Source organism: Gorilla gorilla, chromosome 12 (assembly GCF_029281585.2).
Source record: "Gorilla gorilla gorilla isolate KB3781 chromosome 12, NHGRI_mGorGor1-v2.1_pri, whole genome shotgun sequence".
Lineage (NCBI taxonomy): Eukaryota > Metazoa > Chordata > Mammalia > Primates > Hominidae > Gorilla > Gorilla gorilla.
The window spans coordinates 104,794,813-104,866,901 of NC_073236.2; the positions used below are offsets into that span (position 1 = coordinate 104,794,813).

The 72,089-nt window shown below is 34.3% G+C and overlaps 1 long non-coding RNA gene across 1 annotated transcript; it reads left to right on the forward strand.

The window, feature by feature from the left end:
* The first annotated feature begins 17,520 nt into the window (after window positions 1–17,520).
* On the forward strand, window positions 17,521–39,819 carry LOC129531814 (uncharacterized). The gene is made up of 4 exons (XR_008677238.2): window positions 17,521–17,762; window positions 21,956–22,131; window positions 39,106–39,511; window positions 39,666–39,819. It is a non-coding gene; the product is annotated as an uncharacterized lncRNA (long non-coding RNA).
* Window positions 39,820–72,089: the final 32,270 nt, after the last annotated feature.

The following is a 72,089-nucleotide window of genomic DNA, read 5'->3' on the forward strand; positions in this document are numbered from 1 at the left end:
CCTTGAAGTTGTCTGTTGATAACTGAACATAGGAAGCAAAGGCAGAATGAGGAAAACCACTTAGAACAGCATGGCAGTAATTCTGGGGGTAGCTGATTGTACCTTATATCAGGATGGCAAGAAAGGAATTGGATGCTAAATGAATCTTGAAGGAAGAGGGAACAGGATCTGCAGGTCCTGTGGATGTGGAGTATGAGAGAAAGCAAGGTGAATCTCAATGATACCCTTCAAAAATATATGCCTGCAATAGCTTTAAACTTGCCCAGTTTTCATCTTAGACCAGATATAAAGATCTGATATGAACTAGTACTCATTCTTTATGACCCTTATAAAATTATATGTTCTTAATTATTAGATATTTAAATTTTCTCAAGAAATTTTTTAGGTGAATTCATATCTATCAGGTTGATTGTGCCAAGTATTAGAGTAATTTTGACTAAAAGCATAGGCCATATCAGTGTGTCCATAACCATTATGGTGAGGGGATGATAAAACTTGCAAATAAACTTACTGTAATTTATTAACATCATTGATGATAAATAATTCTTTTACATTTTAATTAAAATGTAGTATAATTGTTTCTGTCGGGCAAATTCTTTCAATCCCTTATTGTGAACTTAAAATTTTCACATTCTCGCATAACTCTGACAATTAAAAAAATTCTTAACAGATATAAAATTCATAATTCTTTTTACTCAGTAAGTAGAGAAATAATGTAACTGAGATATTGCTGGAATTTCATTTTATGTTTGTACTTGCCCACATTTTGAAAAGGCAACATTATACTCTACATTTTAAATTGGTTTTTATTCTTTTTTAAAAACATTTTTTGAAATAATTATATACAAAAAAGTGTACAGAGTCTCATGTACCTTTTGCTCAACATACTCCAGTAGTGGCAAGTTATATAACTGTAGTACAATGCTAAAACCAGAAGACTGACATCAGTGTATAATTACTAACTAGTCTACAAACCTTATTCAATTTCCATGTTTAAAACCTGAATTCATTTGTGTGTGTGTGTGTGTGTGTGTGTGTGTGTGTGTGTAGGTTCTGTGCAATTTTATCCAGTGTAGAGATTTATATAACTGCTACCAGAATCAAGACACAGAATATTTTCATTATCATGAAAGAACTCCTTCTCATAACCTCCTTGTATTTATACATATCTCCCCGCATTTTCATCCATGCCCCAGCAACCACTAATATATTCTGTTTCTCTGTAGTTTTGACATTTTGAGAATGCTATATTAAAGGAATTCTACAATATGTAAACTTTGGATATTTTCTTTTTTTCTATTAACATTCTTGTGGAGATATTTGTGCAAATATAAGTTCATTTCTTAGAGCTAGATATCTAAAAGAGCAATTGCTGAGTCGTATGGTAACTGCATGTTTAGTTTTATAAGAAAATGCCAAGCTATTTTCAAAGTGGTTATAACAGTTTACATTCTCATCAACAATGTATGAGAGATCCAGTTTTTCTGCATCCTCACAAGAATTTGGCATTATCACTGTTTTTTAATTTAACTGTTCTGATATGTGTGTAATATTTTATTATTGTTTTTAATTTCATTTCCCTAAAGGCTAATGATAGTCCTTTCATGTACATATTTGCCATATGTCTTTCCTCTTTGGTAAAATGTATATTTTTACACATGTCCATTTTATAATTGAATTGCTTGTTTTTGCTGTTGAGATTTGTGAATTATTTGTATATTCTAGATACCAGACTTTTTCAGATATGTGGTTTATAAATATTTTTTCTAAATCTGTCGTTGTCATTTCATTTCTTTTTCTTAACTGGGTCTTTCCTAGAACAAAATGTTGAATTTTGATGAAATCCAATTTATTATTATTTTATGGATCACGTTTTTCATGTCATGTGTAAGAATCCTTTCTTTAGCACTTGGTTCCAAAGATGTTCTCCTCTGCTTTCTGCTCAAAGTTTAATAAGTTTTACATTTAAGTCCATGGTTTATTTTAATTTTTGTGTATGTTTTCTAGGTTATGTAAAATTATTTGTTCTTATTTCTCCTTTTTTGTCTACTGATATCTAATTGTTCCAGCACCATTTATTGAAAAGCCTATCCATTATTCATTTTAATTGCTTTTGCACCTTCCTCAAATGTAGACTGGTCATATTTGTGTCAGTCTGTTTCTGCATTCTCTATTCCATTGGCCAGTAAGTCTATTCCTTCAGCAAAACCATATTGACTTAACAACTACAGACATATGATAAATCTCAGCGTAAAATTGAGCAATTCTTCTCACTTTGTTATTGTTTTTTAAATTTTTGTTAGCATTTTATGTTAGCATTTTAATTCCTCACTCTTTCCGTTGAAATTTATTTATTTATTTATTTATTTATTTATTTTTTGAGGTGGAGTCTCACTCTGTCGCCCAGGCTGGAGTGCAGTGGCGTGATCTCAGCTCACTGCAACCTCTGCCTCCTGGGTTGACGCGATTCTCCTGCCTCAGTCTCCCGAGTAGCTGGGACTACAGGCACCCACCACCACGCCAGGCTAATTTTTTATATTTTTAGTAGAGACGGGGTTTCACTGTGTTAGCCAGGACGGTCTCGATCTCCTGACCTTGTGATCTGCCTGCCTCAGCCTCTCAGAGTGCTGGGATTACAGGCGTGAGCCACCGCACCCGGCCTGAAATTTAAATATAAGCTTTTCCATACAAAACATTGTTCTGGGATTTTTGGTAGGTATTGTGTTAATCTGCATATCAATTTGGGAAGAAGTGATATTATTACTGTATTAGAACTTCACACTTGTAAATATGATATATCTACATTTACTTAGATCTTATTTAATTAATTTTATTGGTATCTGGTAAATTTCGGTATATAGAACTTGTGTTTTACCAATTATATTTATAACTAGATATTTATTTTACCTTTTTTAGAGTGATTATAAGTAGTATTATTGAGTCCATCCAGTGATTGTTTAGTTATTTTATTTTTAAGTTTTGAAATTTTACTTTAATAATTTGTGTATTTTCTATTAATATTTGCTCATATTTTCTATTATTTTATTTTTTAACTGGTTGATAATTGCATGTTGAAGCATTTTTATGATGGCTGCTTTAAAATTTTTGTCAGATTATTCCCACATCTATTTTGTCTCAATGTCAGTACCCATTGATTGTCTTTTCATATTCAAGTGTGGTTCTCCTGGCTTTGGGTATGATGAGTGACTACTGATTGTGCACTGGACATTCTGGGTATTATGTTCTAAGATTTTGGATCCTCATTAATCTCATTTTTAGAACTTAAGTCACTCTGTTTATGTATTACATACAGGTTCAGGTGGAGGTAAATGTTCATGTCCCTGGTAGGCCCCATTAAAATCATACTTATAAATGTGGAGCATTGATTCACACTGCCTCAGTGAAGAAGATTATGGAAGAGAACAGTTCTCCCCTGAATCACACTGACACCTTCCCAGTAAAAGCAGTTTCAATTAGCACTGTCTCATTCACTCAGTAGGGGTGTAAGCTCAGCCCACTCTGGGCTCTGCTGACATCAGAGTGGAAAATAAAGCATTTATCCAGTATCACCTCATTTCACTTTATTGCCTGGTGGAGGACAGAAACTCAGGTTCCATCTGGATCCTGCTCATACTAAGTTGGAGGAGGGGTAGAGTGCCAACTATAGTGCCTTCTCAAAACACTTCATTCCACCTTGTTGCTGCCAGGTCAAAATGGAAGCTTGGTCTAAGCTGAGTCCTGTGAACTAGGAGGTATGTAATGTGAAGCCAAGTGGGAGTGGAGTTTCAGCTCTCTGGGGGACTCTGACAACACTGAGGAAGGACTGGGTGTAGGGGAATGCAGACTAGCCCCGTCTTGTTCCACCTCCTTCACTCTCGATTCAATTCTTGAGTTGTTTAAAACCATTCCTGACTGATGCCATTCCAATCATTACAAGATCCTCGCCCTTCTCTCTGGACTCTTCTGTATGTAGATGGATGCAATTTTGTGTTATAAAGTATTTTTCCAGCATATAATTTATTTTTGTTTAAAAGCTTTAAAACATCAATCCATTTTATATTTGAATATGAGGCATTATTCAAATAAAAAACTCTAAGGAATTCTTGTGATGTTATTGAATCAGTTGGTTTTAATGTGAGTATATATGTAGATTTGGAATACCACACTGAATGCAAGATCGAGCATTAATGGGAAAAAAAGTAGTAAGATTATCTAAATGGTGTTTACAGTGTGTTTCTGAAGAGATTGACTTAATTTCACGAAATTACTCATGCCTGAAATTAATTCCCGTAATGGATTTGTTTGTTGCCTTTGGAACAGTAGTGGCAATATTTGAGCTCACCTTGCCTCTTTTTGAAAAGAAAATCTAGTATTTACTTTCTACTTACTGCATACAATTTTATTCTCCAGAATTAATGAAGACATAAAAATTAATTTGAATATCTTGGAAAACTAGGAAGAACTATATTTAAAGTACTGTTATTATTAAAATCCTTAAATAAGAAGTTACCATCACATTTAAAATCAATATCACTTTTTCTACCAGCTGCCCACTGTGTCATATCAAGCAAGTTTATCATTCACTGTTGGAATTACTCCAGCTGTGAACTGTCTAAGATGAGTTGTTCTTTGCTTCAAACCATTTGGGAAGCTACCTCTCTACTCCCATGATGTGAAAATGACTCTCCTGGCAATTATTCAGCAGATTTTTTTTTTTTAATAAAATACCCTTTTTATCAAAAGGCTAACCCCTGCTGTTATAACAAATATTGCTTCTTTTCATTTAATGCTACAAGAGGAAATTATGGTAAATAGAAGCTATTTTCTCCTGCATAAAATAAGTTACAAACTCATGACTTATTTCTCTGGAAACACTTTAAAGCAACAGTATATCTGGCATGTGAAAATGATGACGCATTATTCAAATAAAAACTCTTGCTTCACAGACAGTAATAAATGTGTCTGACACAGCTATGGTTTGAAAACATGAATCTATTTGTAATTTTTAAATGCCTTGCTAAAATAAAAGCAAAGTGTAACAATGCACAGCACCAGCCAGAGATAACATGCGAATCCTGCTTTAATGTTTAACAAACTGAATGCAATTATGCGTTTCATAAGTTTGTGGGTTTTGTTTGTTTGTTTTTAAAATTTGGGATCACTAGCAAATTAGTTCGCTTTTGTTTTTTCAGTTTATTAGACCCTGTTACATCACACTAATTTTTAAAGAACAACTGAAATACAGAGTAAAGCTTTTCATTTTGAATATCGGCCAATGTTATTATAATGTGCTTTTTATACATTGATGAAGCATTTCATGGCATGACTAACTTTATGGTCTCAAATGATGATGTGCTGCTTGAGTCAGAGTTTTCTTGGTATTCATTGTCAGGAACTCAGACTCCATGAGAGCTGTGTAAGAAGCCAGGAGCTGTCTCTAAAAATGATAATGTCTTTTTACCAGTTGAGAACTTAGGAGCCTCCTCTTGATTTGTTCATTAAGGCTTATCATAGGATCTATTAAGCCCATTGTCAAGCAAAGAAAAACTCTCAGAACTGCCAAAGACAGTATTAGTTGACTACAAAATTCTCAGAATGTGTACTGTGATTCATAGGTCAGGTCTTGTGAGACTTCCATATCTGCTTGAAGATATATCAAGCCCTTTAACCTGTGAGGTTACAGACTACCAGTTGGTAGATCCTCCTTACCAGTGAGCCTGGACCTTATAGAAAGTCTCCTTTTGCACTATGGCCCATTCGGACACGGAAGCCTTTTGCATTATTCGGTAAATCAGTTAAGAATTTACCTCCCTAATTGGAACATAGTTCCAATACAATGCAAAAGACCCCAGCAAGCATCGTGCTTCCCTCTTAACACTAAAATATTGAGCAACAAAAAATTTACTATGGTAGGTATTATCCAGTATGCCACAGACTTTGGTAAATTGGCAAAATTTAAGAGTTTCATGGGAAATTTCTCACTGTAATACATGTGCTATGCCAAAGTATCTAGAAAGCTCTTGTTCTTAAAATGTTAGATTTGGCCTAGGACCCCACCATTCATCTCCTAGGTATACACCCAGGAGAGATAATAACACAGGTCCACACAAAGACTTTTGGGCAAATTTTTATCATAGCATTATTCCTAATAGTCAAAATATGGAAATAATCCAAAAGTCAACCAACTATTGAATGGAATAAGTAATGTGCTATGTCCATACAATATATTATTTGGCAACAAAATGAAGTACAGATACCTGTTGCAACATGATTGAACTTTCAATATATTATGCTAAGTGAGAATTCACTAAAAATTATTGACTTGTTACACTTAAAACTGGTGAATTTTAAATCATGTAAATTGTACCACAACTACACTGTTTCTAAAAATGTTACCCTGTAAAGGATTGTTTTAGAAAATTTTTGATAATTAAGGTATAAAAATCTTCCTTCTATAATCCTAAAGGGCACTTTTTTTGTCTATAGGAAATCCAAACTCTAGTTTAGTTACATTAATTGGAATCTAGCCTGCACTGGTTAAATAATAATCCGAGAAACTTTTCTGTGTATTGAAAACAAATGGAATTTAAAGAAAGAAACTTTTACACAAGTGATATGGTTAGGCTTTGCGTCCCTACCCAAATCTCATCTTGAATTGTAATCTCCATAACCCCCATGTGTCAAGGGAGAGACAAGATGGAGATAATTGGACCGTGGGGGCAGTTTCTCTCACGCTGTTCTCGCGATAGTGAGTGAGTTCTCATGACATCTGATGGATTTATAAGGGGCCCTTCCCCCTTCGCTTGACACTTCTTCCTGCCGCCTTGTGAAGAAGGTGCCTTGCTTCCCCTTCTCCTTCCACCATGATCATAAATTTCCTGAGGCCTCCCCAGCCACGCTGAACTGTGAGTCAATTAATCCTCTTTCCTTTATAAATTACCCAGTTAGGCAGTTCTTTACAGCAGTATGAAAATGGACTAATACAAAAAGTAAAAGAAAAATTGGTAAACTAGAAAGGAGAGAGAGGTAGAGATTAGCAGAAAGCCACCTTCTAGCTCTATTTTCTAAGGACAAATGGGTGTTGTGATTTACTAGAACCTGAAGCCCAGGGTATAGCAACTGCCAGAGAGACCACCAGAGGCAGAGATGCACATTTTTCTTTGCCTTTCTCTTCCTACCACCTTCCTAGTTTTCTCCAGTGTCTCCTATTAGTTCAACTTGGATGAAAACCAATGTGCATGAAGCCCATTATCCTCCCTGCTGCACACAGCATAGCAAAGAAAAGGTGGGAATGGATCTGAGGGCAAACATCCCCAGAACCGGCACATTGGGATGTAAATTATTTCATCACTTGTGTCCAGCTGAACTTTCTACCCATACCACTTCTTATAATACTAAGTGTTCTGTAGACTCTGTCTGTTAGCTCATGCCAGACACCTCTTCACACTCTAGTTTGCCTTAAGAATATCTCAGACCTTGCTTCTTCTATGGAGGCTTCATTTACCGTACTTATACTCAGTGATAACATTTACCTATAAAACTGCTGTAGAAAGTTTACACTGCATCATTCAACTGACAAATCAAAATCAGTTTCTCAGTTTTTAAATTATTTTATGTTTAATGGCCCCAAGTGGATTATAACTACTATTAAGGCAAGGAATATGTCATAGATATTACTATCCAGAATAGCTAATAAATATCCAGAAAATAATGGAGTTTTAAAAACTGTTACATAATGATGTATTATTGTTTGTTTTCCAGAACGTGTGAAGGCTGAAAACAGAGGTTGACTTTTAACACAATACAGCAAATTAATATGCATGTTATCTTTTGTGCTTAAGTCTGTTCATTTTATTGTGGAGATATACCACAGATTTGGTAAGTTTCATCACCTATTGCACTAATATCATAAAGGCATAAAGCACTATCCAAACATTTAATATTTAGAATAATATGAACTGGACAAGGAGCCATGAGGAATAATAATGTAGCTCAATATCCAGGGAGGAATAAATTCTGAAGAGCCTATATATTGCTGGTGCTGAGAAAGGAGATTGATAATTACAATACAGAAATACAAGAATTTATATATTACATTATAACTATGGTCCTCCTAGTATAATATTTGCTTGTTAACAGGGGCTCTGAAAGCAAGCAGAGGCCTCAGTAGTCAGGATACTTCATTTTCCTTTAGACACTGTTCATTGATCTGCCTTTTGTAAATCAGCCTAAATGTTTCTAAAATTCATTACATATCCTACCAGTACATACCTTGTTGCAATGTGTTCCATAAGTTTATCACCCACTTGCATAAAGTAGTATTTCCTCTGCAATTCAAAACAAACAAATCCATTGTCTGAAAAGACTCTGGTTTGCCAGATTCCAAAGATGTCAGTGTTACTTCTTAGTTTACTGGCTTATCTATTCACTGTTTTCATTTGTCCTCTTTATAGAAGCTGTTTGCAAATCAATATGATACATTACTATTTTGCTTTCAGTTCTATTCTTATTTTGTTTTGATGGGCCACCTGGTTATTTGAGCAGCAGCCATCAGTTAAATAACGCAAAATATGAGTCTGAAGATAAAAATTCCAGTCATTTTAATCTAAATATTTACTAATTATTTATAGATATTTTAATGGGTTCATAAATTGTGGTTTAGGAATTTTTTTAGGGTGATAATTTTCTTGATTTACACTGCTAGTAATTTGAAAATAATTGTTAGATTGGGAAACACAAAGAAAAGGACCAATTGTATGAGGAAATCAAGCATTTATATGTAACCATGCAAAGAGGAAACAACAGTGAAATACTGATAAGTCCAGTTGGCTAAAGGTCTTTTCAATGAGGGATCTGGACAGCTGCACTGATACCTTGGGGGGCATAATCTAATATACACTGGCTTGAAATTTTCCGATTACCCTGACTGGTTCTAATACGTTACAATTTACTCAAGATGACTGTGGCTTTTCTCCCATATACCTAACTCTTCTTTTACATGAAACTATATATCAATGATAGCTTGTTGGCATTATATTTTATAGCTAGCTCTATATCCATGAAAGCCATCTTTGTCAAAGTATAGATAGACTGGACTAAAATCTTTTAAAGATGTGTATCTAATTACACCCTTTATTTTAAAATGTACATAGCTTTAAAAGGTGTCCTGTGTAAGTTGCTTACTTCATCTGTAAGAATTGGGGTGGCTCAGATGACACAATGGAAGAATTTATTATTTGAATTTTTAGAATAGGTATTAATATTATTTTAGGTTTAAAAAATATTCAATCTCATGTGATATGAACAGCATTATCTGCAATCACAGAAAGAACTAAGGTCAAAATGAAATTCCACACCTCTGAGAACTTTCATATCTTCTATTTGAGTTTCAACATTGAAGCTTCTCAAATTAGTCAGAATATATTAGAATATAATTATGTAGCAATTCTTTATCCAGAAAGTTCAAATGCAAATATTGCCTCTTTCCTGAGTACAGAGATGGGTTAAGTAAGAGAATAGGAATTTAACTTGAAATACTATATTCTTACTCATTTATTCAAATTAGTGTAAATATTATCTAAGCAATTAGCTGCAAATACGACTTGTTCTATTTATTAAATGTAAAAATTCATTCCAGAACAAAGAATTTCAAATGATAAAATGATCTAAAACCCCTATTAAAATACTGATAGGAAGCTGTTAATACCTATCAATGAAAAAGTAGCAATTTACTTTAGAAATAGTTTCAGCTGAGTCAAATGGACAAAATGGAAATAAGTGGATTCTATCATTGAGTAGTTATTCAAGGAAGCTTGCTCCGATAAAAGGAAGTGGAGAGGAATATATAGCATCCTAGGCTTATTTTTTCACAGAAGTCATTGGATCAACTTGTCTTTCTAGGTTAAGATATAATTATAGTTCACAAATGAAAATTATCAAACGATTAGAATTCTCCTCCAATCATTACTTATATTTTTTAATATATAGCAATGGCAACAAAGAAGAAAAAAAGTATCAATAAAAAATAAGAGTTCATAACATAATGATATCTACAATCATTAAGTATTCATTAAACTGTTATGCATTTTAACAAAAAGATGCAGTATTGTGCATTTTATTCTTTTCAAAAGCAGATCATGGATATGAATTGTGCTGGAAATTTTATTTCAATTTATAAAAATATAATTCTCACAAATTTTTATATTGTAATATTACCAAACTGTGGAAAAAAACTGGTTATTTTATAAGAGCATGAAGTCTATAATAGCTTGCAAACAACAAAAAAAAGTGAGTTTGAGGTTAGACTATTAGCTCATTTCTCATTATTTATCAAAATGAACAAGATAACTGAGTTTTATGTTGTGTAAGTATGACCATTCTTTTCCCTTGGGCCCAAATCCTTGTCTAATTTAAAACCTTTGTATGTGATCCATGAACTTAAGTATAACATAAAATACTTTGTAAGACATATACATTACTCCCTAAATCTCTTCTGTTCTCTATGACTTAAGAAGCTGAACACTTGAAAACTCTTTAAAATCTCTAAAAAAATTATTTAAAATGTCATTTAAAAAATGGTAGAATAAAAACTTAAACAATTGACACAAAATTAATACCAGAATAAAAGTTATAATTAATATTAATAGTGATTCTAAGGATGCCTCATACCTATGAATTAAATGTATCAAATTAGTCCTCCATGAACAAACAGAAACAGAATAGAAATGTGAATGTGTGTGGAACAAAGAAACACTAGAGAACAAAGTGAAGTCATCCACAGATATCTGTGTGTATGTATGTATATATAAATATATTGCACACACACAAGTTACATAACCACCACCACAATCAACTCCACAAAGTTTCCTTTTATCCCTTTATAGTCACCTCTGACCAGAAGCATCTACTGATCACTTGCCTGTTGCTATAATTTTACCTTTTCCACAATGCCATATAAATGACATTTCATATAGCTTTTGGTAATTTTGAATAAAACTCCTATAAATTTGCATAAATCTTTTGTGTGGAAATGTATCTTCATTTGTATAGGAATGGAATCAGTAGGTAGTATGTCAACTCTATGCAAATTCTACAGAAAATTACTGCAAAATTATTGTACCGGTTTGCATTTCCACTAATGTTGCATGAATTTCAGTTGCATGGCATCTTCACCAAACAGTTGATGTTGTCTTTCATTTTTCTAAGCCATTTTAATTGGTGTATAATGCTATCCTTTGTGGTATTAATTTGAGTTTATCTAATATCTTATTTTTATGGTTATTTTCTATCTATATTTTCTCTTTAAGAAAATGTCTGTACTGATTATTTTTATACTTGTTTCATTGTTGAATGTTTTCTGTGTAATAAGTTATTTTCTGATATGTGTCTTAAAATATTTTTCGTAGTATATCTGTTGTCATTTGCTTAACTCTCTCAAAGAGCAAAAAATTTCATAGTACACAAAAAGCAAAAATCATAAAAGAAAACTGATATCTTGAACACAAATTCACAATACAGGCCTTTTTTAACTACTGTCTCTTTTGGAACTTAAAAACAAATAGTACAAATTCTCCAGTGTTGTTCTTCAATATTGCTTTGATTATTTTAGACCTGCTGCTTTTTCATAAACATTTTAGAAATAGCTTGTCAATTTTTAAGAAAATGAATAAAAAATCAGATTTTGCTTAGGAACATGTTGGCTCCAGCAGTAACTGGGGAAAAATGACATCTCAATAATATTGAGTCTTCAAATCTACGAACACATCAGAAAACTCATGAAAAGAAGAAAAGTATTGTATTTCCCATATTTTTGCTTACTGTGTTATTTCTCCCTCCTGGTATTTCAAGGTTCATTTTTATTATCATTTTATCTTTGGATAACTATTTTTAAACATTCTTTTAGGGCAGGTATGCTGGTAACCAATTATCTTAGGTATTTTTTTTCCAACTCATATTTTAGATTCAGTGGGTACATGTGCAGTTTTGTTACATGGGACCATTGAGTGCTGCTAAGGTTTGAAGTACAAATGATCCCATCACCAAGGTACCCAGCATAGTACCCAACAGTTAGTTTTGTAACCCTTACCCTTTCCCACACTCCCTCCCGCCCTGTAGTCCCCATTACCTATTGTTCCTAGATTTATGTCCATGAGTACCCAATGTTTAGCTCTCACTTACAAGATTTATAAATAAATGAAATGAAAGACAACATCAACTGTTGGTGAAGATGCCATGCAACTGAAATTCATGCAGCATTAGTGGAAATGCAAACCGGTACAAAAGTTTTGCAGTGGTTTTCTACAGAATTTGCAGAGAGTTGACATACTACCTACTGATTCCATTCCTATACAAATGAAGACACATTTCCACACAAAAGATTTATGCAAAAAGATTTTATTTTCCTTTTCCTTCATTAATTTAGTTATGAAAATGGCCTCTGGCTGCATCCTTGTTGCCGCAAAGGACATGATTTTTTCTTTATTATGGCTGCATTCTATTCTAAGGTGTATATATGCCACATTTTCTTTATCCAAGCAACCATTTATGGGCACCTAGATTGATTCCATGTCTAGCTACCATATATAGTGCTCCAGTGATCGTGCGAATGCATGGGTCTTTTTCTGCAGAATAATTTGTTTTCTTTACATTGATGGGTTGAATCGTTGTTTTGTTTTAGGTTCTCTGAGAAATCTCCAGACTGCTTTACATGGTGATGGAACTAATTTACATTTCAACCAACAGTGTTTTAGTGGACCCTTTTTCTCCTCAGCCTTGCCAACATCTGCTGTTTTCTGACTTTTTATTAATAGTCATTCTGACAGGTGTGAGGTGGTATTTCATCATGGTTTGGAATTGCATTTCTCTGATGATTACTGATGTGGAGCATTTTTTTATATACTTGATGACTTCTTGTTTGTCTTCTTCTGAGAAGTATCTATTCAGGTATTTTGCACATTTTTTAATGGGGTTATTTGGTTTTTGCTGGTTGATTTGCTTAAGTTTCAGATAGATTCTGGATATTAGACCTCTGTTGGATACATACATAGTTTGTGAATATTTTATCCCATTCTGTAGGTTGCCTGTTTACTCTGTTGATAGGTTTCTTTTTCTGTGCAGGACCTCTTTAGTTTAATTGTGTCCCAACTTGTCAATTTTTGCTTTTGTTGCAATTGCTTTTAAGGACTTAGTCATAAATCCTTTCCCATGGCTGATATTCAGAATGGTTCCTGGGTTTTCTGCTAGGGTTTTTTTAGGTTGATGTCTTACATTTAATTCTTTAATCCATCATTTGTTAATTTTTATATATTGTGAAAGATATGGATCCAGTGTTATTCTTCTACATATGGCTACACAAGTATCCCAGCACCATTTGTTGAATAGAAAGTCCTTTCCTCATTGCTTATTTTTGGCAACTTAGTTGAATATTTGGTGGCTGTATTTGTGTAGCTTTATTTCTGGGTTATCAATTCTGTTCCATTGGTCTATGTGTCTGTTTCTATACCAGTACCATGCTGTTTTGATTACTGTATCCTGATAGTATAGTTTGAAGTTTGATAATGTGATGCCTCCAACTATGTTTATTTTGCTTAGAATTGCTTTGGATATTTGGCCTTTTGGTTTCAAATTAATTTTAGAATAGTCTGTTCTATGAAAAAGGAAACAACAGGCACTAGGATCTATTTGAGGTGGGGAGGATGGGTGAAGGGAGAAGAGCAGAAAAGATAACTATTGGGTACTGGGCTTAATACCTGGGTGATGAAATAATATATACAACAAAACTCCATGAGTTTACTTATGTAAGAAACCTTCACATGTACCTCAAAACCTAAAATAAAAGGTTTTAAAAGGAATAGTTTGTTCTAATTCTGTGGAAAATGAAGTTGGTAGTTTGATAGGAATAGCATTGAATTTTCAGACTGCTTTGGGCAGTATGAACATTTAATGATATTGATTCTTCAATCCATGAGCATGGATTGTTCTTCCATTTGTTTTTCATCTAAAATTTCTTTCAGCATTGATTTGTAGTTCTCCCTCTAGAGATTTTTCACCTCCTTGGTTAGATATATTACTAGTTATTTTATTTTTGTGTGAGACTATTGAAAATCAGATTGCCTTCTTGAGTTGGTTCTCAGGTTTATATCTTATTGGTGTACAGAAATTCTACTGATTTTCGTACATTGATTTTGTATCCCAAAACTTTACTGAAGTTGTTTATCTGTTCTGGGAATCTTTTGGCATAGTCTTTAGGGTTTTCAAGGTATAGAATCATATTATCAGTGAAGAGAGATAATTTGACTTCTTCTTTTCTTATTTGGATGCCTTTGATTTTTTACTCTTGCCTGATTGTTGTGGCTAGCATGTCCAGTATTATGTTTAACAAAAGTGGTGAGAATAGGCACTCTTGCCTGATTGTTGTGGCTAGCATGTCCAGTATTATGTTTAACAAAAGTGGTGAGAATAGGCATCCTTGGCTTGTTCAGTTTCTCAAGGGTAATATTCCAGTTTTTGCCCATTCCATATGATGTTGGCAGTCGGTTTGTCATAGATGGCTCTTATTATTTTGACATATGTTCTGTCTATGTCTAGTTTCTTGAGGTTTTATATGAAGGAATGTTGTTTTTTAGCAAAGCTTTTTTGCGTCTATTGAGATGATCATGTGGTTTTTGTTTTTAATTCAGTTTCTTTGATGAAGCACATTTATTGATATGTGTATGTTTAATCAACCTTGCATTTCAGGAATGAAATCTACTTGATCGTGGTGAATTAACCTTTTGATGTGCTATTGAATTCAGTTTGCAGGTATTTTGTTGAGGATTTTTTATATATGCTCATCAGAAATATTGGCTTGTACGTTTCTTTTTTCATTTTGTCTTTGCCAGGTTGTGGCATCAGGATGATGTTGGCTTCATAGAATGAGTTAGGGAAGAGTCTCCCCTGATCAGTTTTTTCGAATAGTTTTAGTAGGAATAGTATCAGCTGTTCTTTGTACCTCTGACAGAACTCGGCTGTAAATCCATCTGGTTAAGGAATTTTGGCAGTTGGCAGATTTTTATTACCAATTCAGTTTTGGAACTCAATGTTGGACTGTTTAGTCTTTCAAATTTTTCCTAATTCAATCTAGGAAATTTGTGTCTCTCCTGGAATTTATTCATTGCCTCTAGGTTTTCTAGTTCGTGTGAGTAGAGGTGTTCATGATAGTCTTTGAGGATCTTTTGTATTTATTTGGGATTGTTTGTAATGTCACCTTCACTGTTTCTGATTGTGCTTATTTGCATCTTTTCTTTTTTTTTTTCTTTGTTAATCTAGCTAGTGGTCTATCAATCTTGTTCATCCTTTAAAAGAACCAACTTTTGTGTCCTTGATTGTTCATATGGACTTTGGAGTCTCAATTTCATTCATTTCTGCTCTTATTTTAGTTATTTCTTTTCTTCTGCTGGTTTTAGGATTAGTTTGTTCTTGTTTTGCTAGTTCCTCTAGGTGTAATACTTGATCATTAGTTTGAGATCTTTATAACTTTTTGAGGCGGGTGTTTACTGCTACATAGTTTCCTCTTAACACTTCTTTTGTTGCATTTCAGTGATTTTGTTATATTGTGCCTCTGTTTTCATTTACTTTAATTTTTAAAAATAATTCCTGCCTTGATTTCCTTGTTTACTCAAAAGTCATTCAGGAGAAAGTTATTAAATTTCCATGTAATTGTGTGGTTGTGAGATATCTTTTTGGTATTGATTTCTATTTCTATTTCACTATAGTGAAATAGCATTGGTTGGTAGAAACAGAGCTGGTTGGTAGAATCTTGATTATTTTAAATTTATCAAAACTTGCTTTAAGGCCAAGCATGTGATCAATCTTGGACTATGTTCCATGTACAGATGAGAAGAATGTATATTCTGTGATTGGTGGTTGGACTATGCTGTAGATGTCCATTAGGTCCAATTGGTGAAGTGTCAAGTTTAAGTCCTGAATTTCCTTGTTAGAGTCTGCTTCAATGATCAATCTAATGCTATCGGTGGGGTGTTAAAGTCCCTGACTATCGTGTGACTGCCTAAGTCTTTTTGTAAGTCTAGAAGTAGTTCTTTTATGAATCTGGGTGCTCCCACAGTAGGTACTTATTTATTTAGAATAGTTAAGTCTTCTTGTTGAATCAAACTCTTTATCATTATATAATGCCCTTTTTCATCCTTTTTTACTGTTGTTTTAAAGTCTATTATATATGATATAAAAGGTAGTGACCTCTGCTCTTTTTTGATTTCTATTTGCATAATGAATATTTATCCTTCCCTTTACTTTCAGCCTGTGGGTGTCATTACATGTGAGAAGGGTCTCTTGAAGACAGTAAATGGATGGGTCTTATTTTTTTATCCAACTTGCCACTCTGTGCCTTTGAAGTGGAATATTTAGGTCATGTACCTTCAAGTTTAATATTAACATGTGAGGTTTGAATCCTATTGTGAATTTGTTAGCTGGTGCCTTTGCAGTTTCTATTGTGTGGTTGCTTTATTGGGTCTGTGGGCTATGTACTTGTGTGTGTTTTTGGTAGCAGATATTATACTTTTATGTCATTGTATATAAACTTCCTTAGGAATTTCTTAAGGCTGGTCTAGTAGTAATAAATTACTTTAGTGCTTGTTTGTCTGGAAGATGTTTTATTTCTTCTTTGCTTATAAGCCTTAGGTTGGCAGAATATTAAATTCTTGATTGGAATTATTTTCTTTAAGAATTCTAAAAATAGGCCCACAGTCTCTTCTGGCTTACAAGGATTCTGGTGAGAAGATTGCCGTTAGCCTGATGGGGTTCCTTTTTTTCCTTAGCTGCCTTTAAGATTTTTTATTTAGTGTTGACCTTGGGCAATCTGGTGACTGTGTGCCTTGATAATGTTCATTTTGTATAGTATTTCACAAATGTTCTCTGGATTTCTTGTGTCTAGATATCTACTTGTTTAGCAAAATTAGAGTTTTCTTGAATTACTCTCTCAAATATATTTCCCAGATTGTTTTCTTTTTCTCTCTGTCAGGAATGCTGGTAATTCATAAGTTTGTTCTCTTTACATACCCCATTTTCTCAAAGATTTTGTTCATTTTTTAAAAAAATTCTTTTTGCTTTATTTTTTTCCTCACTGGATTAGTTCAAAAGACCATTCGTCAAGCTCTGAAATTATTTGTTCTGCTTGGTCCAGTCTATTAATAAAACTTTCTACTGTATTTTGAAATTCCATAAGTGAGTTTTTTTTTATTTGAGAAGCTCTCATTGATTTCTTTTTAAGATGTTTATTTTTTACTTCATTTCCTGGATTGCTTTAGAAGCTTCTTTGTGTTGATTTTCAATTATGTCTCGGATCTCATTGAGTATGCTTGCAATTCATACTTTGAATTTTTTAATCTGTCATTTCTAAGTTTCTGTTTTGTTTTGGAACCATTGCTAAAGAGCTAGTGCAATCCTTTGGTGATGTCACTATATTCAGATTTTCCATGGTGCCAGAATTCTTGTGCTTGTTCCTTCTCATCTCAAGACATTGGCACTTTTATTTTTTGTGTGGGTAGAATTTTTTTCTTTCTTTCCCTGAAATATTTTTGCCCTATTCTTTTCCCCCCCTCCCTAGGGAATGTGACTACAGAATGATGTGTGGAGTCATTTAGCTTTAATTCTATAGCCCTATGCACTTATTTTGTTTTTTATTGTGCCATTTTTACTTTTTTTTGTGCCATCCAGTTTTTTATTGTGCCATCCAGTTCAACCTACAAGCCCATGGATGGTACCTACAGGTAAGAGGCAGTCATGGCCAGTGTACTGGGTATGTATTTGACTCTTGTTTCCTTGCAGAAGCTCTCTGTTGCCTCAGCCAATGGGTTAATTCATGGAAAACACAGTTGATCTGATCTCCCTGTTCAGCCCCAGGTGGTGGGGATCATGAAGGGTGGGGCCCACACCAGAAAGATCCATCTACAGATATACTGATGGCAGGAACCAGTACCAATGTCAAGGGAGAATCCAGTGGCCAGCCACCATGTGCCCAGAGGTTTTCCTAGACATGAATCTTGGAAACCTCCTGAGCCCCAAATTATCTGCATGGAGATGAATGGCATCCTAAAATCCTAATCTAGAAGAGTGCATGGTCCAGGTGCCTGGATATCTGACTGGGCATGGAGCAGAGAATGACTCCCTGCACCAAGATTTTTGCACAGCAGGGTTGGTACAACTCAGGCTGCTGAATTAGACAAGCAGGTGCTCTAAATGCTTGGATATCTGTCTGGACATGAAGCAGAGCTCTCTGCACCAGAATTTCTGCATAGGAAGGGTGGGGTGGATTAGGCTGCTTATCTAGGTGATCAGCTTTCTGAATACCTGGATATTTGCCTGGTCATGGATCAGAGAGGGCCCCTTTGTACCAAGATCTCTGCAAAGGAGGTTTGGGGTGACTCTTTCTGCTGGACCAAGCAAGCGGGTTCTCTGAATGCCTGGAGATCTACCTGGGCACACAGTGGAGAGGAATATGCTGCACTACAATCTGTGTTGAGAAAGTGTGGGACAGCTCAGGCTGCTGAACCAGGTAAACCAGTGTTCCAAAAACCTCCATTTCTGCCTGGAGGTGAAGCAGACAGGACCTCATCACACCATAGTCTCAAGGGAGCAGGGTGGGGCATTCGGCAATGGCGCATGCAGGTCAGTTCCAGGTCACCAAGACTGCAGCTGTAGTAGCTCCTCTCTCACCTCGGGACTGTGATGGAGGAGAGTACAATTATAGTGCCTATTGTTGAGGCACTTTTCACAGTTTTGGACATGGAAGCCCCTACTCTGTTCCACAGCAGGCATGCCAATCTCTAGACTAAAAATAAAATATCTGAGCAGCCAGGCTACTGGATCATCAAAGAATGACTGACTTTGTATGTGCCCAGATTAAAAATGGCATCCTGATTTCAGTCCCAGGTCTGGAAAATGCCTCCAGCTTTTCCTGGTGTCTTTCCCTCACAGTGTCTGCAAGCCTCTCCTCAAGAAGGCTTTAGGGATTGAGAGATACAAAGTGCCCTCCCTCAGCTCGAATCCCCACTGGAAGGGTAATTCATAGAGAAAGTCTCTTTGCTTCTCTCACGTACTGGGGCTTAACTCGCTTTTCTTAGCTAGATGCCATCATTGTAGCTGTTGACCTGTGTTCTCTCCAGGATCTGTAGTGTCTTTCACAGTTCTAGTGGATTCCCATTTTCCTTCTTAACTAAAGCTACAGAGTTTATCTTTATCTTGCTATTTTTCTAAGTAGCTAAGGCATGCTGATCTACTATCTTGGGAAAAAAAATTATTGTGGTTTTCCAATTATTAATGTTTTGTTATTCCTTTCTTGCTGGAGGATAGTTTTTCAGATATTAGATTCTGGCTTGTAAGTTCTTTTCTTTCATCATTTGAATAATGTTATACTACTTTCTTTTGTTCCTGATGACTTGTGAAGGGAAATCTACTGCCATTCAAATCGTTTACACCATTACTAAGGTCTTGTTTCTCTTTTGCTGCTTTCAAGATTTTTTTATTTTTCTTTAGGTTTCAAAGTTTGAGTATGATGTATCTTGTGGATTTATTTGTAGTTATTCTAAGGTTTTGCTCATATTTTTAACTCTAGTATTATCTTTTTCTGCCATATTTGTAAAGTTTTCAAGCATTACTTCATATACTTTGTCAGCACCACCTTCTTTTTCTTTTTCCATATGGGATTCCAGTTACATGAATGTTAGTGCTTTTGTTACAATCCTCCATGTCCCTGAGATGCTTTTATTTTTTCCTTTTTTATATGATTTTCTAATGCTGTTGGATTGACTAATTTCTATTGTGTCAGTTGTGTAATTCACTGATTCTTCCTTCAGCCTCCCATTCTGCTGTTGAGCTTGTCCATTGATGTTATTATTTGGTAATGGTATATTTCAGTTCTAAAGTATCCATTAAAATATTTATGTATTATATTTATTTGCTGAGACTTTCAAATTTTCTTTTGTTGCATATTTATGACTACTCATTAAAGCATTTTAGATATCTGCTTTAAAAGTTTTCCAATAATTTCAATGTGTCTGTCATATGCATGTTGTCATCTATTAATAGCCTATTTTATTTCATTTTTGTATGAGCTTTTCCTCATTATGTTATGATGCTTGATGTTCTACTGAAACCTGGACATTTTGAATGTTATCTTATGAGACTCTGAATCTTATTTGAATCTTCTCTTTAAATGACTTCCTCTGACACTGGTCTGTTTGGAGAAAGAGAAGTTACCTCATTACTGCCAGGAGCTGTTAGAATTTCAGGTTTTTCACTTAGCCTCTGTTGAGACCTGAGAGGGTACTCCTTGTTTCTACTAGTGGGAGGGATCCAGCTCCATATATGGTTTTCATTAACACTCTTGAAAAAGGGTGCTTATTACCACCCAAAGATATGCCTGGATCCCTGTTTAGTATTTTCTGACACAACCTTGGCTGTGGGCTTGTTGTATCTCCTTATATTCTGTTGAGGGTAAAAATCTAGCCTTCCTACTTGGCTTTTGCTGATGTAAATGATAATTGGTCCAAAAAAAATTTTTAGATGCCTGGCTGAAGTAAAGTGATTACTGTTTAAAATTTTCTGTCTTGTCAAGATGTCCCTTCCTGGTACTTTGTCGACAGAAGTTAGGCTTTTCTTGGGTTTTGTTTTTCCTTTGTATGCTTATTAGTGTTTACATACTGCTAGTTTTTTCAGCTCCAATTCAAGAATACATGAGGAAAAAAAAAACCACAGGGAACTCACATGTCCCCACTGTTGCTCCTTGTGTCCTGAGACCACAAACTAGTGTGCCTTATTTTCTTCTGTCTTCAGAGTTTTATGGCATTCTATGTGTAATGTCTAGAGTTTTTAGTTTTATTTAGTGAAATAAATAGCATAAAGTACATCTACTCCATCTTTCCAAAAGCAGAAGTCCTTAAAGTCTTATTTTAAAGCTGTTTAATTAATTCTGTTATGTGTGTGTATATACACACACACACACACACACACACACACGTGTATATATCTTATCAAGAATACAGTAATTTTAAAGCAATAAAATCTCTAAAATATTATTTCCATTTACATAAAAAATTAACTCAAAGAAATATTCAGAATATTAAATGCTAGAAAATGTCTACCTGTTAGTAACATCTGTCATAATGAAATAATTGTTAACTTTTAAAATATTCACTGTAAGTTACTTTTAAAGGAATAAAAGATTTTGTAAAATTTTTATTTTTCCAGTTTGAATTATTTATTTTTGAACCATTATTTTATTCTCATTATAAAAATTAATTATTTTTTCTGTACAATGGTTTTGATATTAAAAGACAAATTCTTTAGCCATTTTCATGTCCTCCATTACAGAGTGTCCTAGGAATCCCAGTTGGAATATAGCACTTTACTTGCTGATTGGTTCCTCAGTATACCAGACAGGAGATATTACTTTTTTTTTTCTTCAGACAGAGTTTCACTCTGTTGCCCAGGCTGGAGTGCAGTGGTGCAATCTTGGCTCACTGCAACTTCTGCTTCCCAGGTTTGAGTGATTCTCCTGCCTCAGCCTCCCAGGTAACCAGGGTTACAGGCATGCGACACCACGCCCAGCTAATTTTTTTTGTATTTAGCAGAGATGGGTTTTCACCATGTTGGTCAGGCTGGTCTCAAATGATCCCCCCACCTCGGCCTCCCAAAGTGCTGGGATTACAGGTGTCAGCCACCGTGCCCTGCCCAATATATTACATTTTGTTATCATAACTCCTAATAATCTCGCATAAAAATAATTAATGATCAGTTATATATACATATATGAATTTAATTTCACCATGTTTCAATTTGTTTTGTAGACAGTTCGGTGAAGTACAGCTTCTTTAATGTAATTGTTGTCCTTAAGACACAAGAATAAATTTGAAGCCAAAGATTTATGATACTTAGCCTGAATTTTCTTCTTTATTTTCCTTAGCTTTGGCAAGAACCCCCACTTTACTTCCATACAGATTTGAAACCAGACATAGCTCTTTCACACTAATGTTGGATCCATGTCAAATACATAGAGGACTACGAAGTTCAATGAAATGTATTCTTGCCCAGGCTCATCTCGAAATCCTGGGCTCAAACAAAAATTAGCTGGATGTGCTGGTGAGTGCCTGTAGTCTCAGCTGCTCGGGGGGCCGAAGCAGGAGAATCAACTGAGCCTTGAGGTGGAGGCTGCAGTGAGCCATAATCGGACCACTACACTCCAGCCTGGGCAACAGAGTAAGACCTTGTCTCAAAAAAAAATTATTGATTCTGTTTGTAATTTCATCAAGACCCCTGAGCCCATGAATTTGAACTTTTAAAGTTTGATCTAATTTGGGGGCCTAATATTCTTGATGTTAAATACATGAAGATAATTGCAATTGAATTATTGTTACTGACTTCGCCACATTGTCTTAGGCATTTAGTGGATGGGTCTTTAAAGGTACTTCTATTCTTGCATTGACTAAGATCTAAACACTGTTCAGTATGGAGCTACATACTAATCATGTAGCTATTTGGGCTTGAAATTTCCCACCTTTCTACTTAGCCACCTGTATGTAACTTTGCTCTATGTACTATGTATCCGTTAATCATCTATTGTTGTAATCATGGTTCTTCATCCTTCTGGGGAGAAGTTCTGTTTTCTAATGACTCTAGAGACCATCACTATTTAATAGAGTATACATCCATCATTCTGGCTTTTATTTTGCTTTCTGCTTCTTTTAGGTGTAAAACTTAGAAACTGGAATAATTTGCATAATATTGGCAAAAATCACTGCATAAAATACAGTTCATACTATATCATAACAGCTATTTTTTTTCTTATTTTGCAATTAGGCATTAATTTTGTTATTTTTCTGCACATATGTGGAAGACATTCTGTGTAACTTATTAAAGAGTGAACATTAGAGTTATAGACTGTTAGGCCAAAAGGAACCTCAGATATTTATTATTTTTCAGATAAGAAAACTAAAGCACACAGAAGTAAAATAAATAAAGGAATAAATAAATAGTAGTCAAATCAATATAAGATTCAGTCGGAAATTCAGTCCTCTAGATTTTCAGACTATTTAGTATCATTTTGTTTTGGTTTGGTTTACTTGCTTTAAGAAAAGAAATGATTATTTTAAGAAATCAAGCAAACTAGAGCTTTTTAATTCATGTTATAATAACATTGATTAGAGGCTTTTAAAATTTATCTCTGTGTTATAACTACACAGTGATGACTGTATACAAATATTAATTCCAATCACCCAGAGATGCCATTCATTTAATGAGATGTAATATACTCCCTCACAGGTGGCCATCTGATAGTATTCACTGTCATATATAATTTTGCCTAACTTCAGTGTGTACCTCTCCTTTTCTATAAAGCACTCATCCTCCACTAGTTTATCCTCCTTGTGATTATCCTCCTCTAGTTCATAAAAGCCATTTAGCTCTTATCTTCTCATTCATTATCACCTAGAGACAGGCCCAGAGGAACTGATTTTATTCACCTTTATTTCATCTTCCTGGGATTAGACGAGTTCTGATATTTGACTGATAGCTATTTTTAATATTAAGGCGATACACTAATGTTATAATTTTCCAGTAATAAGAGGTACCAATGTTATTCAAAATAATTTTAATATCATGAAAATATTTTTAATATCCTGAAAATGTTAGTTTGAATAGCTTCTGCTTTGTAAACTTTCTCTTTGATTTGGCAGTTGATGGCAAATTTTCTCCAAGTTATTTTTATCAGTTCACTTAACAATATCCCAGTCTCATTAATGGAATCTCTTTTCTTATGTGACATGACTTTCTTTGCAAAATTTTCTAGATTGCTATAAATAATCATTTGTAAGAAGTACTGTTTCTATAAAAGCATGTGCAGTATGCTTATTTAAGAAAACCATATTCCACTTATATATAGTAATCACATAATAGATATGTACTTAAGTTACTATGGTTACTCTATAGGACACTTTTAAAATGACTATTTTAAGTGCCCTTTAATGAATATTTTATAGTGTGCCTGATTGAGTCAACCAGAATTTCCAGAAATTCTATAGTTTGTGAATACAGATCCACATATGTTGATATATACAAATGTACCTAAATAAGATAAAATTAATGTTAAAGTCATAGCTCAATGTGAATTCATGTGATAAGAATCCAAATTATGAATTTAGCTTTTCATTCCTCACATTTAAGTATGATAATTGATGTCTTATTATAAAATAGCCATTTCTTTTTATGAGATAAACACCCGACTACAGCGTTTAGACTGGCAGAAATAGAAATATTTTTGACTGTTGAGTTTGGAACAAATGTGTTTTATTCATTTTTAAGTACATAAATCTACTAGTAAGGTGGAGCATCCATGATGATTCTGGAAAAGCCTGAAGTAGGAGATGACAACTAGAATTTTTTTTCTTTTTACTTTTTAATTAAAAATAATTGTTCTTCATAATGGAAAAATAATTGTATATATCTATGTGATAAAATGTGATGTGGCACTATGCTGGCACTATGTTTCCTGTCTAGTCTGCAGAACAATGAAGCAAAGAAACCTCCTCTATTTATAATTTATCCAGTCTCAGGTATTTCTTTATAACAACACAAATAGACCAACACAAGGTCTTATTCATAGATTTTTTCTTACTAGACTAATGCCCAAAAAGTTTTCCCTAGGTTTTCTTCTAGTATTTCAAAGCCGTTAGGTCTTAAATTTAAATCATTAATTCATCTTGAGTTAGCTTTTGTATGTAATGAGAGATAGAGGTCCATTTCATTATTTTACATATGGCAATCAAATTTTCCCAGCACCACTTGTTAAAAGGCTGTCATTTCCCCAGTTCCTGTGATTTTGTCAAAGATCAGTTGGTTGTAAATATGTGGCTTTATTTCTCTATGCTGTTCCATTGATCTATTTGTCTGTGTTTGTAGAAGTAACATACTGTTTTGCTTACTACAGACTTGTAGCATAATTTGAAGTAAGGTAATACGATGCTTCCAGCTTTCTGGTTTTTGCTCAGGGTTTATTGGGCTATTCAGAATCTTTTTTGTTTCCATACAGGTTGTAGGGTTTTTTTTTTTTTAAGTTTTCTGAAAAACCACCTACATTTTGATAAGAATTGCATAGAATTTTTAGATTGCTATGGGAAGTATGGTTATTTTAATGATATTATTTTGTCCAATTCATGAGCATGGTATGTTTTTCCATTTGTTTGTGTCATTTACAATTTCTTTCATCATTGTTTTATAGTTTTCCTTGTAGGGATCTTTCACTTCCTTGGTGAAACATATTCTTAGGTATTTTTTGTCATTACTGTAAATGGGATAAACTTACTGATTTGATTCTCTGCTGTATTGTTATTTGTGTACAAAAATGCTACTGATTTTTGCATATTGATTTTGTATTCTGAAACTGTACTGAATTCATTTATTGTATCTAACAGTTTTTTGCAGTCTGTAGGTTTTTCTAGATATAGCATCATATTATCAGTGAATAGAGATAATTTGATGTTCTCTTTTCCAAGCTGGATGCCTTTTATTTCCCTCTCTTGCCTGACTGCTCTGAATATAATTACCAGTACTACATTATTATTATATTATTGTATAAGCCACACAATCTGTGGAAATTTGTATTTCCATAGATTTTTGAAAAACGGGTCGTGTTTGGTTACATATGAATAAGTTTTTTGTTGGTGATTTCTGAGATTTTGGTGCACCTATCACCTGAGCAATATACACTATATGCAATTTGTAGTCTTTTATCCCTCACCCTCTTCCCACCTTTTCACCTGAGTCCCCAGAGTTCACTGTATTATTCTTATGCTTTGGCATCCTCATAGCTTAGTTCCTACTTATGAGTGAGAGCATACAATGTTTGATTTTCCATTCCTAAGTTACTTCACTTGGAATAATGGTCTTCCATTCTTTTCAGGTTGCTAGGAATACTATTATTTCTTTCCTTCTTATAGCTGAGTAGTATTTCATTATATATACAAATATACATACATATTATATATATAATGTATATTATATATAATATATAATTATATATATTATATATTATAATATATAATTAATTATAAAATTATATATTATAATATATAATTAATTATATAATTAATTATATATTATATATATTTTTATATATATTTTATATATATATATATATATATACACACCACAATTTCTTTACCCATTCATTGATTGATGGGCATTTGGGCTGGTTCCATATTTTTGCAATTGCAAGTTGTGCTGCTATAAACATGTGTGTGCAAGTATCTTTTTTGTATAACAATTTATTTTCCTCTGGGTAGATACCCAGAAGTGGGATTGCTGGATCAAATGGTAGTTCTACTTCTAGTACTTTAAGAATTCTCCACACTGTTTATCACAGTGATTGTGCTAGTTTACACTCCCATCAACAGTGTAAAAGTGTTCCCTTTTCACCACATCTATCCAACATCTATTATTTTTCTGAGTTTTTGATTATGGCCGTTCTTGCAGGAGTAAGGTGGTATTACCTTGTGGTTATGATTTGTATTGCACTGATCATTAGTGATGTTCAGTATTTGTTCATATGTTTATTGGCCATTTGTGTGTCTTCTTTTGAGAACTGTCTCTTCATGTCCTTAGCTCACTTTCTGGTGGAATTTTTTTTTTTTTCTAATTTGAGTTCCCTGTAGATTCTGGATATTAGCCCTTTGTTGGATGTACAGATTGCGATGATTTTCTTGCATTATATGGATTGTCTGTTTACTCTACTGATTGTTTCTTTTGTTGTACAGATGCTTTTTAATTTAGTTAAGTCCCATCTATTTATCTTTGTTTTTGTTGCATTTGCTTTTGGGTTCTTAGGCATGAAGTCTATTCCTAAACCAAAGTCTAGAAGGGTTATTCTGATGATGTTATCTTCTAGAATGTTTATGATTTCAGGTCTTAGATTTCATCAACTAGGCACAAAGTCATCAGTTTATCTAAAGTTAAGACAAAAGAATCTTAAGAGCTGTGAAGCCAAAGCACCAATTAACCCATAAAGGAAAACCTATCAAATTAACAGCAGATTTCTCAGCAGAAACCCTACAAGATAGAAGGGATTGAAGCCCTATCTTCAGCCTCATTAAAGAAAACGATTATCAGCCAAGAATTTTCTGTCCAGTGAAACTAAACTTCATAAATGAAGGAATATAATATTTTTCAGACAAACAAATGTTGGGAGAATTCACCATTACCAAGCCAGCACTACAAGAACTGCTAAAAGGAACTCTAAATCTTGGAAACAAATTCTCAAAATACACCGAAATAGAACCTAATTAAGGCATAAATCTCACAGACCTATAAAAAATGTGATAAATATATAAAAATAACCAAGGTCTTCAGGCAACAAATAGCATGATGAATAGAATAGTGCCTGACTTCTCAATACTAACATTGAATGTAAATGGCCTAAATGCTCCACTTAAAAGATAAAGAATGGCAGAATTGATAAGAATTCACCAACCAAGTATCTGCTGTTTTCAAAATAATCACTTAACACATAATGACTCACATAAACTTAAGGTAAAGTGGTGGAAAATGATATTCCATGCAAATTGAAACCAGCAAGCAGGAGTAGCTATTCTTAAATCACACAAAAAATACTTTAAAGCGATGGCAGATAAAATAGAAAAAGAGGGAAATTATATAATGAGAAAAGGACTTGTCCAACAGGAAAATATCACAATCCTAAATATATATGCACCTCACACTAGAGCTCCCAAATTTATAAAACAATTACTATTAGACCTAAGAAATGAGATAGACAGCAACACAATAATAGTAGGGGAGTTTAGTACTCCACTCATCAAGACAGAAAGTTAACAAAGAAACAATAATTTAAGCTATACCCTAGAAGAAATAAACTTAACAGTTATTTACTGAACATTCTACCCAACAACTGCAGAATATACATCCTATTCATCAGCACATGGAACATTCTCCAAGATAGACCATATGATAGGGCACAAAACAAGTCTGAACAAATTCAAGAAAACTAAAATTGTATCAAGTACTCTCTCAAACCACAGTGGAATAAAACTGAAAATGAACTCCAAAAGGAGCCCTCAAAATGATGCACATACATGGAAGTTAAATAACCTGCTCCTGAATGATCATTGGGTCAACAATGAAATAAAGATGAAAAATTTAAAAATTCTATAAACTGTATGATAATGGTGACACAACCTATTAAAACCTCTGGGATACACCAAAGGTGGTGCTAAGAGGAAAGTTCACAGCCTTAAATGCCTACATCAAAAAGTCTGAAAGAGCACAACTAGACAATCTAAACTCACACCTCAAGAAACTAGAGGAACAAGAACAAACCAAACCCAAACCCATCAGAAATTAAAATAAAAAAATACAAAAAATAAAACAATAAGCTGGTTCTTTGAAAAGATAAATAAAATTGAGAGACCATTAGCAATGTAAACCAAAAAGAGAGAAGTTCCAAAAAGCTCAATTACAAATGAAATGGGAGATATTACAACAGATACCACAGAAATACAACAGATCATTCATGGCTATTATGAACACTTTCATGCACATAAACTATATGTACATGAATTTATCCATGCACATATAAATTCCTGGAAATATACAACCCTCCAACCAGGAAGAAATAGAAACTCTGAAAAGATCAATAACAAGCAACAAGATTAAAATGGTAATTAAAAAATTGCTAACAAAACCAAGTCCAGGACCAGACAGATTCACAGCTTAATTATAGCATACATTCAAAAAATAATTGGTACCAATTCTATTCACACTATTCCACAAGATAGAGAAAGGGAGAATTTTCCCTAAATTATTCTGTGAAGCCAGTATCACCCTAATAGTGAAACCAGAATCACCCTAATAGTGAACCCAGAAAAGGACATAACAAATAAAAGAAAACTACAGAAGAATAGTCCCGATGAATATAGATGCAAAAAATCCTTAACAAAATATTAGCTGGCCAAATCCAATAGCATATCAAAACCATAATCTGCCATGATCAAGTGGGTTTCATAGCAGAGATACAGGGATAGTTTAACATATGCAAGTCAATAAGTGTGATACACCACATAAACAGAATTAAAAGCAAAAATCATATGATCACCTCAATAGACGCAGAAAACCCATTTGACAGAATCCAGCATCCCTTTATGATTAAAATCCTTGGCAAAATTGGCATAGAAGGGACATACCTTAATATAATAAAAGCCATCTGTTACAAACCCACAGCCAGCATAATACTAAATAGGGAAAAGTTAAAAGCATTCCACTTGAGAACTGGAACAAGACAAGGAAGCCCACTGTCACTTCTATTCAACATAGTACTGGAAGTCCTAGCCAGAGCAATCAGACAAAAGAAAGAAAGAAAGAGCATCCAAATCAATAAAGAGGAAGTCAAACTGTTGCTGTTTGCTGATGATGTGATGGTATAACTAGAAAACCTTAAAGACTCCTCCAAAAAACTCCTAGAACTGATAAAGGAATTCAGCATCGTTTCAGGATACAAAATTAATGTACGCAATCAGTAGCTCTGTTATACATCAACAGCAACCAATATAATAATCAAATAAAGAACTCAACCCCTTTCATAATAGCTGCAAAAAATAAAGTAGTTAGAAATATACCTAACCAAGGCAGTGAAAGACCTTTATAAGGAAAACTACAAACACTGCTGAAAGAAATCACAGATACCACAAACAAATGAAAGCACATCCTATGCTCATAGATGGGTAGAATCAATATCATGAAAATGGCCATACTTCAGAGCTTGCAGTGAGCCGAGATCGCGCCACTGCACTCCAGCCTGGGCGACAGAGCAAGACTCCGTCTCAAAAAAAAAAAAAAAAATTACGATACTTCCAGGCTGGGCACAGTGGCTCATGCCTGTAATCCCAGCACTTTGAGAGGCTGAGGCAGGTGGATCACCTGAGGTCAGGAGTCTGAGACCAGCCTGGCCAACATAGTGAAACCCTGTCTCTATGAAAAATACAAAAATTAGCCAGGTGTGGTGGCACGTGCCTGTAATCCCAGCTACCCAGGAGGCTGAGGCGGGAAAATCGCTGGAACCTAGGAGGCAGAGGCAGCAGTGAGCCGAAATCTGACCACTGCACTCCAGCCCCGGTGACAGTAAGACTCCGTCAAAGCCATACTTCTAAAATCAATCTGCAAGCTCAATGCAATTCCTATCAAAATACCATCATTATTCTTCACATAACTAGATAAAGCAATCCTAAAATTCGTATGGAACCAAAAAAAGCCCACGTAGTCAAAGAAAGTCTAAGTAAAAACAGCAAACCTGAAGGCATCACATTACCTGACTTTAAACTACAATATAAGGCCACAGTCACCAAAACAGCATGGTACTGGTTTAAAAATAGGCACACAGACCAAGAAAACAGAATAGAAAACCCAGAAATAAAGCCAAATGCTTAAAGCCAATTGATCTTCAACAAAGCAAACAAAAGCATAAAGTGGAGAAAGGATACCCTATTCAACAAATGGTACTCAGATAATTGGCAAGCCACATGTAGAGGAATGAAACCGGATCCATATCTCTCACCTTATACAAAATCAACTCAAGATGGATTACAGATCAGTACTACATTAAACAGAAGTGGTTAAAGTGGGTATTTTTGTCTTGTTCTAATTTTGAAAGGGAAAGCTTTCAAATGTTTCTCTTTCAGTATGATGTTGACAGTGAGTTTGGCATATATGGCTTTTATTATTTTAAAGACTACTCCTTTGATATGTTTTGTGTAGGAGGTTTTATCATGAAGAGATGCTGAATTTTATCAAATGCTGTATGTACATCTATTGAGATGATCATATGGTTTTTGTTCTTAGTAATGTTTATAGGATGTATCACATTTACTGATTTGAATATGTTGAAATATTCTTGCATCCCTGGTATAAACCCACTTGATCATGTTAGACTATCTTTTTGATGTGCTGTTGGATTTGGTTTGCTAGAATTTTCTTGAGGATTTTTGTGTCTGTGTTAATCAGGGATACTGGTCTATAGTTTTCTTTCCTGTGTTTTTATCTGGTTTTGGTATCAGAATAATAGAGCGAGTTAAGACTTCCCTCTGCCTCGATTTTTTGAAACAGGTTCAGGAATTTTTTTTATTAAGTTTGGTAGATTTTGGCAGTAGATCCATCTGGTCTTGTGCTTTTCTTTGCTAATTCAATCTAACTACTTATTATTAGTCTTTTTGGGATTTTTAATTTCTCTCTGATTCAGTCACAGTAGATTGTTTCCAGGAATTCATCCATTCTTTCCAGGTTTTCTAGTTTGTGAGCCTATCATCATTCATAATAGTACCTAATAATCTTTTGTATTTGTTTTATCAGTCGCAGTGTCTCCTTTTTTATTTTAATTTTTTTAACTTGTATCCTTTCTATTCTTTTCTTGGTTAGGCTAGCTAGTGGTTTGTTCATATGTTTATCATTTTGTAAAAACAACTTGTCAATGATTCTTTATAATTCTTTGTCTTTAACTCATTTAGTTCTGGTGTGTTCTTTGTTATTTTTTCTGTGGCTAATTTTATGTTTGGTTTGTTCTTGCATTTCTAGCTTCTCGAGGTGTCAGGTTGTTTATTTGTAATATTTCTATCTTTTTGATGGAGGTATTTCACGCTATAATCTTCCTTCTTAGCATTTGTTTTGGTGTGTCCCACAGGTTTTTGTAGTTTATGTTTCCATTTACACTTGTTTCACAATTTTTTAAATTTGTGGTAATTTCTTTGTTGACCCAATTCTTCAGGAGTATGTTGTTTAATTTTCATATATATGTATAGTTTCTGAAGTTCCTCTTGGTATTTATATCTAGTTTTACTCCATTGTGGTCTGAAAGATATTTCACATAATTTTGATTATTAAAATTTCATTGAGACTTAGGTTTGTAACCTAATATATTGTCTATCATGGAGAATGGTCCACGTATGAAAAGAATAATGTACATGATACAATTGTTGGGTAGAATGTTTTGTAAATATTTGTTCAGTCCACTTGATCTAAAGTCCAATTTAAGTCCATTGTTCCTTGTTTGATTTTTTGCCTTGATTATCTATCTAACATGTGAATGGGATGCTAAAGTACACCACTCTTATTATATCGGAGTACATATGTTTGAAATCTAATATTATATGCTTAATATATCTAGGTGCTCCAGTGTGAGGTGCATATAGGTTTAGAATTGTTATATATTCTTGCTAAATTGATCCCTATATCATGAGTAATGACTGTCTTTGCTTAATTTTACTGTTTTTGATGTAAAGTCTGTTAAACTTACATATGTATAGATATATGTTATCTATATATGTATAGATATACGCTATCTATACATATGTTATATATAGATATATAACTATATATACATATATACTATATATACATGTCTATAGATTGTATATATCTATACATATATAAATTATAGATATGAATATAGCTATATAAGTTATACATAAGCCCAGGGACCTGAGAACCCAGCCACATACCCAGTCCACCACTGCTACTACTATGACTTGAACAAACCACCTGTAGGCCTAAGACCTCCAGGATTCACTAACAACAGTGTCACTATCAGCTGCTCCTGATCTAAGAATAAGAACACTTAACCCACAACTGCCACCACTGGGGCCCAGAGACTGACATACCTGGTGTCCTAGTTCCAAGCAAAACTTCATAATTGCTTCTACTAACAGAAGTAATCAGTGGTGCTTCTAAGCCACCAAGGAAATCACAGATACCAGTGACCCCATTTACTGTCAGAGAATTCATATAGAGATCACACTACCATAGGCAACCAAAATCAAAGCTAAAGTGTCTTACTCAACCAAAAATATATGTACAGATTCAGGAAAAAAATCTTCCCGTATGAAAGCAATTTCAACAAATTGGAAGAAGTGACTGTTACACCTGATATGCAGATATCAATATAAAAACATATAATAGAAAACATGAAAAAAAGAGAAAATACTTCACCACCAAGAGACCATGATATTTGTTCAGCAACAGATCTCAACACAAAACAAATCCTTGAAATGCCATATAAATGATTCAAAACATGGATTTTAAAGAAGCTCAATGAAAGGCGAGATAAGTTAAAACAAATTTATAAAATCAGAAAAATCAATTTAGGGTATTAATGAGAAATTTGCCAGGGGTATAGCTATGCTGGGGGGGAAAAAAAGAAATTCTAGAACTGAAAAATATATTGAAGGAAATACAAAATACATTTGAAGCTTCAGTAATCAACTAGACCTAGCAGAAGAAAGAATCTCAGAACTCGACGACCAATCTTTTAAAATAATCCAGGCAGATAAAAAGAAAAAGAAAAATAGAACAAAAAAGAAGAAACAAAGACTTTGAGACATTATGGACTACCTAAAGCAACTAAACTTATGAATTATCAGTATTCCAAAGAGGGGAGATAAAAAAGTTTAGAAAGCCTATTTAAGGCAATAATTGATGAAAACGTCCCCAGTTTAGCAAGGGAGTTAGAAATCCAGATATACATTATAAGTAATCCCCATGAAAATACATTACAAAAAGTACTTCACTGTGGCATAATATAATCAGAATGTATAATGTTAGAGTGAAAAAATAATTTTAAAATTAGCAAGAGAAAAGCATCTAGTTAAAGGAAAACTTCATTAGACTGATAGAGAACTTATCAGCAAATACTTAGAAGCCAGAAGAGAATGGAATGGTACTTTTTTTTTCTTTTCTTTTTTTTTTTTTTTTTGAGACAGAGTCTTGCTTTGTCGCCCAGGCTGCAGTGCAGTGGCATGATCTTGGCTCACTGCAACCTCCGCCTCCTGGGTTCATGCCATTCTCCTTCTTCAGCCTCCCAAGTAGCTGGGACTACAGGCACCCGCCACCATGCCCAGCTAATTTTTTGTATTTTTAGTAGAGATGGGGTTTCACCGTGTTAGCCAGGATGGTCTTGATCACCTGACCTCATGATCCAACTGCCTCGGCCCTGCAAAGTGCTGGGATTACAGGCATGAGCCACTGCGCCCAGTCAGAATGGTACTTTTAAAGTGCTGGGAAAAAACACAGAAACAAAAACAAAAACAAAACCTGTCAGTCAAGAATTTTTTCCAGCAAGTAAAATCTTCATAAATGAGTGAAAAACAACAACTTTCAGAGACAAGAAAATGATGAGAAAATTCATCGCTACTAGACTAGCCCTACAAGAAATGCCCAAAATCATTTCAAACATGAAAGTGAAAAATGTATATTCACCATCATGAAAACACATGAATGTGTAAAACTCACAGGGCTTATAAAACAATGACACAATGTAGGGAGATAAAGGAATCAAATATCAACATGGCAGATTTTTACCAAACCACAGAGGCATAGACAAATAAACAATCAAAGAATTTATGAAAACATCTAGAAAACAATTAACAATATGACAGGAAAAAAACTGTAGATATCCTTAATAACTTTGGAGGTGAATGGATTAAATGACTCACTTAAAATTTATAGATTGACAGAATGTATTTAAAAAAAGTGATCCAACAATATGCTGCTTAAAAAAAACTCCACAATCTTTTGGATGTTTCTTCAGTTGACTCTCTGTCTCTCTCAATCTCTCTCTTTCTCTCTCTCTCCCTCTGTGTGTGTGTGTGTGTGTGTGTGTGTAATCCATGACCAAATGGGGTTTACACCAATGATGAAATATTGGTTTAATATCCAAATATTAATCCATGTAATATATTAAATCTACAGGCTTAAAAGAACATTTTATAATCATAGCAACCGATGCAGAGAAAGGATTTGACAAAATTCAATCCCAATCATAAGAAAAATACTCATAAAGAATAGAAAAATTTTTTTCACCTTGATAAAAAAACTTAAACACAACTTACAGCTGATATATCTAATACTTAAAGGATGAATGCTTTTCTCCTAAGATCATACTTCATATATGAAGATACAGCTTGTTCAAGTTGAAACAAAAGAAAAAGAAAAATACACAGATACTAATCAAAGGAAAACAAGATTGACATTATCAATATCAGATCAACTAATCTTCAGAGCAAAGCAATTTATTAGCAAGCATGTCTACACTCACTACCGCTATTCAACATGATACTGGAAGTTATAAATGTAACAATAAGACAAGAAACAAAAATAAAGTGATACACATCAAAGAAAGTAATAAAACTATCCATACAAGGAGATGGCATGATCATCTTCAGAGAAAATACCAAGTAATATAGTAAATAGCAAATAGAACTAATAAGTGTGTTCAGCAAAGTTTCATGATAGAAGACTTATATACAAAAGCAATTATATTTCTATGTACAATTAATGAACACATGGAAATCAACAGAAAAAAATAATTTGCAACCACTGATAAACAATATTAATGTAGATTTAAATAAATAAAAAGCCATACCATATTCATGGATTGAAAGGCTCAATGTAGTAAATTGTCATTTCTTCTGAAATTGATGTACAAGTTTAACACAGCATTTATCAAAATCCCTGGACAATTTTTGTAAATATAGACATGATTATTCTAAAATTTATAGGGAAATCAAAGAAAGTAATAAAAGCAAACAATTTTATAAAAGGATAACCTAATCTTATGAATCACTCTTAACAGTTTCAAGACAAGTAGGTACAGTAATCCACAGATGAATGGAACAGAATAGAGTACTCACAATTAACCCTATGCAAATACACCAATTTGAGTTTTGATGTGTTAAAAAACAGTGCAATAGAGGAAGAATAATCTTTTCAACACATCACGCTGGGAAAATTGGATATTGAAATAAAAAACAAATGTTTATCTAAGCCACATAAATTACAGAACATTTCTCTCAAAATTTATCATAGATTTAAAAGTAAAATGTAACATTTTAAAACTTCTGTAAAAAATCATAGGAAAAAATATTTCAGTCCTGGATCTTCACAAAAAGATGTTACCATGGTACCAAAAGCATCATTCATAAAAATAATATTTCACAACTTGGACTTCATCAGAATTTAAAATTTTTGCTGTATAAGACTTGGTTAAGAAGACAAAAATATAAGGTGAAATCTAGGAAAATAAGAGTTTCTGATCACATATCTGAAAAAGGAATTATTTTAGATTATATAAGAACTCTTAAATCTCAACAATAAGAAAAAAATACAAATATCTCTATTAGAAAGTGGACAGAAGATATGGAGATACATCTAACTAAACAGTTATACAGATAACAGGTAAGCACATATAAAAGATATTGAACATCACTAGCCATCAGGAAAATGCAAATAGATACCATTATGAGACATTACTGTATACCTATCCAAAAAAAATATAAAATATAATGATAACAAACCCTTACAAGGATGCAAATAAATTGGATCACTTATATACTACTGACTGGTTGGAATGTAAAAACAGTACAGTCTTTCTGAAGGAAAGTTGTTTCATGATGTCTTAAAATACTGATCATATACTTACCATATGACGTAGCATTCATGCTTATCTCAAAGAATAAATTATATCCACAGAAAAAACTGTTACATAATTTATCAAAACAATTTGATTTGTAATAGCCAAAAAATGGATTAACTAAAACACACTGCAATAGATAAATGATTAATATACCAAACTATGGTACATCTATACCATAGATTACTATTCAGCAATACAAAAATATTTATACATCTAAAAATGTGGATAGAACTCAAGGGTATTATTGTGTGTGTAACAAAAAAAGGTCAAAAAGGTTGTATGATTCCACCTATATAACATCCTTAAATAAGAAAATAGGTATTGAGAATAAATTATTTGTTGCCTGGGTATTGGAAAGGTGCATAGGCAGGAGTAACATTAGGGAGATAAAATAATTCTGTATTTTGATCGCTGTGGTGCTTACATAAATCTACCCATGTGACACAGTGACAATGATTTGTACATACACATTGTATGAGTGTCAATCTGTCAGTTTTTTATATTCTACTATAGTTAGCAAAAATGTAATTATTGGGGGAAACATGGTGAAAGGAATATACTGTCTTTGCAACTTCCTGTGAATTTACATTATTCCAAGTTTAAAAACTTAGCAAAAAGTACAAATTTAGCCAGTTAAATTCAGTGATATGTTTTTAAATGTCATGAACCATGGGGTTTCTTCTCAAGTTTCTTGATATATTTTATTTTCACTTGCATTCACTTGCAAATTTTCTTAGTCTTCAACTTTATTTGCAGAGACAAATTTGAAACTATAATTGTCTTACATATGCTATCAAACATTCTCTTCATTTCAAGAGCACCCAGTTGAAGTTCTCTCTTCCTCAATTTTTATTAGACTGATTCCTCTCAGCCTATAACACATTTCAAGCTGAAGCTTCTCTTCAATGTTTTCCTCCTTACAGCAAATATCTTTTCATACCTTGTATTCCTCCATCTAGGTCACTTTCTTATTAATAAAATCTATTCTCAAGTGACTTTTAAAAATTGTATTGCGGAAGAAAACTTTAAGGAGGCATGGCATGTGAAGAAATGTTTTTATTCTGTAATAACGATTCAACATTTTGTGGGAATATAATTAGTCTACATTAATTATATTTATCCTCTCCAATTTGAAGGGCTTCCTCTATTATGTTCTAGTACTTAGAATTGGTGATGAGACATTTGAACTTTATCTCATTGTTATTCCTTTTGTAAAACACCTGCTTTTTTTTTTCCATTTCTTTGGAAATGTTTAGAGCCTTCCTTTTACCATTTATATTCTTGAATTTCACTATGACATAAAGTTTGGACTTTCCTAATTTATATGTTTCAGAATTCTTTAGACCATCCTTTTACTGTTTATTTGATATATATATTTTTTGCTGTGTGTTCTCTGCTCCCTTTTTCTGTGAGTATTAATTGCATGTTGGCAATACTTCCCATGGCACTGCATCTGTCTTTGAATTTTTCGAAGGGCCTCTTACTTCATCTATTAACCCTTCAATGTATCTAGTCAATATATTAATTTGTATATCATATTGAAAACTTTGAATAAAACAATTTTGACTTTTTGTGATGAGGACATTACAAATTTACTCTCAGTAATGTTGAAATGTGCAGTACTCAATTATTATCTATATTCAGCATGCTGTGCTATTTTTCTAAAAATATGTATTTTTCTACCTGAGGCTTTGTACCCTTTGAATATCATCTCCCCATTCCCCCAACCCCCTCCACCAACCCCTCATAATCACTATTCTACTCTATACTTCCATGGCTTCAATTGTTTTAGATTCCACATATAACTTAGACATGCAGTGTTTGTCTTTCTATTTTTGTCTTATTTCACTTAGCATAATGTTCTCCAATTCCACCAATGTTGTCACAAGTAACAGAAGTTTTTTCTTTTTAAGGCTAAATAAAATTCTATTGTGTATATATACCATATGTCTTAATCCATTCCTTTATTAACGAACACTTAGGTCGATTTAATAACTTAGATATTGTGAACAATCCTGCAATGAATGTGGGAATGTAGACATCTCTTTTAACACACTGGTTTCAAATCTTTCAGGAAAATACAGAGAAGAATTATTTCTGGTTCATATGGTAATACTATTTTTAGTTTTTTGGGCAACCTTCATATTTGTATTTTTCTGAATTTTCCTATTCAAAAGTCTTATTTTTATTTATAGTTTCAATACCTAATATCAGCCTAAATGCCCTAGAAGATAGTGGTTAAATTATTGTTACTGAAATCTCTTTTTTCTAAAACATTTATTTTCTTCCAGAAGTTTTCTTCCTGGTTTATCTTGTTCTTTCTCTGCAACTATAGACTTTTCTCAAACAACTGGTTAAATATTTAAGATCCACTCATATTTTAGAATGAAGCACTGATGTCTGTTTCAGAGCTCCCTGTATGTAATGTTGTTTGTTTACAGAAAATAGCTGACCATTATGTCTTTGAATTTAAATTGCCAGTAATTAGAGGGCTTTTTACCTGATGTAGCATTGATCTAGTTCCTAGGAATGCTATAAGAAATTACTACCAATTTGATGGCTTTAAACAACAGGAATTTATTCTATTGCAATTCTAGAGACCAGAAATCTGAAGTCAAGGTGTCAGCAGTACCACAGTCCCTTTGAAGGCTTTCAATGAGAATCATTACTGCCTCTTCCAGACTCCAGTACCTCCAGTCAGTCCTTGACAATACTTAGCTTGATGTCGCACAACTACAACCTCTGCCTCCACCTTCATAAGGCTCTGTCTGTATCTGTCTTCTCCTCTTTTTATGGATTTTTCCTTTTTCATTGGATTTAGGGACCACCAGCACAATCCAGGATGATCTTATGGGGAGAATCTTAGTTTAATTAAATTTGAAAGGCCTTTTACTTTTCTACAAATAATGACAAATTTACAGATTCTGAGTAGACATATCTTTTGGGAGGCTGCCATTCAACCCACTACAAACAATATACACTAATCTTCTCAAGATAATTCAGGTAAGTTAAGATAGTTTTCTTTAGGTTTGAAAGAAGGAAAAACTCACCTATTGACCTAAGATTTATTGACAAATATTCTTGCAATGATGATTTAGAAATAGGAGTTGTTGGAAGTTCATATAAAGAACTTCAGTATATATCTCATTCTTTTCAGCCTTGCTCCTCAATATGCTCTCTGTTGCCCCTGCCATCCTTGAGGCTGAAGCTCCTCTTGGGCACCGCCATGCTGGCCAGTATTCTTCTCCATGCACTCCAGTCAAGGGCATTTCTTAACTGTAGGTTTCATCTGTCATTGTAATTCATCTGTATTCCTCCATCTACTTTCTCTTCCCCAGAAAACATTCAAATCCTGAGGTTTATCACTAGACTCTCCCATTTTTTGTTGATGAAGAATAATACTTACAAAAATAGTAACTATCATTCATATGGAATCTCAGAAGACAGAAATAAAAAATGCTTATTCTGTTTATGCTACATCAACTTTCTAAGTTTGTCTCCTCCTGTATAAATTAAAAATCATTTTACATTATTATTCATATATATGAATATGAACTTTCTATTAATATTAAATGCTATATTGCTCATATAAGACTTTATATGATAGGAAGTATTCAATAAAGGTTGGCTATTATAGAAAGTGGATCTCAGCCAGACACTTAATTAGTAAATCATTTGAAACATTATTAGAGAAAATATATTCACTTAGACTCTTAATAGATTTTTCAAAATTGTGCCTAATTTAAAAGCAGATATTAATTATGAGAGCATTTGCTACTGAAATATTAAAATGCAAGGATTTTCTGTTTTTAATCTCAATAGAATGTAATGTGACTTCCTGGGACTTGTGAAAATAACATTTGCCATTTCCCATTCCCCAACTTTGAAGGGAATATACATTAATACATAAATATAAGTTGTGAATTTCTTCTCTTTTAAATTTTTTCGTGAATTCATCAGTTTAAAGGGAAAGAGTTTGTGCAGATCACACAATTTGATACTTAAAAATTCATAACTATGAGCTGAATTTTGAAAGACATCCATAATTTACTTTTATGCTTGAATAAATTACGTAGTATTCAAGAAATGTTATTTATCACTTTAATATTAGGCAACTGAATTCCCCCTCAGGAGAAAAGGTTGATTTTCTGTTTACTGAAGTTAATTAAAGTGCAAAGTTGTAATCTTTTCACTCTTTGCTAGACAGGAAGTTACTTTAATTCTGAGTCTGTATTAGTCTTACCAGAGTAATGAGAATAATTACTGTCATTTATTGAACTAGTAGTTTTGTGGCATAGGGTCTTTGATAAATGATAATGTGTTTTGCTTTAGTGTCTGTAGTCCTAGTGATTACTATAGTGCACAGCACATAGTAGGCATTCAATATAAATATTCTATTAAAATCACTTAACTATTATTTAGATCAACTTCTGAGTCAAGTCAATTGTAGGAAAAATGTGTTCTACATAAACAATGAAACTAAGAACATCTGCCTATATAAAATGTTTCAAAGCTAAGACAGTAAAATGCTACATATGACATTACTTAGTTTTAAAATGAACGTAGCAGATATCATTCTCCACATATTCCTGCTTTCTAACTAACAATTATTTACTGAGTACATATTACATGTATATGTATTGAATATATATTATGTAAGTCTCACAGTACCCAGCAAAATTTACAAAGAGTGAAAGTCATTTTTCCCCTACCAAAATAGACTGCTACTTCATTAGCATGATGTGAGCGTTTTTGTTGCAAACAACCTAAGCATCCAGAATTAGGTTTACCATGAAAATACATCTTACATACAGATATTTAATGACATATTTGGGACATATTTATGATTAGTTCAGTTACAAGAGTAGAATGCCAAACAATACAAATAGTATACGAACAATTTTGTTGAAAGAAAAAGAAAAACACAATATGCTCTGAAATGCTAATGGTGGCTATCTTTGTAAGCAGTATTTGTCTATATTTTAAAAGATTTTTATATTTTATTACTTCTGCAATTAATTCATATTACTTTTAAAATCTAATAAAACTTGTGAATGTTATTCAAATAGCTGATTCTAGAGTTAATTACTCAATGAGTACAGATAGGCCAATACAATTAAATTGTTAAGGCTAATAACAGTCATTAGCATTAATTTGGGAAAAAAATTGTGTTTTATCTTGTGATGCTTATTCTGTAATTCCAAGAGCAGTTACAGAATATGTCTTCAAAAACATCACCCTGATAAGGGTACAATGGCATAGCTGTTTTTCTACAAATATCTTTAGTAAGACACAAAATGCCATTTTTATTGAACTTTCAAATATTGTTGTATTAGACATGTTTTATCTAATCTATGTAGATAATATTGTTTTATTAGAAATGAATGTACAAAACAAACATTCTAGTTACATCTATGACTACCAGCTAAATCACTGATCCCAATATATACACGTTGGTGGTAGGTAGAACTCAAAAAAGAACATATTAGATATAGATTATGGATCTGAAAAGAAATAAGTATAAGCATTTATGTTGAAAAATCATTACTTTGATGGAAAAAAAGTAATTTTGTAAAGTAATCCTCCAATGTAGGCAGGCTCTCTTACACTGGCTATGTCAAAAGTAGCCTACTGAAAGCATGTGGAAATTCCATCTGTGGTGAAACAACAGGAACTGGACTTAGCCTCCCATTTTAAACTACCAAAACACCACATAAGATATATAAAACAACTGTATAGTTTATAGTGGAATGAAATGGGAAGGTTAAAAAAATTCTTACTCAATCCAAAAAAAGGAATAAAGGAATGAAAACAAGAAACAATAAACAGAGTGCACAAATGCAAGATATATATGCAGGTGGTAGATTGAAATCTAACAATATTAGTAATATTAATACATGCAAATGTTATAAATACTCCAAATAAAAGTACAGATAAGAAAATTAATAAAAGCAATACCCAACAATTGACTGTCTAAAAGGACCCCACTTTAAATTAAGAAAACACATATCGCATAACAACGAAGGCATGGAAGTTCTACTGTGCAATAACTTATCATAAGAAAGTAAAGTTGCTATATTTATATCCAAGAAAGTAGACTTCAGAAAAGGAATATATCTGAGAATAAATACAGAGATTGCATAATAATAAAGATGATTTTATCAAAAGATATAAAATCTCAGTTTTGTATAAAATCATTAACTGAGCTTCAAAATTAATTAAGTAAAATGTGATAAAAGAGAAAAGTAAGTTAGAAAAATCCAAAGTTAGAGTTGGAACTTTCCATAATCTTCTACAAGTAGTTGATTTTTAAAAACTGGAGAAAAATCTTTAAGTATATAAAAGGCCTAATCAACACAAAAAAAGCAACCTGCCAGAATTAATATTTACTGGACAATTTCACCCCCAAATACCAACTATATCCTTTTCAAGTAAACAAGGAGTATTCACCAAGACAGGTTAAGTTCTAGGGCATAAAAATAATATATTAAAAATAGCCAACTCATACGACATATGTTACCTGACAAGTATAGCAGTAAATTTTAAATCAATAACAGAAAATATCTGAAAAAATCAGATATTTGAAAGTTAACCCACTTAACAAAATCTATGTGCCTAGGGGGAAAATTATAAGAAGAAATATAAAATATTTTGAAATGAATGAAACTAAAATAATAATATGAGCAATATTTAGACATACCTATAATAATGCTTACAGGAAAACCTAGATCTACAAATTTATATATTGAAAATAAGAAAGATCTCAAAGTAGTCATTTATGTTCATACCTTAAAAACATGAATAAAAGAGCAAATGAAGCCCACACTAATATAAAAGATGAAATAAAAACCGGAAACAGAGAAAATTTTTGTAAACCAAAACGTTTTTAAAGATTGATAAAAATGAGAAACCTAGAGCTCAATTGATCAAGGGAAAATAAAGACACAAATGACCAATATCACAAATGAAAAAGAAGACATCCCAAGATATTCTAAAGATACTAAAAGAAAATATGATTTAACTTTATGCCAATAAACATAGATGAAGTAGAAAAATTCTTTAAAATACTCAAATTACTAAAATTTACTCAAGAACAAAAGAAAAATAATAAATAATAATTCTGAACTTAATAAACAATTTATAAATAAAATCTTTCTGGAAAGCAAATGCCAAGATATGTAGGCTGCATTGGTAAACTTTATCAAACACTTAAAGAAATAATTTCAATCTCATACAATCTGTTTCAGAAAACAGAGGAAAAATAATTGTTTGGAAAAATTTGCAACACATTTAATAAGCCTAGCATTACATAAATATCAATATAGGAGAAAAACATCAATCATAAAAACAAACCCCCAAAATCAATTATATTTTTATGAAGTTGAAACAATTATTGTTATATTAAAATTGTTTCATAATATCATCTAATATGAACTCAGGATGTAAGACTAATAAAATATGTTTAGAAATTGTACACAGGAGACAATAAAACACTATTGAGCGAAATCAAATAAACACTAAATAAATGAGAGAATATACCATGCAGTGATTTCAATTTTCCACAAAATGATCTAGTATTTCAATGTAAAAATAATTAAATCCCAAAGAGTGTGTGTGCGTGCGTGTGCACATGTGTGTCTGTGTAAACTGAGAAGCTAATTCTAAAATATATGTGACAGTGCAACAAGCTAAGGGTGATTTGAAGGATCAAAACCTTGGGGAACTTAGACTACCATGTGTTAATACTTACTATAAAACTATAGTAAGGAAAACAGTAGGGTTGGTGCAAGAATAGAGGAGTAAGCCAAAGGAACCAAAGCAGTCGTCCAGAAATAAACTTGCACATCTATGAATAGTTGGCTTATTACAAAAGACAATTTTTTCCAATAAATAGTACTCAGTCAATTGGATATTCTTGTGAGATAAATTACTGTTGACTCCTACCTCATACAAAAGAATAACGTTGGTTTGTAGATCTACAAAAACAGATACCCAAATGGCCAGTAAATAAACAAAAAGGTACTCAACTTCATGTTGTAAGGTAAGTATAAACTAAAATTATTATTAGATACATACATACCTTTCAAAATGACTAAAATTTATGAGCCATATACCTAATATTAACAGATACATGAAATAATTTGAGCTCTTCTAAACTCTGTGTATTAGTTTTCACATGGCTATAAAGATACAGCCTGAGACTGGGTAACTTATGAAGAAAATAGGTTTAATCGACTCACAGTTCCACATGGCTGGGAAGGCCTCAGGAAACTTAGAATCATGGTGAAGGCTAAGGGAAAGCAAGGCATGACTTACATGACAGCAAGAGAGAGCGAGAGGAGAAAGGGAAACTGCCACTTTTAAACCATCAGATTTTGTAAGAACTCCCTCACTATCATGAGAACAGCATGGGAATGACCTCTCTCATGATCCAGTCATCTTCTGCCAGGTTTCTCCCTTGACAGATGAAGATTACAATTTGTGATGAGATTTGGATGAGGACACAGAGCCAAGCCATATCATTCTGCCCCTGGCCCCTCTCAAATTTTATTGCTTTTCACATTTCAAAACCAATCATGACTTCTAAACAGGCCCCCAAAGTCTTAACCCATTCCAGCATTAACCCAAAAGTACAAGTCCAAAGTCTCATCTGAGACAAGACAAGTCACTTCTGCCTATGAGCCTGTAAAACAAAACAAAACAAAAAACAAAAATTGTTACTTCCAAGATACAATGGGAGTACAAACATTGGATAAATGTTCTCATCTTAAAACTCCAACATTTTCTTTTACTCCATGTCTCACATCCAGAGCTGATGCAAGGGGTGTCCTCCCAGGACCTTGGGAAACTCCTGCCCTGTGGCTCTGCAGTTTACAGCCCTTGTGGCTGCTTTCATGGGCTGGTGTTGAGTGCCTGTGGCTTTTCCAAGTGCATGGTAAAAGCTGTCAGTAGATCCACTATTCTGGGGTCTGGAAGGCGGTAGCCCTCTTCTCAGAGATCCACTAGGTAATGCCCCAATGGGGACTCAGTGTGGGGGCTCTGACCCCAAATTTCCCCTCAGCATTGCCCTACTAGAGATTCTCCATGAGGGCTCCACCACTGCAGGAGACTTCTGGCTGAACACCCAGGTGTTTCCATACATCCTCTGAAATCTAGGTAGAGGCACCCAAACCTCAACTCTTGTCTTTTGTGCACCTGCAGGCTCACCACTGCATGAAAGCCACTAGGGCTTGGAGCTTGCACTCTCTGAAACAATGCCCTGAGCTGTACCTTGGCCCCTTTTAGCCAAGGCTGGAACTGGAGAGGCTGGGACACAGGGCACCAAGGCCCAAAGCTTCATAGAGCAGTGGGGCCCTGGGCCCAGGCCACAAAACTGTTTTCCTCCTAGGCCTCTGAGCCTGTGATGGAAGGGGCTGTCATTAAGTTCTCTGACATGCCCTGGAGACATTGTTCACATTGTCTTGGCTATTAACATTAGGCTCCTCATTACTTATGCAGATTTATGCAACCAGCTTGAATTTCTCCCCAGAAAATGAGTTTTTCTTTTCTACCACATGGTCAGGCTACAAATTTTCCCAATAAGTTTCTTATCTCTATCTTAAACCACCTCAGCCTGGACTTCATTTCATTTTCCATATCACTTTCAGCATTTTGATCAAAACCATTCAACAAGTCTCTAGGAAGTTCCAACCTTTCCCATATCTTCTTGTCTTCTTCTGAGTTCTCCAAACTGTTCCAGCCTCTGCCTATTACCCATGTCCAAAGTCGCTTCCACATTTTCAGGTTATCTTTATAGCAGTACCCTACTCCTGGTACCAATGTTTTTTATTAGTCCCTTTTCACACTGCTATAAAGATACTACCTGAGACTGGGTAATTTATAAAAAGAAAAGGTTTAATTGACTAACAGTTCTACATAGCTTGGAAGGCCTCAGGAAACTTAGAATCATGACAGTCGGTAAAGGTGAAGCAAGGTATATGTTACATGGCAGCAGGAGAGAGAGAGAGAGTGCAGTGGAAACTGTCACTTTTAAACCATCAGGTCTCATAAGAACTCCCTCACTATCAGAAGAACAGCATGAGGAAAACTGCCCCCATGATCCAATCACCTCCCACCAAGTCCCTCCATTGATATGTGGAGATTACAATTTGAGATGAGATTTGGGTGGGGACACAGAGCCAAACCATATTACACTGCTAGTAAAAGTATAAATTGGTACAAACAAATCAGAAAACCATTTGAAAGTCCAACAATAGTTGAACTTCTGCATTATCATGGTAGGTGTAATGGCCTTCCAAAGATGTTCACAGTTTAAGCCCCTGAAGTTGTATGTTATCTGGTAAAAATGATTTTGCAGATGTGATTAAATTTATACACCTTGAGATGGGGAGACTAACCTGTATTTTCTCAGTGGGTTCAATCTATTTACATCAGTTATTGGAGATAATTGGTCAGAGAGGGAAAAGAGAGAAAAAGAATCAGAAAGATGCTATGTAAGGACTAGACCCACCATTGCTGGCTTTGAAGATGGAGAAAAAGGTCCAGGAACCATGGGATGAGGCAGTTTCTAAAAGGTGCATATGGCCCTCAGTTTATAGACAGCAGGAAAACAGAGACCACAGTTCTGCAACCACATAGACTTGAATTCTGCCAAAAACCCAAATGAGGAGGGGTTATATTTATTCCTACAGTCTCCAGAAATGAACACAGCCATGTTGACACCTTGGTCTTAGTTTGGTTGAGACCTTGTCAGATTCATGTCTTACAATCTGAATAACAATAAACTTGTATTGTCTAAGCTGATAAATTTGTAGTAATTGTTAAGCTAATAGCAGAGAAAACAAAATTATCTGTAATCTAGACTACCTGATTATGGTTGTATTTCTACCAGAAACCTATACATAAGACAAATGTTTCTCAAAAGAAAAGTGACCAATTACATTGAGCTCTATTTATACAATGGTGAATATATAGTAATGGAAATAATAGCATGGTCATATCTGACAGTGATAATACTGCGCGAAGGAAAAATAATGCCAAATATTACAGAATGTGATTCATATATATGACATTTTTAAGAAAGTAAACCAATCATATTAGAGATCAGTAGAGTAGTAGCCTATGTGGAGAAATGTATTTGGCTGAGAAAGGGCCACAGACAGGAATTCTAGGGTGCTGGGAATTTTTAATTGAAAAACAATAACATTTTTTATGGTTAGCGGCTACAAAATCTATTTACTTTGTATGAATTTTCGAGCTGTATATTTATTGTTTGTGTGTCTTTAAGTACAAATGCATGGTTCAAAAATATGCAACAGGCCAGGTGTGCTGGCTTATGGCTGTAATACCAATGCTTTGAGAGGCTGAGGCAGGAGGATGTCTTAAGGCCAGGAGTTAGAGAACAGCCAGAGAAACATACTAAGACCCCATCTCTACAAAAAAATTTGAAAATATACCCAGGAATGGTGTCGCATGTCTGTAACTCCAGTTACTCAGGAGACTGAAGCTACAGGGTCACTTGAGTCCAGAAGACTGAAGTTGCAGTGAGCTACAGTTGCACCACTGCACTTCAGCCTGGGCAACAGAGTGAGATCCTAATTCTAAACGACTAGTAGTAACAAAAAATATTTTTAAAACTTTAAAAATAAAAAATATAAAACAAAATAAGCAAGAATATATTTGGAAGGCACATTATGTATTTTCAAATACTGCCATGGTTAGCACTAGAAGTTGTCTAACACAATACTGGTTAGTGAACTGGTGTAGTACCTCAAACTTTTAACCAGCCCTCTATATGATGAGAGAAAACTTTTTTAAACTTCTTTACCATTCCGACCAAGTAATTTTTTATTAATTGTCTCTAATAACAAAATCAACTTTTATTTTGTATGCTTGCTCTTTTATTTTATTTCATTATCTAATTGATTTAGACTTTATTTTACAAAGATATTTTTCTTCTATGGATAGTTTGAGAGTCACCAGTCCAATAATGTGGGAGAGTATGCAGAGTGAACTAAATTCACTTCAATATGCAGTCAAATATGAAAATCCACCTGGAATAACCAGTTTCTTGTTTCACAATTTTTTTTAGACTTGGCATAATTAATACTTTCTATCAAGGTCAGAATGGAGGCTACTCACTGATGATAAAACCTACAGCATTGCTGGGAACAGCTAATGTACTCTCATTTTTATGAGGCATTTTGAAAGTTATAAAAAGCATATTTACATACCACTTTGTAAAGCCTGACTTTTCATTAGAACAATTTACTGTGTTTCTCAATTAATTTTATTCATTTTCAAGTCCAAAAATTTTTTGTTTGCACTCTTAAAAATGAAAGAGCTGTTACCGTGTTGGCTTCATTAGCTGAAAAAGACCACAAACAGTTAAATTATGTCTGTTATATAACTTAACAGATGATTCTAAAAAAATCTGTTAAAGACAATGACAATAAAATTTATTTTAAAATTTCATTCATAATTCAAAATAAAGCTTTGCAAGTTTATTTTTTCATATTTAAACATTTATGAATACCATAAATGCTATAGTAAATCAGGGTTAAAAATTTAACATTAACACTATTTTGCAGTGATAACGCAAACATAAATTTGGTAGAACAGTGACATGATGAACAGTTTTCTTAGTCTTACTAAATTAAAAAACTAAGAATAGAAATATACTATAGTTTTATTACACTGCATACTTATTAAGTGTATCTAAGCAAGCTACAAAACCAATAAATATAGATGCTGTAGCTTTCAAATTTAGAAATGTTTTTTAAACACTGACAATTCTAAGATACTTTTAATATAGCTACATGGAATTGCAAATTTTGTGCAAACAGACAAAAAAAGTAAAGTAGAAGTACTTCAGAGTGAAAATACACACTTTTTTCTTTTTGCTGCCTATTATCAACTTGATTTCAGAAATTATTTGACTCAAGAACTATTTTATTAATCAATCTAAATTCCTATAATGTGTTGCATGGATTTTATGAGTCCTTTAAGTTTTGTGCAAAGTCATTGGCAAACTGTAAATCATTGTATTATTGAAGTTATTTAATGAACAGAAAGTTAAAACTTTAGATTTAATAAACTGCGATTTTCAAAAATAAAATTAAAATACAGTAAGATATCTAAATGTATCTTTAAAAAAGCAAAGGAGTTCAAACAAAATAATGAGAGCAAAGTATAAGAGAGTTAAAAATCAAAGACATGTGACTTGCAAGATTTCCTGTACTATTGGAGTAGATGGAAAAATCTGAGTTTACAAGAATGTCTAGAAGCTAACTATGAGCTACTATTATAGTACAACTACAAAAGACATGTGGTAGTGAGTGAGGTGGAGATTGGTTTAGAAGTTTCTAGGAGGATGTTGCCTGTGCATAGCTACTGCTTTTGTGAGTTTATAGCCAAGTGCTGGTGGTAAGTCTATGTTGCCTAGGAGTGCCACCTTCAGGTAAACTGGTCCAGCAGTAAGGAGAGTATTTGAACACAGAGGGGAAAAGCAATGAAATATGAAGTCTTCAGCATAACACCACGGCAATGACATGGGAACCACTGTTTTTTCTCTTTGCGGAAAAAATTCTCCTTGGGAAATAAAACCTCTAGCTCTCCAAGGCAGTCACAAGAATGGGAAGCAGAAATTTCACGAGTGGATCATTAAGGTAAAAGGACATTTGTTTGGAGATATGATTTTCTGTTGTGTTGATTCAAGTCCCAATTCTGTTCACCAGATATATAATTTTTCTCTTAGTGTGAATTAATTAAGACTTTAGTAGGTTCTCTGATATGGTTTGGCTCTGTGTCCCCACGCAAATCTCATCTCCAATTATAATCCCCATAATCCTCACGTGTTGAGGAGGGACCTGGTGGGAAGTAATTGTATTATAGGGGCAATTTCCTCCATGCTATTCTCATGATAATGAGGTCTCACAAGATCTGATGGTTTCATAAGGAGCTCTTCCCCCTTCTCTTGTTTGCTCTCTCTCTCTTGCCTGCCACCTTGTAAGATGTGCCTCTTCCTCTTCCACCATGATTGCAGGTTTCCTGAGGCCTCCCTAGCCATGGGTAACTGTTAGTCAATTAAACCTATTAAACCTCTTTGATTTATAAATTATCCAGTCTCAGGTATGTCTTTATAGCAGTATGAAAATGGACTAATACATTGTCCGACTATTCTTCCTAGAATACCAATGGCATAGATCATTAAGCATTAAATCACTTTGGTTACTGATGGTAGCAGCAGCCCAACTCATTCAGCTGCTGGGAAGACACCAACTTCAGTGGGGAAGGCATGGCTCGAGTTGCATGCTCCACAGGGCCGGCAGGAGCTGCGAACAGGCAGGAGCCCTGCCCCCTACCAACTTGGAGGGGCAGGAGCCCAGTGCTCCTAGGTGTAGCTTCAGACACCTATCTGCAGCTCCATACCTGGCCATCCCTGCACTCTTTGGGGCCCAGGAAGCCCCCAAGCCCTGTAGGCTTGGAAATGTCTGTTCCCACTCCCTGGACTCTCACTGCTCCTGGTGCCCACTCCAATTTCAGAGCAAAGTTGAAGCTGAGGCCAGGTGCTGTTGTGACCCAGCCAGGTGTGCACTAACATGTTAGTCCCATCCCTGCTGCCTTGGCCACCTCTGAAACTTTTGGCACCAATGAGCTCAGGGAGGGAGGCCAGGGGGGCTAAGGGCAGCTTGGTGTAGGCCTGCTGGCATCCCTCAGCACAAACATCCTGGTGGCCATGGATGGCATGTTTATGGCAGCGACCAGACAGGTTCCTGAGCAGAAAGGGATGGGTTCAGGTGAAACTTGAAGGTGGCTTCAAGCCGGGGGTGCCTGAAGCCTGGGGGCTGGGCTGCCAGTTCTGGGTGGAGCCTACTGCCCACAGTGAGAACTTATGGTGCCTTTTCCGGGCCCACCCATGGCCACCCACAGATCAATCAGCACATACTTCCTCCCTGCTGAGCCCATAAAAACCTTGGACTCAGCCAGACTCACACAGACATCGGGACTAACTGCTTCAGGAAGGAGCTCCCCACCATTGGTCTTCTATCCACTAACAGCTGGCCACTCATTGGGATGACTGGCCTGCAGAAAGGAGCTACCCATTTTGGGTCACCTGAGAGCTGTTCTGTCACTCAATGAAGTTCCTCTCCACCTTGCTCACCCTCCAGTTGTCCACATACCTCATTCTTCCTGGATGTGGAACAAGATCATGGGACCTGCCAAATGGTGGGAATGAAAGAGCTGTAACACAAACAGGGCTAAAATATGCCCTCCACTCACTATGTTGCAGGTGATGAGAAGGAGAGAAGAGGTGCAACCCTTGTGGGAGCCCAGACATAGGGTCTCCCTGGGCCAGAGCTGTGACACCCTCTTTGGGGATCTGTGGTTCCTGGTGCCTCCAAGCTTCTAGATGTAACTGAGTTCCCTGATGCCCACATTGAAAGCCATTGCAGTATGCCTTGTACAGCCATAGCCTCGCATGGAGCCAGCACCTATGCCAACGCCTGGAGCTGCCCACCCTCCCACAGCTGGCACACCTGGCTGTCTTGACCCTGTGCTCACTCACACAGTCCTCACCACTCTGTGCCTGGCTCACCCTGGCAGATGTGGAATATAGGCGGGTAGCATGAGCCGAGCACAGCCAGCCAGGCCGAGTGGGCAGAATGAGCCCGATAGGCGTGCACAATGTACAAGCAGAAAGCACATCAGCCACAGAGGTTTCTGACTGGTGAAGCAACACCCTAAGGATCCTGTGACATTACTGCATGAGTAACTAATTAGTTGAAAACTTTGTGCTATGGGAAAGAATTCAGTTGCAAGAAATTAAATTTACAGTAAAAATTTCATTTATGGAAAATGTCTAGAAAAAGCAAATCTTTAGAAACAGAAAGTAGATTGATTAGTGGTTGCCTAGAATTATGGGAGTTAAGTGTGGGAAGTGAGTACTAATGGGTAGATTGTTTTTTGAAGGGTGGTGAAAATGTTCTAAAAACAAATCATGATGATGGTGGTTACAATGGTAAATTTTAGGTATCAACTTTACTGGATTAAGGGATATACAAATGGCTGGTAAAACATTATTTCTAGGCATATATGAGAAGGTGTTTCTGAAAATGTTTGGCATTTGAATCAGGGAACTGAGTAAAGAAGATCTGCTCTCATTGTAAGTGGCACCATCCAATGGGATGAAAGCCCACATACAACCAAAAGGCACAGGAAAGGTAAATTCACTCTGTATTCTAGAAATGGGGCACCCTTCTTCTTCTGCCTTTGGACATCAGAACTCCAGGCATTTGGACACTGGAACTTGCACCACCACAACCCCTCTGCCCCTCTCACCCACTGGGTTCTCAGTCCTTAGATCACAGACTGAGAGTTACACCGTGGACTTCCCTGGCTCACCCTTCCTTCCTTCCTTCCTTCCTTCCTTCCTTCCTTCCTTCCTTCCTTCCTTCCTTCTTCCCTTCTTTCTCTTCCTGCCTTCCTGCCTTCCTTCCTTTCCTAGTTGTTCTGTCTCTCTGGAGAACCCTGACTTTACAGTGGTACATTCTCTGAATACACTAAAATCCACCAAATTGTACACATTAAATTGTCAAATTTTATGGTATGTGAACTCTTTTGCAATAAATCTCTTTTTAAAATATCTATCAAATAAGTTAATTATAAAGGAAAAGCCATAAGAAATATTGTTTCAGCTCATGGAACTATACAGCTTTCTGTTTGTGGTGGTGTTGATTCAACTCTAAATGCTTTAAAATTTATAAAACGGTATACCAATTTTTGAAAAGTCAATTTTACTACATGATAATATTTAAAATAACATGCAATTAGATATTAAGGAATTCGGCAGAGTTGCCACCTCCTCCCTCTCTCCACTTTAGTGGTTTCAGTTACCCATAGTCAACTGTGGTCCAAAAATGTAAAATGGAAAATTCCAGAAATAAGCAACCATGTTTTAAATTGAGTGCCATTTTGAGAAGCATGGTAAAATCGAGTGCCGTCCCAGTTCATCCTGCCCAGGATATAAATCATTAGTTTGTCCAGTGAATTCATGCTGTCTATGCTCCCCATCCAATAGTTACTTACTGGCCATCTCAGTTATCAGATGGACAGATCACAAGAAGAAAATGTATAGTACAAGATATGTTGATAGAGGCCACATTTAGATAACTTTTATTACAGTATATTGTTATGCTTGTTCACTTAAAATTATTAGCTACTGTTGTCAATCTCTTACCCTATAGTGCATATAGGTTTCAGTACTATCTATGATTTCAAGTGTCCACTTCAGGGCCCTGAACATAGATCCTGTGAATAAAGGAAGACTATTGTACTTCAAATCATGCTTCCAACCTTTGATGTCTGTTTTATTTTCATCCATTTATATATACTTTGAGTCTAGTTAGTAATAAAGACATTTCTGGTAGCACAACAGCAACATAAATTAACCAGAATGTATTTTTTAAGTTAAAATTTCAGTTTCCCTAACAATAACCTAGAGATAAATATCCGGCTGTTTTTCTAGACTTCGAAAAATAACACAAATTTTAGATGTCTCATTAGTATCATTTTTAGGCAGTTTTTTTCTTTTTCTCTATCTTATGATGCGAAAACCACTAGCAAAAATCTTAACGATATTGGTGATGCACACATTTATAAGATAAATCTAAAATCTCTCATAATATATTTAAGATATATAACCTTCAAGTGCCAGGAATTCACAACAGTGTCGGACTGATATTCATAGTGATTCATTTTTGTTAATTTTACAAGTTTATATCAAGAAATAGTTTTAACTAACTCTAAAACTAGTCATTCTTTCATATTTACACTGCAGTGAACACATATTTTTCAAGGTATTTTTCAATAATAAAACATCAAATTTTGATAATTTAAGTTTTACATAACAAACTGAATATATTATAACTATTATGTAAATTTCTACTCAATATCTATTTAGAATAGTCAGTTCATATTTGTGTAAAATATGCTCATTTATTCCTCTAATGGTATGATGACATTAAAAGTAGTGGACTATTTTAGTGTAGCAATTCTAAACTATAAATATAGTTGTAAATTCAACAATACAATCATTTGAGGGGCAATTATTATCATTTTATGAAACATGATAATTGCACTATATTATGTAAATAATTAAAATCCTCATTTGTAAAATTTGTTATGGTTTGTGATCACAGCAACAGTTTATGACATGGACATTTTCATTATTTTTAATAGCTAAAATTATCCCACTTATAATTCTCACTTATTTTTATTGCAAAATATCTTTATTACAGAAAATGTTCAGATATAATCAGTTTAAATGGCTGATCAGGTGATATATTTTCAAACATTTTAATCTTGCCATTATCACTGCAACCAAGCCTAGCAAAGTTGTTACTTAGATATAGTGTTTCAAATATTCTTATTTTGGTTATATGGAAGTAGTGCTACACTAAAACCTTAGTTCTTACTCTTTTAAGTAAACTTCCCATGTCCTAGTCACTTTTTTTTTTCATGAAGTGTTTATTCTTTCAACATTTAGGACAATTTTTGTTCTACTGAGTATCTTTCAAGTTGTGTAAGAGTTGATGAAAATTTCTCGACTAGATCAACTCCATAATTACTGAATTTAATCTAATTGAAGACGTTTTTCTTATGTAAACACATACTACAAATATGCGTTATGAAAGATATGCTTTTCTCCTCCTAGCTGAAACAGCTTTATAAATATTGGTGTCTTGGTCTCTGTGCATTCACTATTTCTCACTTTTATGTAGAGAGAGTAGATAACCATTTGATATTCTAGTTATTTTAATATAGGTTTCAATTCTCTGTACCAAATTTCTGTAAATATTTTATTTGTACTTAAGACATTTAAGTCACAACTAAGTATTTACACTATTACATAATAGTGTCAATTGCATAAAACACAATCTGTGGAACAATCTATGGAGTTATGTCATTAATGATGACCACTCGAAAATCAAGGTGCTTCCATTTAAACCATTGATGTTAATTTACAATAAATTTAGAATATTTAACACAAATCTATATTCCATTTTCTTCTTTTGATATCTTACTTTATGATGCCTGAACCACAGATCAGAATTTTTTTTTCTGAAAAGGGACACTTAAATATTTTAAGCTTTGTAGGTAAATGCCCCTGTCACATATTCTTTTCTGTTTTTAACAACCCTTAAGGTGTAAAAAACATTTTCCCTCTATGGCAATAGAAAAATAATTCATGTGGTGTGGTCCATGGATAGCATTCTGCCAAACCCTGATCTAAACAGTACAAGAATAGCCAAATTAATTTTCATTTATCCTATATGCTTAGCATTCAGATATTTCTGAAGTAACTGAAACAGACCTATTACCTTAAGAACTACCTGCTATGAACAGAGTCACCTCATGGTTAAAGTCAAAAGTTGAGACATCAATGTATAATATATATGATATATATGTATATGTGTGTATAAAATATGTATGTGGTATATACTAAACACATATATATATTAAAATAATCTACAGTAAGCAAATTCAGGGCTATGACAACATTTCTATATGACCTATTTATATATTGAGATATGTGGACTATAAAAATCAGTAGTCTAATTGGTGGAAATGTTAACGCCAGTACATTAACACCCTGGGTTGTGAATAAAAACACAACCATATAAAATATACCAGAAATATATACATGTCAGAGCCATATCTGCAAAATATAGGTGTTAATATCTCCTAGAAGAGTCATTTTGAAGATTAGTGGAGATAATGTAGAGAAAAATCACTTAATACTAGGCCTTGGACACTGTAGAAAATTAACAATTTTTCTTTTCTTTCCATAAAAATAAAATTAAAAAGATTGTACAGATTTAATATCCTATTGAATTGTTTTCATAGGATGTTATATATATATTTTGAACACATTATTCTTAAGTGTGCAAATTTATATGAATCTGAAACCCTTGCAAAAAAATCCTTCAATTTGCTTCTGGCATTTTTAATCATGGTCAAATAGCCAGTGTACTGCTGTTACAGGAATAGATAATTCCAGATGCATTTCATCAGGTCACCAAATAAAGTATTTGCACAAGTTTAAAACTATCCATCAATATGAATAGCATTTAATGTACTTATAAATAAATGTGAGTATAATGAGAAGTCTGAGACAATGTGTGTTCCTGAATTAACAGTTACTGTTTGAGAATGGAAGGATAAAATACAAACCCAAAACACAAACTTAAGAGAAAGAGAGAAAGGAAAAAGAGGAGGAAGAGAAGAAATGGAAGAGAGATTAGTAAAAGTAAAAATAGTAATGCACAATTATCAAATTTTACAATAATTAGTATTCAAATAATGATCCAATCAGAAGCTACACAAACAAGAAGTCTTGATGAAAGGGGTAGAACTTAATAGAGGCCTTGGGAAAAATAAAAACATAAAAGAGACATTAGCTTATAAATGAAGGCTGGTAATCATAAAAGGGCAAAGAAAACCTGGTTCAGAGAATAAAATATGTATGGCAGTAACACCAAATGATGAGTAAAGAGGCTGACCAGGCTTTCAAAACAGAATTTAGCTGGAAAATCATGGAAAATTATTAATAATAGCATCTGTTGTGGTTCTAGAATATAAAGGGTTTGAAGCACTAGCAATAAAGACCAGACTTTTTTCTCCACAGGACCTAGGAAACAATTAGAAAAAAGATATCAATTTTTTAATGTTTAGCCTGACAAAAATACCTTAGCATAAGAACAGGAATAAAAGAAAGCATTTCTGACTTGTTTCTAATTTTAACCGAAATGTACTCAGTGTTTTGTCAATCAGAACAATATTTGCTTTGGTTTGAGTCAAATATTATTGGATATTTATGTAGTTTCCTATCATTCCTGTTAGAAATGTTTTATAATTTTTTATCCAATGCCTTCAACATCTAGTGATATGCTTAATATTTTAGGTAATAAATTATGTTGATTTTTTTCTGAGTTTGAACCTTCCTTGAATTCTCCTAATAAATCCTGTGGGTCACAGTGTGTTATTTGATAACATAGTATTAGATTTTCATTACTGATGTTATATTTATACATTTTGTGTCTATAATTCCAATGTGCTATTTTAAAAAGGTTTACTCAGATATTGGTATAAAAATCATACTGGAGTATCAATCAGGATAAGCTAATTTGGTAAGATATTCGTGTAAAAATCATACTGGACCATCAATAAGGATAGGCAAATTTAGGAAGAGTAATAAACAACATTTAACATGCCAGTGGTTTAATATATCAAAGGTATATCTAGTACTCTGCTTTGTGTCACATTTACTGTACGGCTCAGACATGGAATATTGCTCTTCCTTATGGTAGAAGTTGAAGTTTCAAAAATATTGTGTGAAGATCATTCACGAGTATCACTGTCTACCCTTCTGTTTACCAAGTATTGGCTTATTCAGTTTTCTTTGGCTGAAATACTCTTAGACCCTCCCTAAGTGGGCCAATCTAAAAATCTCATCTAAGAAATAAATCAAGCTTAAATGTAGGCTCCCTGGTGATATGCAGGAGTTTCTACATTAGGGGGTGAAACTGGTCTGTAGAAAATAAAATCATATGTTCCTTGTACTGCACATATTCATTGTATAATAATGAAACAGGAACTACAAGCAGAACAAATATTTCACATTTAGAAATGGGGAAAACCACAGACATGTGGAGTTCCTATTCAGTAAAATCCCATATGGTAGATATTTTGATGGAAGTTCACTACAGATGTAGGTAATATTTCATTATTAGACCTGAATTATGCTCCCTAGAAACAGTTCACTTTTTTGATATTTTTGTTGTTTGTCCTTGCCTTAATGCTCAGGGATATTCCTCCTTTCTCTTACCCCTCTTAGCCATATTGAGCATTGAAGTGAACACTGGAAAACATGCTTGAAGGCTGCAACGATTTCTCAGTTTTCTTCTTGCCCGTAAAATTTTGGGAGCCCAAGGTTCATTTTAGATTTTGAGCAGTCACACACTTTTATAAGTCAGTTTCTTGGTTTCTTTTGCCGTTTAATTCTTAATATTTTTATGTCTTACTTATGACATTTATGCCAAGGTCATATAAAATATTATCTCCTGGGTTTTAATAAAATTTCATAGTTTTAGTCTTACATTTATTGGGCCTTTAACATATTTTAAATCAATTTTTGTTTATGGTGCAATGTATGGGACAAAAATTCATTGTTTGCATATCATTTTTAAATTGTTCCAACATCATTTGCTGAAGAGGTTATTGAAAGACTTTTGCAATTTAGTAGAAAATCAATCAATGATAATTTGATTGGTCTGTCTGTGGATACTGTTTCCTATTACAATTATCTATATTTTATACAAACTGCATCACTTCTTGATTACTGTAGCTCAGAATTATGTCTTCCAAGTCCTGCAACTTTATTCTTTGAAAAAATATTAAATTAGTTGCAGCAATATTATATTCTTTGAATTTTTGAATCCACCGATCAATTTTGAATCCCAATCTCTCCTCTCAAAGTTATGGAGATTTATTTAGTTTATCAAGTGGAGAAATAACACATTAACAATACTAAGTCTCCCATCCATAAGCCCAGTATATATTTCTATTTATTTTAGTCATCTTTATTTTCTCTCATTTTTCTTTGCAATTTTGAGTGTATAAGTGTTGTAAACCTTCAAAAAAATATTACTAAATATTTTATGTGTTTTTTTTTTGCTGTTTCCATCTCCTTGTTCCTGGCTTATACACAAAAATAGAATTAATATGTTTTTGATAATCTAATGCCCTGAGATATTTAAAAAATATATTTTTACAGTAAGTTTATTAATATTACACAGAATTTTCTACATAGAAGATTATTTAGTGTTGCTTCCTGCTTTTAAATTTGTATGCTTTTATTTACTTTTAATCCTTATTCATAGATAAGGTCCATCAGACTTACATTTAATACAACTGAGAATGGACATAATTCATCAATAGGGACCATGCTAATTATAGATTTTGTAGATTTTTTAAATCAGGTTAAGGACATTCCCTATACAGTAGTGTGAATCTGATATGCCTTGTCATGGTTTTCCCTATGTTTATTCTGCTTGCTTGTAGTTTTCTGAGTTTCTTGAATGAGTGGGTACATAATTGTCATCAATACAAAATAACTTGGGCAATTATTTATCCAAATTTTTTTTGCTTTCACCACCTTCTAGGCCAATCAGAATACAGGTGGTAGACTATCTGATACTGTTATACAGGTCACTAATCTCAGTCATTTATTGTTTATTTCTGTGACTTATTCTAAATTGTTTCTACAGCTATGTCTTTAAATTATTTTTCTTCCTTTTTGCAATGTCTATTCAACCATTAATGCTATCCAGTATATTTATCATTTTGGTAAGTTTTTATTTTACAGTGTGATTTGTGTCATTTTATAACTTTCGTGTGACTTTCATTATGCTCACATATTTCTCTAACTTCTTATAATATAGATCTTATTGTATAAGTGTTCCTTTATGTCCTTGATTGCTGGTTGTTGTTGTTGCTTTGACCTCCGTAATTCTGGATATCTTTGTAACTATTTATTTTTCTACTAGCTATGTGTCAAATATTCCACCTTCTGTGCATGTCTGGGGATTTTTATGGGATGCAAGATCTTATGATTTTTTGTAATTGGTTTCTGGATTTTGTTGTATTCCTTTAAATAACTTTTTTTGGGATTTAGTTCTGGCATACAGTTTTGTTATTTTCAGGTAAGTATGATCATTTCAAGTCTTCCTTCTAATATTTGTAATGGCAAGATCAGAGCAGCATTTAGTGTAGCCTTAATTTCTTCCCACTACTAACGTGATGAATTTCTGATGACTTTACCTAATATGCCTTATACTAGGAAGACTTAACTCTCTAGTTTATAAGAGCACAAATTATTCCCTTTTTTATGTGTTAGCTCAGGAAATACATCAATCTACTCTCTTATATTGGTTCTTTTCCTGGTCTTAGTTTCCTCTTTGTCATATGCATACTAGTACTCAGCCAAAGACTCAGAAGGATCTCTCAGAAAAAGAGACTTGATAAGACTTTGAGGCATGATCAGGATTTTATAAGACAGAGAGTGCCAAATAGCGTTCCTTATGGAGGTAGCAGCATGATCACAGCCTTACTTTGGGAGAATGCAGGGTGTGTGTGTGTGTGTGCGCAAGTGTAAATATTTGAGTCCGGTGAAAGCAAAGATTTCATAGGGGATGGGTAATAAGCCAATTAGTTATGGCCATGTCAGACGTGTAATGCCTTGAATTTTACCTTAAAAATTATAAATTTTATCCAGTTGACGCTGAAGACTTAAGGCTTAATGGAGATGTGTAGGCAAGAGCTATTATTATATCGTTATGTTTAAACTCCAGTTAGTAACAATGGTTAGAAAGTGGTTGAGATTGTAGTAAAGATAAAATATAAGGAGTTTCCTGCAATTTTGTAAAATTTAAGGAAAATTGCATCGTAATGCATTATATAAAGTTTTATTCTAGCAACCCTACGTATTAGTGTGAGAAACAATTGCAAAGCTAAAAAAAAAAAAGACTATTGCTCTATTTTAGAGGCCTTTTTTTCCAACACACATAAGAAAAGAATCTACTTTATGTTTTTCCGTTTAGGTGAAACTCCAGAAAATGAAGTTAAAGTACTACCTTCAAATACAGCTTTAATATTGATAGCTTGTTTGTGTCCTACAACAAAATAAAAATTAACTTCGAAAGATTCTGTGTTCAATAGTTTTGCTTGGCAATCTATATTTTTAACCAGCAAATTGAAAGTATTTTTATTCACAAATAAATTGTTACTATCCAACAAATAACAAGTTATGATATCAGGTCCATTTCTATATCATAAACTTTATTGTTCTGGGCAAACGGCTTGTGACTTTACGGCAACCATCACATTAGTATCTGTAAGTGCTGATGGCTACACTTTTCCCTTCATCTCTTTGAAAAAGGACATCGGCTCCATTCTATAAACTTAATCATATGAAACTAAAATCTGTGCTTATAAAAAGGACCACACAACAATTGATTTGATTGTAATCCATTTAATTAACTCTCTCATGATTCTATTTACCATTAATTTAATCAATATCAGAATTTTGCTGACAAAAATGTAATTGCCTATTTTATAAAAAAGCAATAAATATATGCTTTGGAATTAGACTGGAAAGGATATGACCAGTTCGAAAACTGTAATAATAAAGCAATACTGTAAAAGTAACAGCAGTGACATAATTGATTGTAACCAAGGTGTATTCAGCACAATAATTAAGCTGGGTGAACTGAACCTACAGTTTCTGATAATTGATGAGTTATTATGCTCAATGCCCTACAGAGACATTGCCTAAGAATGCAAAGATTTAAGTGTAATGAATTCATGTCATCTATCTCAGTAAAATAAATACATTTACAAATTCCCTTTTTAAAATTTTGATTACTATTCTGCTATTCAGTTGGAATTAGTCTGATATTTCTCCCACTTGAAAATTTCAGGAATGATCACTTACTTCAAAAAAAATCTTAGATTAAGGCAAGATTTACCACTCATTTTTATTTTCTTTAAATACATAAGATAGATTTTGTTACTGCATTAACAAACTCACTGTACCAGTTCTATGGAAAGGAATAAATTTTTAAAATTCAGCCAGGTGGCAACAAATGGTTTGTGTACAGAGCATGTGTATACATGATAAATTAGCATGACTACTTATAATTCTGGCAGAATTATAAGTAGTCATGCTAATTCATCATGTATAGGCTTGGAGACTGTAGCAATTCAAAGGTACACCTAATTTCTTTTTTGCAATAGTGCCATAAAACTCAACTGTTAGTATGTCTTCCTTGTTAAAATGTCTATTCAAGCCTTTTGCCCGTTTTTGAATTGGTTTGCCAATTTTCCTGTTTTTAATTGTAAAAGTTCTTTATATACTCTGCATATATGTCATTTATCAGCTATGAAACTAACAAATATTCTACCATTCTGTAGCTTGTATTTTCATTTTATTAATGGTGACTTAAAGTAAAACCATTTTTTCATGTTTAGAAAGGTCAATTTGTCACATTTTCTTTTATAGCTCATATTTTTGTTGTCACACCTAAGAACACTTTGCCTAATTCAAAGTCATAAAGATTTTCTTATATACTTTCCACTAGAAATTTTATAGTTTTAGATATTACATGTAGGTTTCTGATCTATCTTAATTGTGTACTATGTGAATTAAGAATATAACTGTAAATGTGTATGTGTGTATGTGAGTGTGTGTGCGTGTGTGCATGCATGTCCCATTGTTCTTGCAGTAGTTTTTGAAAATAATATGTTTTCTATTGATTTGCCTTGACATCTGTATCAATAATCAATTGACCAGAAATTTAATAGTTTGTACTCTCATTCTTAGATTTAGTATCCCTTTTATTATATTTAGTAGCTTTAGATTTAGCAGATTTTATTAGATTTAGATTTAGTAGCATTAATGGCCTTTTTATTAGGTTGAGATTATTAGATTTAGTAGCCTTCTTTATTATATTAAGTAGGCTTTTTATATTAGAATTTTATACATAAAGGATAATATTACCTGTGAACAAAGACCACATTACCTTTTCCTTTCGATTCTGGATGTCTTTAATTCTATGTATTGCTCTATTTCACTGGCCAAAACCTCAAGGATAATATTGAACATTGTTTTAAGGGGAAAGCATGTAGTCTTTTACCACTAACATTAGCTTTAGTGTTTTATGGGTGCTCTACATCAAGTTGAAGAAATTAACTTTCACTCTTACTTGCTGACATTTGTTATAAAAATGGATTTTTGACTTTGCCATATGCTTTTATTGCATCTACTGAGGTGAACACATGGTTTTGTCTTTTGTTATGGTAAAGCAGTGGAATACACTGCTTGATTTTAAGATGTTAAACAACAGTATTCCTGAGATAAATTTTACTTTGCCATAGTGTATAATAATTTTTTGCATATCTCTGAATTTGTGTTGCTATTTATTTTATATTATTATGTTTTACTCTATATTACTAGGGATGTTGTACTAGAATGTTGTTTTCTTGTAATGCCCTTGATATTAGAGTAATATTAGCTTTATAGAGTGAGTTGTGAGGTGTCTACTATTAATCTATTTTTAAAAGAGTGTATGATCTAACACTTAAGTCTTTAATCCAACTTGAATTAATTTTTGTATGAGGTGTAAGGAAGGGATCCAGTTTCAGCTTTCTACATATGTCTAGCCAGTTTCAGACCTAAAACCATAAAAACCCTAGAAGAAAACCTAGGCAATACCATTCAGGACATAAGCATGGGCAAGGACCTCATGACTAAAACACCAAAAGCAATGACAACAAAAGGCAAAATTGACAAATAGGATCTAATTAAACTAAAGAGCTTTTGCACAGCAAAAGAAACTACCATCAGAGTGAACAGGCAACCTACAGAAGGGGAGAAACTTTTTGCAATCGACCATCTGAAAAAGGGCTAATATCCAGAATCTACAATGAACTCAATCAAATTTACAAGAAAAAAACAAACAACCCCATCAAAAAGTGGGCAAAGGACATGAACAGACACTTCTCAAAAGACGACATCTATGCAACCAATAGACACATGATAAAATGCTCATCATCACTGAAATGCATCAGAGAAATGCAAATCAAAACCACAATGAGATACCATCTCACGCCAGTTGGAATGGCAATCATTAAAAAGTCAGAAAACAACAGATACTGGAGAGGATGTGGAGAAACAGGAACGCTTTTACACTGTTGGTGGGGGTGTAAATTAGTTCAACCATTGTGGAAGACAGTGTGGCGATTCCTCAAGGATCCAGAACCAGAAACACCATTTGACCCAGCAATCCCATTATTGGGTATATACCCAAAGGATTATAAATCATTCTACTATGAAGACACATGCACATGTATGTTTACTGCGGCACTATTCACAATAGCAAAGACTTGGAACCAACCCAAATGCCCATCAGTGATAGACTGGATTAAGAAAATGTGGCACACATACACAATGGAATACTATGTAGCCATAAAAAAGGATGAGTTCATGTCCTTTGTAGGGACATGGATGAAGCTGGAAACCATCATTCTCAGCAAACTACCACAAGGACAGAAAATCAAACACCGCATGTTCTCACTCATAGGTGAGAATTGAACAACGAGATCAGCTGGACACAGGGTGGGAAACATCACACACCAGGGCCTGTAGGGAGCTGGGGGGCTAAGGGAGGGATAGTATTAGGAGAAATACCTAATGTAAATGATGAGTTGATGTGTGCAGCAAACCAACATGGCATATGTATACATATGTATCCAACCAGTACATTGTGCACATTTACCCTAGAACTTAAAGTATAATAATAAAAAAAGAGTGTATGAATATTTGCTCTTTAAATGTTATATGTGTGTGTGTAAAAGCCTCTTTGAATTACAACTGGCTTTTCAGATTTATTTTATAAACTTGCTCTACATGACAGAGTACAGCATGTTAAAATTATAAATCATCACAACATTGCTGAGGATAAAATAAAATCAAGCATGTTAAAACCTATGATATTATTTTCTAACCATGACTGTAGCCACAATTTCCAGGGATTACAGCAGATTTGAACACCGCTATCCAAATCAAGGGTCCATGATCTTGTTAGACAAAGTAAAGCAGTATAATATATGTGACTGAAAGAAATGTATGATAGGGTTTCGGAGGTAGGAGTAAAATAATTCAAAGATAAGATCTAAAAGAGTGATGAAAGGTTGAATCAAATGGTATCTGGAAACTGGATAAAGTTAGATTATGAAATAAATAAGCAGACTATGATGATTTAATATGTTCATATTATGTTTTAGTATGACTTTATAAGTTTACTACAGACTGTGCAACAGTATTCTAGTATGGTAAACCTGTAGCATTTAAACATCAGCTACAAGAGAATAGGAACAAAAAAAGGAATGAGCAATTAAAAAAACAAACCCTCAGCAATTACAAACAAGGCCTGACCATACTGTGAGCAACAGTCATCAAAGGGTGTGTGTGTGTGTGTGTGTGTGTGTGTGCTTATGTATATATAAAATAAGAAGCCATCTGGCCTGAACTTATCTTTTTGATAAGATTTTTAAGTATCGATTTTGTTTGTTATGGATATATTTAGATTTTATATTTCTTTTTGAGCCAGTTTTAGTACTTTGTCTTTTTAGAAATTTCATTCTGTTTTCCAATGTGCTCACATAAAATTGTTTATCATATTCCTCCTTAATAGCTAATAAGCATATGGAAAGGTCTAACTATCATTAGTCATTAGGAAAACACAAATTTAATCCACAATGAGATCTCTCTATACATCTATTGGAATAGCTGTAATTAAAAGGTGAGAAAATAACAAATGTTGGCTAGAATATGGAGCAATCAGAGAACCCTCATATTCCTCATACATGAGAGTATAAAGTGAGACAGCCACTTTGGAAAACAGTTTTACAGTTTCTTATAAAGTTATGGACAAACTTATGCGTCATAGAGATTACTCTCTTAGTAATCTACAGAAAATAAATTAAACTATATATACACACAAAGTTTCTAAGTGAATGTTAAAATTAGCCTAATTCATCATAGTCAAAACTGGTAATAAGCCAAACACCCATCAACTGGTGGAATAAATAAAAATAAAATCATACATTTCACATACTATTCAATAATACAAAATAAAAAACTACTGATATATACTTTAGTATGAATTTATCTCAAAAACATTTTGCTAAGTGAAAGAAGCCAGTTGCAAAAGCCTACAAAACGTGCAATTTTCTTTATATGAAATGACTGAAAAGGGTACATTTATTATGACAGCAAATCAGTGGTTGCCTCTGGCTGGAGAGAGGTGGGGTGGAAATTTACTGCAACCAATTTCAAGGGAATTTTAAAGAATAATGAAAAGTTTTAAAGCTTGATTGCTTGACAAGTGGACAACTATATGAATTTGCTAAAAGCCATTTATTTAAAAACTTCAGTTTTGTGAATGTTATTGTATTTAAATGTAGCTCAATAAAATTTTGAAAGAAATTGAACTGTTAGTTTAAATTCTTACGCTAGAATCATCTTATCTCATTAAGTTCAGAAATAAATAAGAAAGAAGAAAGTTTGTCTCCTAACCTCTACCATGAAGCCCTTACTTACTGGCATCTGACAGATGCTTTGATGGCATACAACCTGTGTTGGAAACCATTTACATGTTGCTTCACCTAAATCTTGTGGTTGGTCCTGGTAGTATGAATCTTAACTCTACCATGAATGTCTTGCAGACTGGGCTGTCTTTTTCTCTTCAATCAAAGACATTGAGTTTTGGGCCCTTGAAAGGGCAGGATCCTGTTCATCAGAGATATTTTTATTTAAATTATCTTTCAGGATAGCACTTATTTCCTACTGTTTTCTCTAGCCTACAAATTTATAAAGATGCATAGCATTGAAGAAGACAATATATTTGATTTTTAGAATGAATGATGTATTCTAGAAAATTAAGCTTTTTAAGGTGATATTGATTAGCATTCACATCAACCTATTTAAAGAACAGTGCAAAAGGGAAATGAAACATCAATGCAAAGCAACTCAACGTCCAATATGAAAAGATTTCAGCCACACTTCACACCCAGATATTTAATAAACACCTTTTAACTTTGTAGAAAGTCATAAAATAATGAGATTAGGTTTGTGGTCTTTTTAAATCTGTAAATTACTTAAAAAGTAAAGAATCTTATTTAGCTAGGTCATATTTCTCACCATCTTAATGGTCCTATTTGATTATATATACTTGTTAAAATAGGCTTGCCATTCGTCAGTTTCAACTTGCCACCTGGAAACCTGGTGTTATGATGGTTTCTCTATTTTATTATTCTTATTATACTTTAAGTTTTAGGGTACATGTGCACAATGTGCAGGTTAGTTACATATGTATACATGCGCCATGTTGGTCTGCTGCACCCATTAACTCGTCATTTAACATTAGGTATATCTCCTAATGCTATCCCTCCCCCCTCCCCTCATCCCGCAACAGGCCCTGGTGTGTGATGTTCCCCTTCCTGTGTCCATGTGTTCTCATTGTTCATTCCCACCTATGAGTGAGAACATGCTGTGTTTGTTTTTTTGTCCTTGCGATAGTTTGCTGAGAATGATGGTTTCCAGCTTCATCCATGTCCCTACAAAGGACATGAACTCATCCTTTTTTATGGCTACATAGTATTCCATGGTGTATATATGCCACATTTTCTTAATCTGGTCTATCATTGTTGGACATTTGGGTTGGTTCCAAGTCTTTGCTATTGTGAATAGTGCCACAATAAACATACGTGTGCATGTGTCTTTGTAGTAGCATGATTTATAATCCTTTGGGTGTATACCCCAGTAATGAGATTGCTGGGTCAAATGGTATTTCTAGTTCTAGATCCCTGAGGAATCACCACACTGACTTCCACAATGGTTGAACTCGTTTACAGTCCCACCAACAGTGTAAAAGTGTTCCTATTTCTCCACATCCTCTCCAGCACCTGTTGTTTCCTGACTTTTTAATGATCACCATTCTAACTGGTGTGAGATGGTATCTCATTGTGGTTTTGATTTGCATTTCTCTGATGGCCAGTGATGATGAGCATTTTTTCATGTGTCTTTTGGCTGCATAGATGTCTTCTTTTTAGAAGTGTCTGTTCATATCCTTTGCCCACTTGTTGATGGGGTTGTTTTTTTCTCATAAATTTGTTTGAGTTCATTGTAGATTCTGGATATTAGCCCTTTGTCAGATGAGTAGATTGCAAAACTTTTCTCCCATTCTGTAGGTTGCCTGTTCACTCTGATGGTAGTTTCTTTTGCTGTGCAGGAGCTCTTTAGTTTAATTAGATCCCATTTGTCAATTTTGGCTTTTGTTGCCATTGCTTTTGGTGTTTTAGACATGAAGTCCTTGCCCATGCCTATGTCCTGAATGGTATTGCCTAGGTTTTCTTCTAGGGTTTTTATGGTTTTAGGTCTAGCATGTAAGTCTTTAATCCATCTTGAAATAATTTTTGTATAAGGTATAAGGAAGGGATCCAGTTTCAGCTTTCTACATATGGCTAGCAAGTTTTCCCAGCACCATTTATTAAATAGGGAATCCTTTCCCCATTGCTCGTTTTTGTCAGGTTTGTCAAAGATCAGAGGGTTGTAGACAAGTGGCATTATTTCTCAGGGCTCTGTTCTGCTCCATTGGTCTATATCTCTGTTTTGTTACCAGTACCATGCTGTTTTGGTTACTTTAGTCTTGTAGTATAGTTTGAAGTCAGGTAGCGTGATGCCTCCAGCTTTGTTATTTTGGCTTAGGATTGACTTGGCAATGCGGGCTCTTTTTTGGTTCCATATGAACTTTAAAGTAGTTTTTTCCAATTCTGTGAAGAAAGTCATTGGTAGCTTGATGGGGATGGCACTGAATCTATAAATTACCTTAGGCAGTATGGCCGCTTTCACGGTATTGATTCTTCCTACCCATGAGCATGGAATGTTCTTCCATTTGCTTGTATCCATTTCTTCTAGATTTTCTAGTTTATTTGCGTAGAGGTGTTTATAGTATTCTCTGATGGTAGTTTGTATTTCTGTGGGATCGGTGGTGATATCCCTTTTATCATTTGCTGAGGAGTGCTTTACTACCAACTATGTGGTCAATTTTGGAATAAGTGCGGTGTGGTGCTGAGAAGAATGTATATTCTGTTGATTTGGGGTGGAGAGTTCTGTAGATGTCTATTAGGTCCACTTGGTGCAGAGCTGAATTCAATTCCTGGATATCCTTGTTAACTTTCTGTCTCGTTGATCTGTCTAATGTTGACAGTGGGGTGTTAAAATCTTCCATTGTTATTGTGTGAGAGTCTAAGTCTCTTTGTGGGTCTCTAAGAACTTGCTTTATGAATCTGGGTGGTCTTGTACTGGGTGCATATATATTTAGGTTAGCTCTTCTTGTTGAATTGATCCCTTGTAAATTGAATGGATCAATTTACATTGATCCATTATGTAATGGCCTTCTTTGTCTCTTTCGATCTTTGTTGGTTTAAAGTCTGTTTTATCAGAGACTAGGATTGCAACCCCTGCCTTTTTTTGTTTTCCATTTGCTTGGTAGATCTTCCTCCATCCCTTTATTTTGAGCCTATGTGTGTCTGTGAACGTGAGATGGGTTTCCTGAATATAGCACACTGATGGGTCTTGACTCTTTTTCCCATTTGCCAGTCTGTGTCTTTTAATTGGAGCATTTAGCCCATTTACATTTAAGGTTAATATTGTTACGTGTGAATTTGATCCTGTCATTATGATGTTAGCTGGTTATTTTGCTCATTAGTTGATGCAGTTTCTTCCTAGCCTCAATGGTCTTTACAATTTGGCATGATTTTGCAGTGGCTGGTACCGGTTGTTCCTTTCCATGTTTAGTGCTTCCTTCAGGAGCTCCTTTAGGGCAGGCCTGGTGGTGACAAAATCTCTCAGCATTTGCTTGTCTGTAAAGGATTTTATTTCTCCTTCACTTATGAAGCTTAGTTTGGCTGGATATGAAATTCTGGGTTGAAAATTCTTTTCTTTAAGAATGTTGAATATTGGCCCCCACTCTCTTCTGGCTTGTAGAGTTTCTGCCGAGAGATCCGCTGTTAGTCTGATGGGCTTCCCTTTGTGGGTAAGCCGACCTTTCTCTCTGGCTGCCCTTAACATTTTTACCTTCATTTCAACTTTGGTGAATCTAACAATTATGTGTCTTGGAGTTGCTCTTCTGGAGGATTATCTTTGTGGCGTTCTCTGTATTTCCTGAATTTGAATGTTGGCCTGCCTTTCTAGATTGGGGAAGTTCTCCTGAATAATATCCTGCAGAGTGTTTTCCAACTTGGTTCCATTCTCCCCGTCACTTTCAGGTACACCAATCAGACACAGATTTGGTCTTTTCACATGGTCCCATGTTTTTGGAGGCTTCGTTTCTTTTTATTCTTTTCTGTCTAAACTTCTCTTCTCACTTCATTTCATTCATTTCATCTTCCATCACTGATACCCCTTCTTCCAGTTGATCGAATTGGCTACTGAGGCTTGTGAATTTGTCATGCAGTTCCCGTGCCTTGGTTTTCAGCTCCATCAGGTCCTTTAAGGACTTCTCTGCATTGGTTATTCCAGTTAGCCATTTGCCTATTTTTTTTCAAGGTTTTTAACATCTTTGCCATGGGTTTGAACTTCCTTCTTTAGCTCAAGAGTAGTTTGATCATCTGAAGCCTTCTTCTCTCAACTCGTCAAAGTCATTCTCCATCCAGCTTTGTTCTGTTGCTGGTGAGGAGCTGCGTTCCTTTGGAGGAGGAGAGGCACTCTGATTTTTAGAGTTTCCAGTTTTTCTGCTCTGTTTTTTCCCATCTTTGTGGTTTTATCTAGCTTTGGTCTTTGACGATGGTGACATACAGATGGGGTTTTGGTGTGAATGTCCTTTCTGTTTGTTAGTTTTCCTTCTAACAGTCAGGACCCTCAGCTGCAGGTCTGTTGGAGTTTGCTGGAGGTCCACTCCAGACCTTGTTTGCGTGGGTATCAGCAGCAGAGGCTGCAGAACAGTGGATATTGGTGAACAGCAGATGTTGCTGCCTGATCGTTCCTCTGGAAGTTTTGTCTCAGAGGAGTACCCGGGCATGTGAGATGTCAGTCTGCCCCTACTGGGGGGTGCCTCCCAGTTAGGCTACTCGGGGGTCAAGGACCCACTTGAGGAGGCAGTCTGTCCGTTCTCAGATATCCAGCTGCATGCTGGTAGAACCACTACTCTCTTCAAGGCTGTCAGACAGGGACATTTAAGTCTGCAGAGGATTCTGCTGCCTTTTCTTTGGCTGTGCCCTGCCCCCAGAGGTGGAGTCTACAGAGGCAGGCAGGCCTCCTTGAGCTGTGATGGGCTCCACCCAGTTCGAGCTTCCTGGCCACTGTTTACGTACTCAAGCCTCAGCAATGGCGAGTGCCCCTCCCCCAGCCTTGCTGCCACCTTGCAGTTTGATCTCAGACTGCTGTGCTAGCAATGAGTGAGGCTCTGTGGACGTAGGACTCTCCGAGCGAGGTGTGGGATATAATCTCCTGGCGTGCCATTTGCTAAGACCATTGGAATAGCGCAGTATTAGGGTGGGAGTGACCCGATTTTCCAGGTGCCATCTGTCACCCCTTTCTTTAACTAGGAAAGGGAGTTCCCTGACCCCTTGCACTTCCCGGGTGAGGCAATGCCTCACCCTGCTTCGGCTCACTCTCGGTGCGCTGCACCCACTGTCCCGCATCCACTTTCCGACACTCCCCAGTGAGATGAACCCGGTACCTCAGTTGGAAATGCAGAAATCACCCGTCTTCTGCGTCACTCACCTTGGGAGCTGTAGACTGGAGGTGTTCCTATTCAGCCATCTTGGCTCCACCCCGATGGTTTCAATCAGATAATTTAACAAGAAGACATCTTGAGGAGGCTTAGTGTCCCACTGACCAGGTGGAGAAATACTGACACGGATGAGGCCAAGAGAAATCAGAGTGAAGCACCACCAT